The sequence below is a fragment of the Electrona antarctica genome, assembly GCF_951216825.1.
Source record: "Electrona antarctica genome assembly, chromosome: 15".
Classification (NCBI taxonomy): domain Eukaryota; kingdom Metazoa; phylum Chordata; class Actinopteri; order Myctophiformes; family Myctophidae; genus Electrona; species Electrona antarctica.
In genome coordinates, this window is record NC_136796.1 from 12,242,148 (window position 1) to 12,314,236 (window position 72,089).

General features: G+C 43.2%; 2 protein-coding genes across 2 annotated transcripts; both read right to left on the reverse strand.

The window, feature by feature from the left end:
* Nucleotides 1–4,077: 4,077 nt before the first annotated feature.
* Nucleotides 4,078–7,212, reverse strand: edn1 (endothelin 1). The gene is made up of 5 exons (XM_079522506.1): nt 6,844–7,212; nt 6,393–6,546; nt 6,113–6,259; nt 5,679–5,777; nt 4,078–5,060 (listed from the first exon to the last, which is right to left on the reverse strand). The coding sequence occupies exons 1-5, from the start codon at nt 6,902–6,904 to the stop codon at nt 4,922–4,924; spliced, it is 600 nt and encodes a 199-aa protein (XP_079378632.1). The 5' UTR covers nt 6,905–7,212; the 3' UTR covers nt 4,078–4,921.
* A 3,256-nt stretch (nt 7,213–10,468) lies between these two features.
* hivep1 (HIVEP zinc finger 1) lies at nt 10,469–59,215 on the reverse strand. Its single transcript, XM_079522495.1, has 9 exons — nt 58,927–59,215; nt 56,073–56,222; nt 24,729–24,782; nt 15,915–21,715; nt 15,654–15,784; nt 15,323–15,498; nt 14,414–14,515; nt 13,158–13,690; nt 10,469–12,348 (listed from the first exon to the last, which is right to left on the reverse strand). Exons 2-9 carry the CDS (start codon nt 56,110–56,112, stop codon nt 11,065–11,067), a joined length of 8,121 nt encoding a protein of 2,706 aa, XP_079378621.1. The 5' UTR covers nt 56,113–56,222; nt 58,927–59,215; the 3' UTR covers nt 10,469–11,064.
* Nucleotides 59,216–72,089: the final 12,874 nt, after the last annotated feature.

The following is a 72,089-nucleotide window of genomic DNA, read 5'->3' on the forward strand; positions in this document are numbered from 1 at the left end:
TGTGGAATTCTCCGGGTGCAACACTAAAACAAACATGTTCCTTTCGTTGCAGAATTGATGGATGCTTTGAGATGTCAGATGTACACTGTATATATAGCCTAGTTTTTTATCGTCTGCATGAATTCATGATGTGACTGAATGGGTATCAACATGCTTTAGTCCATTACAAGACCCAGAGTTTATAATTCCATACATTCTGAACATTCCCTTACCTTTAGGTGTGCACATGAACATGTGGATGCCAAGATCTGTTCTTAGATATGAAGCTCTAGTAACATTTAGTGAAATTTTGAAAGCACATATGAGCTCAGCTATACTGTAGTGACAGAACTTAAACTGAAAACTCAGGTTGTGTCACTCACAGTCACACACTCACATTTACGTCACCCATCATATCAGAATGTGTTGGGGATTCTCTCCCACAATGCATGGTATGTGTTCTTGAACTCAGACGACTGAAGGCAGTAAGAGTGGTAAGGTGGGGTGGTGCTTAGAATGGGATTACAGGCAGACAGAGTGCTGAAAGACACCTGCACAGATTCCCATAATCAACTCTTGTGGAAGTGTGTCATCGCATTGGCCCAGGTGTGAGGACAAAATGACAAAATTCACATATAAAAGTTATCATTCTAACTTTCTGTTTGCCTAAAATAACAGATTTTCAGCAAGCAGCTCAACTTAGACACAGGTCTCTCCTTGTCCGTATAGCTTCTGCTTACCTGTCCAGCCTAGTCCTTGGGGTGAGTCAGCCTACTGAGGTAGGCTACAGTAATTAATCCACTCTAAGCCACAGCAGGGTTTCGTGAGATGTGTTGGCACCGCTGGGGCTGTTCGCTGAAAAACAGGGCGTGTGGAGGTATCGCAGGGCGTCGGTCAAACGTCAGAGGTTTAGTCCTGTACACCCCTCCCTGACTTTTCATGCACAGAGTTCCATTGTTTGGCTCCTGGGCCCGAGAATTCCTGTCGAGTTGAAGAGATTCCTCGCACTGTAATGGGCTATTATGTTAGTACTGGACCTATTCAATAGACTAATGACTTACGCCAAACGCAATGTCTCTGGGGAGTCCCGTGCATAGAGCTGCATAGCTCAGGGGGTGAGTGCCATTGTGCTCGGGCCCCGGGCCTGTCCACATGTCGTTAACCTCTTCAGGGGCCAGATACTGTACAGTGTACTGTACATGGAGAATCCTGCTTCAGGTGATTTGATTTGATTTATTTGATAAATTCATGATACACTTCACCAAGGTGCGGATAACACAGTAAAATTATCCGGATAGTGCAAAAAGTCAGACAACTTCATTCCATTGCGGTCCCAAAATAAGTAATTGCAGCATAGGTACAACATCTAACTGATAACACATGGGTTATTCTATTTATAGCTAAATAAAGAACACTGTAGTAATAACATTCAACAACAAGACGGTCATAAAAACCAATGTACAAGAGATAAATAAATAGAACATTAGAATTAAAAACACCCAATACCAGCTATAGGTCCAGTGCAGACCAACCAGGGGCCCTTGGCTCTATTCTAATTTACCAATTCTTCAACAGATTTTTAAAACTATTCAAATACTGTTCTTTCAGAAAGATGCTTCTGAAAGATTGTGCTCATGATCATGCATCCATATTCGTAGATTACGTGTGTCACCCAGGGCATTGAATGATTTAGAAGACAATTGTAATTTTGCTAAGATGTGTAATATGTAACTTTGTTTCTTTTTGTTTGATATTGTCAGAATATTTTCTCATGTACTGTAAAAACCACAGAGAACAATACTTCTGAAATAAGTGATTGATGGTAGCCAGAAAATATTTTAAAAAATGTATCATCTGTTCCAGCATCCACATATCACTTTCCCCATCACTGATTATATTACAATTTGTGGACGGAAATCTTGATCATATCAAACTTAATTTCTTGTCGACTTCATAACATTTTCCTCTGCCGTCCCAGGAGAATGATGGAGGTATCATCAGATCTCTCTCAGTCAACAGAAGGAACATGCCTATCATGGTAGTTCAGTGGTGGCAGTAATGGCCAGATTAATACACAACTGGCTAGAGCAAATAAAGATTGCCCAGGCAGAATCATCTAATTTCCAGGCAAGGGAATACCATGCACTTGACTTTGCATGCATACAGTTTAAATCCTGCTTACCACCTTTGTTCTATGTGATCCCATGCAATCCATCACAGCTTTCCAGTTTCTCTCAGCTGCCTGCTGAAGCAGACATATCATAGGGTAATCTTAAAAAAACAATAGATCTGTGATTACAGCACTATTGTTATTGGACTTGTACTTAGGAGAGCATGGGAGTATGTCGATATGTAAGCCAGGGGCATGTGTTTTGCTGTGTGATTTGTTTGCTAAATGGGCTGGTTAGATCATTTGCATCATTTGGTTGTTCTGTTGCCAGTTCAAGCAGGTTTTTGATGACTGACATGGATGTGATATGAAAGCTTGAGCTGAGAGTAAGTTCATTTTTACAACTTGCATCGTATGCAAAACTGAGATTTATATGTGGCAAATCTGCAGGTCATAATCCCTGCTTTGCAAAAGATGCAAAAATTGCCTGGTGTTAAAAATGCAGCTCGGGAAGTGTCCTCTTTGAAGTTAGGCCTATAATAACTGCATAGGTAAAGCCCCCAGCCACTCCTCTCCCACTCTCCAGAATGTTATAAAACTGTTTTTTTAAAGAAGAAATGCCATGACTCATCTTCATCACCATCCTCTCATCCTCTACTTTCCATGGTAAGCTCAGCCTGATAATCATTCAGGACTACATAATGTTGTTTAACTTTAAATTACATTTTAATGTCTCGTATAAATATAACTTTTAATCCTCTCCCACCTTTCCAAACTCAAGTCTGTCAAACTGTCATTTCTAGGAAGGGTTCATGAAGTAAAAGAGAGCAGGGAGGATGAAGCCTTATTTATGCCGGATTTATACGTAGGTGTGGTCTGGTGTCGTGCACCCAAAATTGCCGATCTACAAGCTTAGACTGCGTGCAACAAAGTGTATCAAGCCCTTTATAGTGTACTTCATCGCATGACCACCTTCCTGCGACAGTATAGGGTGCAGTATACTTAACAGCTTGGTGAAATGGAAGCTGTAACAGAGCATATTATATGTAGAGGTGGCTGTGGTGCATTGTGGAAGACAAAAACCCAAACCCCTTCCAAGGCAAGGCTTGGTAAAGGATGATGATTAAGGGACACCAGCTGCAAATAATAGCCTTTATCTTTTGATGACCTTCAGAGTGGAGGGAGGCAGGTTTCTAAAGGCCAGAAACGGCCAGTTAAAAAGAGGGGCCTCAGAGTGGCTATGCCTTCACTGGAGCTGGCTGGCGCTGAAATATTTGTCACCAAGTCATTTCAGCAGAAAGTGATGTTGCGGATTGGAAGGGACAGACTGGCACTTTGACAGTTTTGCTTGTCATTACAATTAAGGCCTTTCATTGTAAAATAAGAATAATATCTTGGTTGATGCTTTGAAATATGGAAGTGTAAACACCTATACTGAAGCAAACATAATCATTCAACCCCACTATTTTCGCTTGTTGAAGAAAATGCAGTGTTTACATTTTGGTTTGGCACAAGGATGAAAGACAGCTAGGTTAGTGTTTTCTATTGCACTTAGATTGGCTTCAGCATAAACCCTTTCTGGTCTGCACAACTCTCACTGATCTCGCGCTTTCTCTCTCAACACTGAACTTAAAATACTTTATTTATGGGTATGATTAATGACCCCCATTATTCACAGCTGTAAACGAATGTGTTCACAGTGGCAATGAAGGTTTGTGCTTTTTCAAAGTTTCTTTATTTCTATAATCCAAGACAGTGAACTCTCACTTAATCCTGATTTACTTAGTTGTGTGCAGGTGTGTTTGAGTTTGTAGATTGGCTTTCTTTTGGGTGTGTGACAGTCATGCTTTACTGTCCTTTGATGTGAGATGTCTCTATTCGGCTAATGGTCTATTAAGCGGATGGTCTGTAAGAATCAATGAGGGTGTTAAATGATTTAAATAAGTAAGTCACTATTTATTTTTGCAAAATGTGGCCAGAATTTGGCAATGTGTTGACACAACATTTCATAGAAATGACAAAGCATGAACAAAACATGATATGATAGACCAATATGACCAATGTGTAACATGAATAAATAAAGTAGAAGGTAAATACAATTTACATTAAATATTTAGTGAAACATTAATTTACAATTCAACATGTAGAGAAAACTCCCAAGAACCATTACATAGTCGCAAAAAACGGACTAAACATGGAATGGTCTGCTACATTAATGTACAGTTGTACACTGTACTGTACTGTACTGTACTGTACTGTACTGTACTGTACTGTACTGTACTGTACTGTACTGTACTGTACTGTGAACAGTGTGCCACAAGGCACATGATCATTATGCTTGGATAGGCTTTAAGGTTTTTGAATCCAACTGCATATTGGACAAAAACTGAACTTTGAAATTGGAATCACAACTAATACTGGGATTATTATTTTCAGCAAAGCAATGCCATTGGTTGTGAAGTCCCATTGGTGGTCTTTTGAACAATATCAGAGTGATAGACTAGACACATGATCATGTCTCCTATCCTGAGATGATCACTGAAGATCCATTTTAGTCCACAAGGGTCAATTCCTCTCTATTAAAGTCACTTGAACTCCCAGTATTGGGTCTGACTTTCTCCCCTCATATTTCCAACGGAGAGCACCCAAGTCCGGTCGGTGGCAGATGGACTTTTTCCACTGTCGCAGAGCCCGCTTGCCGGCCTTGCGTGCAACATCGGATGCCTTTCTGAGGGACCACTGTACACAGAACGTGGCTCAGTAATGGCAGATGTACGGAGAGGAGGTTCCTCTCTATCTGGCAAGGTGTGCAGATTCTCAGTCTTATTTTCCTTAGGAGGCTGTGCTTTCTCCCTCCCAGGCTCTCGCCCTGTGGTGCTGCCTCACCCTCCACTTCTCCAGCAGCAGGCGAGTCTTCAAAGCAGTCCTGAGTGCTACAGCTGACGTTGCTCTCTTATCACTGCCGTTCACCCTGTAGACAATCGAGGAAAGGAGAGACAATCAGCATTCTCAAACTCAAACCACTGATCGGCCCTGAAAGCTAAGCTGGGTGGACCTGCTGTCAGTCATTTTCGACAGAACCCAAGGTATGCTAGGTATCAGGTCCAGTACAGTTTTAACCTGATACACACAGCAATGTGAAGTTTCCATTTATTAATGTGTCAGAAAGAGCAGACACTTGGCGCCGTAAGCTGGTAGTGGGTTTCATATAAGTCATGATGATACATGACAGCAGTTGTGCCAGTGTAGGGCTCAACTACCCCACATCAATTTGACACTTTTGTGAGGGGAAGTGATACAATTTACTTCTGGGAAATTCCATAAAATCCCAGCAATTTACCGTGTCTCAGAATTATTATTTTCTTTTTCTCATGATGATTTAGAATTCTTTGCTTGAGGGATGTAATTCCTAAAAAGTCTTAGCCCTAAGACACATCAACTAGCCTATAAGTGACATCGTGCAGGCTCATTATGCACACATAATGATGCCTCTAAAGACCTGTGCCTTGAAGTTATAATTATCGTGTACATTTATTTTCCAAATACACTTGTGGTATTTGCCACCATCACTGTGAGCGGTTTGTCTTACCTTTTAATCCTGCTCGTTTTGCCTGCCAGCGTGTGTTTGCACTGCAACTTGCCATCGCCCTCGGCTGAGAGGATCACCTTGTCTGTCGACATATTATACCTGTGCACAAGACATAGAGTAATATTATTGGAATGGTGTACATTTTCAATTAATTACCCCATGTTTTCAAAATATTTGGGTGGTTTAAAAATATTTAGGAGATAAGGTTACAAAACTAGTTTCAACATGTCTTATAAATAGATAAAAGAGAGCATGGAAAGATGGATTGGATTATTGGGCAGCTACATGATCAGGTATACAGACTGAACGCAACAACATTGCTTTGCAATGGCTCGAACAGTCTTATGAATTGTTTAGACAAGTTGGAACTACGATAAAAGTGCGATATGTTATTACATAATAAGCAGCGCAAGCTGTAGTGCTGTAGCCTGTACCTGAGGCGGTTTTCCATCTGACAGAAGTTTGCACACGCATTGTCATTTTCTCGGACGCACTTGCAGCGCGGGTCCTTCTTGGTGACCTCGGTCCTGACAGCGCGCCTCTTCCTAGGAGCGCTACCCAGACCGTAGGAGACGATGCGTCTGTGGTGCGTGGGAGAAAAAAAGAAGAAGAAGGGGAAGAAAAGCCAAATTAGAATCAATTTGAGTCGAAATTGTGAACAACGTAGAGCCATTATAAGTTGTAGAAGAACTATCTTTATTGTTATTCACTCACTCTGGCGTGTTGACCCATATGATATCCAGGTGACAGAAGTAGACACACTCCTTGTCAAGGAACGTGGCGCAAGAGCATCGTTTGGTCCTCGCGTGGTGCACCGGAGTGACCGTAGAGGAGGCAGTGGGCGTCTCACCGGCAGGAGCTGATAGGGCTGCGATTAAAAAAATAAATTTAGTATTTACAAATGTAGTAGGCCTGCAAATTAAAAACGACTATAATTCGCCATTGCTAAAATATTTTGATATAGTTGGATATTTAGCCTAAATTAGTATAAATAGACGTTACATGCAGGGTAAGAAATGTTGTGTTAGTGTATGTTGTAGTTGTAGGCTAATTAGTCTTAATATAATGTGTCGTGTATTAATCTATTTCGTAGAGACAGTGTGTCGAATAGCCTACTTTAATTAAAGTTTTGTTTTTTTGTTTTTTAAAATATATTAGAACTTACCTGTGTGCAAAATCCCAGAGTACATCACTGACAACATGGGAAATAAAATGCGTAAATCCATTTTCCCTTTAAATCAGTAGCTCCTACAAACAAATTATTGATGCAAGAAAATGAATAATCCGTGTTGTTTCAAAAGTTCTAAAAACCCAGCAAAAATCGTGCATGCCTCTGACTGGAGCGTTCTTTAAGATATAGCCAAACTAGCGCAAAGACATCACCACCAGCTCAAATGTCTTTCTGACACTGTGCGGCCCCCACATGTGCAACCCATGACTTTATACAAGTGCTTTACCACGTCCCCTCCTCCTCTCCAGTCGCGTGTATAAAGTTCTGGCCTTTGGCTTATTCGCAGACAATGCTGTTTGTTAATAGTCACCGATAAGCAACGTGCAAGCCAAGATAAGAACTTTGAAATTCCTTGGTTCCGAGTGAGGGATGGGGCAGACGCGGTGTGGCTGTGACTGTGCCAAGTTCTTATTGGACTCCCCCAGGCGAGCAATTGCAGCATTCATACAGCAGATGGCAGGCAAGTAACAACTATCCCAAGCAGTTTCATAATAATAAGGGATCCTTGCAGGATTTGCATTTGAAAAGGAAACTAACCTAAATATCGAAGAATTACAATGAGGCTGCGGGGGGCGTCGTTGGCCATGTTGATTAACTTAATTTTCTCTTTTAAGGTAATTACCAGATATATTTCCATTTAAGCATTGGGCTATATGTCAGTTGGATTGCATCAAATTAAGAAATTAGTAGTCTACACTCCATATGGTCTGCATCAAGTGCACTACTAGACCCCTGAATTAGGAAATCCAGACTGCAGTAGATTTAATGTGATCATTTAATGTGATGGTTTAAAAAAATAATCTGTCTATTAGGCTACACCCAACATTATAGCAATTTAGCAAGTAGGCATACAATAGGCTACTATACAAACGGCACCATGACAGTATAATCATATTTGTGCCTGGTACCTTTGTTGCTTCAGTAATACATTTCACTGGCAACAGATAATTAAGGAGTATTTGAGTAATTATGTAACTCATACATCATGTTCAATTATCAAATTACTGGCTACACAAGTCATTCTCAGCAAAATACTTTCCCAAAAGCGCTTTATCTTTTAACAACAGTTTTTGTAACACCATGGAAGGTGTATGTATTCAAGAGACGCTGTGCTGTAGGTAATGGTGGAAAGTGTGTGTGTGTGTGTGTGTGTGTGTGTGTGTGTGTGTGTGTGTGTGTGTGTGTGTGTGTGTGTGACTGTGCGACTGTGTGTGGAATAATCTAGTGTTGGAAGGTGGTTTTAGGGGGAAGTACATTTTATCTAGTACTCTAGGCTACTCTAGTACAATTTACAATTTCGAGGTACTTTTACTTTACTTGAGAATTGCCATTTTTGATGAAGCTACTTCTACTCATATTCCACTATACACTTCAGAGACAAATGTACTTTATACTCCACTACAATGATTTGACAGCTTTAGATACTAGTTACTTTTCAGATTTTGATTATTATTACAAAACATATATTAACCACTTAAGCCCTATTTTATATTTTGGTCATTGGAAAATAATCAATAAGCTGAACTCATACAGTATAATGTGTAAACCTGTAGATTAGCTATATTTATGGAAATCTTTGACATAATCTATAAGTAGGCTATACTGTACCATTACTACTTCAAGATTATTTATACATGGGGGTATTGCTGCTTTGTAAAAAAATCGGAGTACTTTTTCCACCACTACACTGTGTGTGTGTGTGTGTGTGTGTGTGTGTGTGGACTGTGTGCGCACGTGTGCATGCATGTATAAAGTGGAAAAATCTTAGGTAAAGCATCCTGATATCGTTCTGTGGTCCCTAATCAGAGGCTGGTGTTAAGAGTTTCCACTGGACAGGCAGGGGAACACACTGTGCTCAAGGCAGCATAAGAGAATATATCTGGTCTCTCTCTCTCTTTTCTCTGTGCGGGAAAGCAACAAGCTACAGATTTCAGCCATTTCCTCTTCACAAAATAGTAGATATGGTTTGTGTCATGATTTGGCTCTTTGTGTAAAGCTTTGGAAGCTTTTGGGAATTCTGGGCCCAATGACAACATACATACTGCAAGAAATAACAAATAGCATGGCATGCAATAATTAGACTATTTATTAGACTATAGGAATATGTTATGCTTACACATTTTACATTGATGCAGATGCTGTTTGGTGGGTTATTTACTTTACCAAAAATGACTGCTTTTCCACATTGCCTGCAGGGCTTTGACCTTCTGCAGTAACAGGCAGTGACCTCTAGATGCCTCTGTTGGCTCACCATAGCACCTCGCAGGGTTTCAGCACCAAGGAGTGATAGACAAGAGTTCAGACACTTCTGCGCTGCTGTGCCCCAAGAGAGATATGAGGAGTTATCCACTAAAGTGGTGTAATGAGGAGGTTTTCATTTTAGTGCTCTTGGATGAAAGCCACCGCTGGTTCCCTCATTGAGTGGTGTGGTAAGTTTTCTTCACAGAAGCTGGTTGTGTTCCCGCACTCACGCAGCTTCAATGTTCAATCCCTTATTAAATGAAGCCCTTTGTTTCCTAAATTAAAATCAGAATGAGGTTCCATCCCTCATTGAGAAACCGCTAACATTCGGCCCTGTCACTCAAATGAATGTTCGGTTCAGTCATTGAGGCAGTGATAGGACAAAGTCCTTGGAGAACTCCTCATAGTGACTCTTCTGTTTAATATGGCATAACAATAATATTTAATACTGGCATCACTTTATAGGGTGCCTTTATTTATTTCCTTTAAGTCTAATTGTTTTGCCTTCAAGGTGTATATGATATACAGTCAGAAATACAAATGTGTACCTGGGAATGGAATTGGGATGACACTTGTAATAGGCCTACATCCAGAGAATATGGCTGGAACTTGGGGAAACAAATACATCATGATATTATGCATTATAAGAATTCTTCTGACTATATTTGGTTACATTTTTAACACCAGGAATTTGCCGTTGTTAGCGGGCCAGTGGTTTCTGGCTGGTGTACTAGCGCAATTACTGGTAATTGAGTCAATCATAGAGACAGCCATTTAGTGAAATAGTTCAGGACGGGGTCCATCCCACAGCTGAAATTCCATTCAGTTTCACTGTTTCTTTAACAAAAAGCTACATTTTGGGCTTGGCATTATGTCAGAGAAGGATATAATAGGTCCAGATTCTACAGGGCCACAGACTCCAAGCAAGTAATCTACTGTATACTTTAAATGTATGGCTTGTGGCATTGTAGCAATGTGTGGAATAGACAAGAAACAGTGCTTGTTAAATATATTTTGAAATGTAAGAAAAATATCAGGCCATTCTCAAGTTCAACAGCTGACCACCATATTACAAAATGCTAATTTCCCAAGGACACAGCAAAGTGAACCAGTTTTACTTGATTGTCTTAATGCTACTCTATGCAATTACAGTATTTAGTAACTTTAATTTGTCTCTGCATCTATTATCAATTATTTACGATTGTCTTGTTACCTGAATAAAAATACATAAACTATGCCAATACTTGGCATAATTGGATGCCAAATTCAAATCCAGTTTGAATGTGTGTAGTGTTTGAAATTAAAAGACAGACTCTGCTTGAATGTTTGTAAACAAAGATTTACTGATACAGTTCATAATATTGATACCGCAATGTAAAGCTACCATATTGCACATACCTATGGACTTATGAATCATAATGGGCACTAGATGGAATATAATAAATAGGTGAACACAACATCTGTACACAGAAACATTGCCCCAAGATCCATAGAAATGTACATTTACCAGTACAACATTAATCTTTCAATATATTTACGACAAATTTTGCAAAATAAAACTGATATCCGTTTTCCCTGCTCCTACTTCCATCTTTTGAACACAAATAACTACTGAATTCATAAGGAATTATGTACAAGGTTCCTAAACAAGAAACTCCAAAAAGGCACAAGTGTCTATACAACATGTACAAAAAAAAGAAATTGTCTCGAGCTGACGTGAAAGTAAAAATAAAACGATTGGTCATCATAATAAACACAGTCATTATATGATTGCACATACAATATGAATGTCAGATTCTGTGCTTTGAAAGGCGATTTGCAAAGAGACAAACCCCCGAAGAAGTGTTTTTCAGTCTTACAAAGTGACAAGCATTACAAAAAGAGAACAAAGAAGAGCTTTCCAATTGGGGCTTTTCATGTAGCGATGACAAGTCTGTCTTCATCATCGCTGGATGCCTCATTGTCATCGTCAGTAACCTGTTGCCTGGAGAGCACTGGTGGCCTTGGAGGGGCATGGTCATTGGCCCTTGGAGGGGCATGGTCATTGGCCCTTGGAGGGGCATGGTCATTGGCGCCCCTGGCTAGTAACTGCTTGTCTGCTCCACTGTAGGAAGCTGGTGTTGGATGCTGTGGTGTTTTACCCCTTGCCTCCTTCTCCACTGTCTGTGGTAGCCGAGTACGACTTCCTATGCTGTGCCTAGCGCCCGCTGATGTCACTTCTGAAGTGGTGCTGACTGTTGGAGGGGTTGGTGTCGAGTTGGATGAGTCTCTCCTTGAAGGTCCCGGCTCAGTTCGCACCAACTGGGCCATCGGAGCTGCTGGGGCTTCTGGACTACCCTGCCTTTCCGAGGGCGCAGGGAGAGGACTGATGGAAGGAATGAGAGCAGGCAAGGCGATGTTGACGAACTGCAGACCAGGGATATGTGTTTGGGTATGTGAATATGTGACGGTACTGCTCTGGGAAGTAGGGCTTGCAGCCAGGACTTGCAGGCCCAATGTGGCATTGAGGGTGAGCCCCTGCGGGGGCAGCAGCTGTGCAGAGGCCAGGCCTGTGTTGGTCAGCCCCATAAGGTTGAGTGTTTCCAGACCCATTGGCTGTAGAGTCTGAGCCTGCAGACCAGTGACCTGTCCTAGAGGAAAGCAGGGCACAATGCTGCTGATGGGTTCCTGGACCACCAGGGGCTGGGTGCGGGAGCTCTCATGCTGGGGTAAAGTGTTTGGAGCTGGCAGTGGACTAGTGTTCCTGTGGATGACACTAACTGCAGGGATAGTGAGCTGCACAGGGCCCGCCTGTAAGGGCACAAAGGTGGAGTAAGCTGCCAGACCAGCAGGCACGAGCTGGATCCCTCCTATTGGGACCATACTGTATGGGGAGCGAGCAGGCTGCTGGGAGTGCAGGGGCAGGTGGCTGAACAGGTGGGTCTGGACCCCTCGTGCAGGTGTGTGGATTGGGCCCTGGGAGTGCAGGGGCAGGTGGCTGAACAGGTGGGTCTGGACCCCTCGTGCAGGTGCGTGGATTGGGCTCTGGGAGTGCAGGGGCAAGTGGCTGAACAGGTGGGTCTGGACCCCTCGTGCAAGTGCGTGGATTGGGCCCTGGGCAGGAAAGTGCATGGCACCTTGAGGGGCATAGGAAGAGGTCTGAGTGCTGCGATCTACTGGGAAGCCAGACTCACTCGTTGGCACGGCATGGGATCCATCCTGCAATAGAAGTTAAATAATAAACATTAACTCAAAGTGAAATGACATGGGAACCTCAAACCCGTCAAAACCAACCTGCGCACCATGGGTGCCACCGAGTGCCACCGAGTGGCGCGCTACGAGCTTGTAGGTCTGCTATTTTTTTTTAAATCGTAAAAATGCGGCACAAATCTTTGAATATATATTCTTTCAGAGCGAACGTTTATTTTATTTCGACGTCAGGCCTAAATGGGTTAAGAGAGGACATAAGACTTTCCTTTTTAACAAAGCGTTTTGATAGCATGCCATTTTGTTTTAAATTGTGTTCCCTTTTCTTAGATGGTTTTAATGGTGTAATGCTTCTTATGTTTTTATTTTTATTCTTTTGCATTTGCTCACTGTAGCACTTTGAGATTCAAACGAATGTAAAGTGCGTTATAAATAAAATCCATTATTATTATTATGGGAACACTTTAGAAATTCAATGCTATGAGAATCAAGTTTTTAAATTGAAAAATGGCCTGTCTATTTTTGAGTGGTGCAAACCACTCCAATAACCAGCTTTGTCTGTATGTACCTGTGTACCTGTACGTGGCCCCACGTACATGTGAGCATGGTTGCTATGGTTAGTGTGTGACGTCACTGCACCACTCAGTTCACACAGGTGTGATTTTTTTCACCTTTGCAGAACAATTAACAGAGCTGTGCAGAAGTGTGTTGCATGCATGACTCAAGGCAAGGGGTATGGACAGGAGAGGAAATGAAGACACTACTAGGAGGAAACAGGGAGGGGCAAAGAGAGAGAGATAGTGGGAATGCATGGGTCTCACCTGGCCGAGCTTGTAGCCCTTGCCCGGTGCTGGGGGACTAGGGGGCAAGTCAAAATCAGGGTAGTCGATAGACATCTGCCTGCATGGTGATACAGGACTCATCATGTGCACTGACTCTGTGTCTGATGCGAAGGGATCCGAGTTCGGGGGAAGGGGTGGGGGGTTGTAGGGGAGGAGGCCAGGACTGGAACTGGACACTAAGGTAGGCATCTCCTTGCTCATGGACACGGGGCTCATCATTGGGACAGACTCTGTGTCCGAAGTGTGGGAGTCAAAATTCCGAGGCTGGGACACCGGGAGGGGAGCTGAGCTGATGGACATCTGGGCTAGCAGGGCACTAGGGGGTACCTCGGCCTGGTGGTACGGGAAGTGCAGGGGGCTTGCTGACACAGAGGGATTAGTGGACAGGCCCGACTCTGCCTGACTGTCTTCCTCCTCCTCCTCGTTGTCATCATTGTCCTCGTCATCGGCGCCCTCTGAGTCCTCGCCATCAGAATCAGGACGGTCAGTGCTGCCCACCTGACTGCGGTCTCCTGCAGTAGAAAGAAGGAATGCTGTCTCAGTATATTCCAGAAAGAACACTAGTCATCCGAGCTAATGCATTTCAGATAAGCTAATAGGCAGTGTTTTTAAACCACTTTCTCATTCATTAAATTCACCACTGAAGAATTACCAGCGCCACAGCGGTGGTGTTTCACACCCTAGACCAGTATAAAGTCCCTAAGCTTCATCACAGGCAAGAGAGAGAAAAACAAACATGCTTTTAGAGAGTTGGACTACAGAACGCTTTCAGGCAGCTTCGCTCTCTCTCTCTCACTCTCTTTTTTTCTTCTAAAATTAGACGCAGCAATTTCCTCTCTAAATGCTGTGCATGCCGCCCACATGCGCTCAGAGTTAACAGGGGAAGAAGATGCATTTAGAATTTGTAATTAGACTGTGGCACTGCTATTGATCCGCACAGCTACAGAGCACAGGCAGGGACAATCAGCATCATACATTAGCACATGCCATTAGGGGAACTATTTAAAGAAGGGCTTTCCTGTTGCTCGATTCCATTGGGTAATGGTGCGAACAAAAAATGTTTGCAGTTTGATTTGATAACATTCTGAACAAAACAAATAAGCAATATTCTACTGGTAATTTTACTTTGAATCAACAGAAAATAATGTAGAGTATAAAATGTGTATGGCTTTGCAACACACAATGGCCCCTGTGTATTTCCCAGCAGTTCATAGCCGAACAGGGAAACACTGTACCTGAGTCCTCGGTGTCGTGATCGTCTAGGAGACCCTCGGGAATGCCCATCTCCATGCATTTCTTACTGTGCGCCTTGGACTTCATGTGTTTGGTCAGATTCCCTGCAACCAGAGAGATAAGATGTTTCAGGGTGGGTGGAGGTTGAACAAAAACCTGGTGGGAGTTTACATAAAAGAACTCTGCTTTCGGATAGGATGCATGTAACAGGTGACTAACGGAAGACATTTTTAAAAGCATGTGGGTTGTTCTGACACTGCAGTGGCGCGTGGGTAGGTTAGTTTGAGAACGAATGGTGAATCATCCTCTCTCAGTACTAGAAGCTATAAAAAATGCCTGGTTATTATCACGATTTATATAATTTCAATGAACATGGCCATTCTAATCACGCATAATTACAGTATTTTTACACAGTTGTATTCTAGAGTGGAAAACACATTATTGAAACCATTAGTAGAAAAAAGGGCATACATTTCTATTCACAAGCAGCTCTAGTTAATGTTCAAATGCATTTTAAATGGCACAATTTTCAGATGCCTGAAGAAGGTCTTTGACCGAAACGTTGCCTAAATGTGCAGATGGTGTGCCGGTCTTTGTGCACTTTTTTCTGAATAAATGGCATAATTTAAAACCTTTACATAGAAGTGCAGTATGACCTGACGAAGATGTAATTGACACATCGAAACGTTGTCGCTTTTTACCTGCACCCTGTTACAAATAAAATAAGGGCCTAAATCGTCTGAGCTGCTCCAGTGCCTTCTTGTTCGCATACTTCTGCAGTATTGTTTGTTAGACATTTTTACTCTTTACCAAGGGTGCAAAATACATGGATTGGACACCCATTTATGAAAGTAATAAAATGTATTACTATTCAAGACAAGTCCAACAAATAAGCAGATCCGCACTCTAACCTTTAGTCTTGAAGGAAAAGTTGCAGTGGGTGCAGTGATATGGCCGGACATCAGAGTGAGTACGGATGTGTTTGCGTAGCATGCTTGGTTTCTTGCAGCGAATCCCACACTCTTCACAGATGTATTTACCACGGCCACGGCCACGCACATACACATATTCCTCGTTGGATTTGTATCTGTGGCGTTGATGACAGAACCATTAGTGTTAAATAAAATGTGCTCAACCATCCCCACCATAAACATAACTTTGCATTTCAAATAAAATACACAACTTGACAACTGTGTTGTTGGTATGTGAGTAATTATGTAATTATAAGACTTGTATTCATACCCTCCATCAAATATTTTGACACGTCTTGGTTCTGTTTTGGATAGATCCTTGTCTGACTCACTGCTGGGCTGTGTCTCGGGCTGGCCTTTGATTTTGCTTTCAGCTGTTGCAGACTTTTGTGTTATTAGCACCTGGCAATGCAAAGAAAATAAATGTATTATAATTACATCACATAAGCAGATTGTTATCATAACATCAGTGTTTTGGACTGAACTATATGCATTCTGTTATCACAGCGTATGAATTAGAATTTGTTCTTACCCTCGGCATGATATCTTTCAGCTTGCCGGAGTAAGACAGGATGTCAGATTTTCCACTCGTTTTTATTGCCGAGGTGTAGAGTATTTTCTTGGAACTCTGCTTGGAGTCAAAGAGAGACATGACCACTTTGGTGGGCAGTCCGAGGAAATTTGGGTTATTGGGGCTGACTGGCCAGGTGGCGTATGCTGAGATCTTTAGGTCTATCTGAGGAACGTGGAGAGGCCTCCTCTTCATCAAGAAACACCACGTGAAGGTGGTTGCGGTCTTAAGACTTGGGAAAGACAAGCGGTGGCTGTCTCTCGTGTTGACGACAGACACAGATGAGGTTAGTTTAATCTGACTACCCTGGAAACTGGAGGGCCTTATGGGAGACTTGGCTGAAGACCACTTGTGTTCCTCAGTCTTGTCATGGGGCTTCAGGTTGAACTTGTTACTAGATGGAATGGAGGCACTCTGACTACCTGGACTGGTGTTCGACACAGAGCCCGTCTCCTGAGGAATTGCAGTTGAATGTTCTTTATCCAACCCAGTGCTGTCAGGTGACATGGGTTTGCATTCATCAGTAGCCTCTGAGTCCTTCTCCCCATCTCGTTTATCCTGAGGCAATGGCGGGGCCTCGGTTTCAATGGGGCTGTCTGCGGGTTCAGTGGTGCAAACTTGCCTGACAAGTGTAAATTTTCGTTGTCGAGTCACGTCTGCCATCTTGGAGTTCAGATAGTTCACTGACCGGCCATCAGTGAGACAGGCTATTCCATGTTCATCCTTAGCCCGCTTCTGGTGTTTTTCCATATATATGTCCAAGCTATTAGCAGGCGACAGCATTCGTTTGCTGGAGGCAGTTGGCTCCTGCTGTGGGCATAAGGTTACCGATGCCAGTTTCTGTGTGCAATGTAAAGACCCAAGAGAGGGAATTCTTTCCCCACTATGGTTCTGAGTACTGACAATATGAGTTGGAAGTCTATCCTTATTTACATTTGGTGCAATTTGTATATCACTATCTACACTGTGAATGGGTGAGAGGCTATTTTTAATGGACACAGGATGGATAAGATGAGTCATCTTCTCATGGGTTATCAAAATCTGGGGCAGTGGAGCAATGCTTGGTTGGTTCTGATTTAAGGTATCCCTTTGTTGTCCTACAGGTTGTGTCTTAATGTCGGCTTCCTGATGACTGTGTTGAGCAATGTAGACTTTGTGGATCACGTCTGAAGGCTTTGACACACTCACAATCTGATTGGCAATAGGTATTGTTAAAATTGGCAAGGTTATCTGAGATCCCTGTGTGCTAGAGAAAGAAAATGTTTGGCCAGGTCCCAGATCAGGATACTGGAGTTGGTATTTGGGCACAAAACATTTCTTTTCATCAGAGTCAGATAATTTATTTGGGGCATTTTCTCGACTGGCAGAGATCTGACCCAGAGGTTGCTGTAACATTTGGCTTGTTTGAACCCTTGATGTTTGATGCCAAGGGTGTGGAAGGCCATGGACTTGAGCGTGCAGCATTGGGTTACCCAAATTAATGCTTTGAACCATTCGCTCATTCTTCTGCAAGGGTGTTTCTCCAGAATATAAGACAAAGGGTTGAATGGGTGGCTTGTTGGCAATATGAATCTGTTGGGGTCTATGGTGAGAGATAGGGCTTACATTTGTGATGGTGAGTTTCTCCAGTGGTATGATATTTTTTCGAACATTTTGATGACTTTCTGGACCTAATTTTAAAGACATCTGACAAACTAATGGCCCCCGACGCCTTTCAATGAGTGGCACCTGGGTTACTTGAGGGATCTGTGCAATTCTAGGCTGTCCTACAGGGGACAAGGGTCTGCTGGGTGATACATGGCTACAGTCAAATGATTTGCTACGGTAGTCAGATGAAATCTCCACAGAGGGCTGAGTGCAGCTTATCTGTTCAGAGGCAGCCCGCCTCATCATCCCTGGTACCCCAAGTGTGTTGAAGGCTGTTGGTATCCCTTGAGGCTCTGTGCTTTTGGTGACAGAATCCCCCCTAGAGGGACTCTCTGATCTGGATGGCTCATCTCTGTCAAAAGAGGCTGAAACACTGGAGCACCGAGAGAGGCTACTGTCCCTGCTGAGGCTTCGAGAGAGGCTGGACTCTAAACTAGATTCACCAGAGGAGTAGTCCATTTGAGCGAGACGAATTCTCTTCTTTTTCGGAGGAAGTTTCTCCGCTGGCAGCTTGGACAAGCTCTCGCTCCTCTGAGGCCAGCTGAATGAATCTGTGGGTTTATCTACTACCTCAGTACTCTGTACCTCATGTTCTCTGTCAGGCTCCTCTGTGACCAGAATTTCAGGGACCTGAATGTTGTTCTGGCGGACCAGTCGTGACTGGTGGACTGGGGTAGAGGTCTCACTCGCCGATGCTTCCACAGCAGCAACACAATGTTGCATACCTTGTTTTCCATAGTCAGCACCCTTGGGTATAGACATCTGTTCATGGTAACTCTCAATTGAAATATTTGCTGTAGTCTCTGCTTTGATCTTGCCCTGGACATCCTTCTCCATGCTATCGACAGGAGAAGCCCTGTCAAAAGATTCTGCTGTCTCAAAAGAATTGGGTCTGCTGAGAGTCTCAAAAGAATTGGGTCTGCTGAGAGAGTTGGTGTGTCTAATGACCGATGTACCACTGCCTTGCCTCTGCAGTTCCCCTCTCTCCTTAGTAGAAGTACTGATCTGGGCCTCTCGTATTGGCGACAGTCTGGACTCTGATGTATCTGTACCTCTTGCTACAAGCTGGATCTGAGGTAGATGCGTTGGACTGTTCTTCGGCTGGATGTCCAGCACCACCGCCATAGCTGCTGGAAGCTGATATGAATCCAAGCTGACGGAGCATGGGGGAATGACGTCAGTGGGAGATTGGTCTTCATCATCTCCAACGCTCTTCATTTTCCTTCTCTTTCGAATTGATTGAATTGAATTCTGTTGATCCATTATCCCCGAGATGCCTGTTGATCGTAGGAGTATGGGATGCTGTGTGCTAACCTGGAAAACATCATGCTCGGTCTCCTTAACAGCTACTGGCTTGTTTTTTGGACCATGAAGCTCGGAGCAATAGAATTTCTTGTGATTTTCAAAATTCTCTAGCTTTCTGTACCGGTTTCGACAAGTCTCACACTCATACATTGTGCCTTTATTCTGCTGCAATTTCCTGTTTCTGTCCTGGCTGTGCTCAAAAGATCTGCTTCTTTGCATCATCTCTGTGGAAATACTAGGACCAAGACAGCCTTCATCCATGGAGCGGACAGTGTGGAGTCCATGCCCCTCATTCGTGGAAAAATCCTCTACTGCTGCTTGCCTCACCAAAGTACGAGAATGTATAGCTGGATTTGGGGTAGATGGGGCTGATGAAAAGACATCGTCATTCAAAGAACCGATTTTATCATCAAATGATTGACAGATTCGCAAAGGGTGAGGTTGAGGGGCAACGTTTATATGAAGAGCAGAGTGTCCTGGTGTTGTAGGCATTGAGTTACTCCTTGTTATTGGCAAACAATCCATAGGTGGATATTGAGGAGGTACAGAGAGTAGAAATACTGGCTTTGATTTATCCGTGGGGGTGAATGGCGACTTGGGTATGTCTGAGCTTGAACTTGACCTTCTTCCCATCATAGGTTTGAGGTCAAACTGAAAAGAGTCTTTAAATATGTACGATTTAGGAGAGTCTATGCTACCTCGCCTTGAAAGAGATGTCCGTCTTGGTTTGACACTATCTAGCTGCTTGTTGTCAACTACTGCCTCATTGTCAGATATCAACTTTGAAATCCTTTCCTCCAGGGAGAGTGCTTTTGTTTCCAGTGGGGGGCGCATTTGCCCTAGTGTGGCTCTTGGTTTTTCCTCTGCTGCTACATACATTACTGTTGCAACCACAGGGGGGAGATTGGTCTTGGAAACGTCCATGTCCATTGGGGGGGTTAGCTTTACAAATGGACTTGGGGGGCTCATGGCCTGATCAGCGCTTTCAGAGCGTGAGAAGTAGCCAGAGTCTGTGCTTCCTAAACTGCGGGGACTAAGCAGGCACTTGGCCTGCTGCTGTTGAGAAAAGTCTGTTGCTTGTTGTCGCTGAAGTTGAGCATGTCCACTTAAGAGTGGAGACCTGCAATGTTGGTCCTCATCCTCACTTACAATGTCCAGAGAGGGATTGGAACAGTCCACCTCTTTCAAGGATGAGAGTACGGTGATGCTGGATCTCAGATGGGCAGACTGGAACTCTCTGCGCTGCACAGCAGCTTGCTCCGGTGCAGCATCAGTGACTCTCGGGCTATCAGCTCTCAGAGGGGATACATTCACTGGATAAACAACGACTTTTGGAAGTGCAGCTGTCACTTTGGGCTCATAACCCCTCTGACTGGAGGCCAGTTTGACTGACTCTAAGACAGATGCTGAGTCGGCTTCGCCGTGGCTTGCTTGTGTTGTGCCTACACTTTGCAAACTACTCTCTGAAAAAGCTGTGTTACTGCTGTGTGAGGAGTCATGGTCCACATCTGCAGTGCTGCTTTCTCCATCACTGTCCCCACTCTCCTCTACATCTGATTGTGTTCCAAGGGCTTTATCAGATTCTTGGGAGAGTGAGCCTCCTCCAGATTCAGAACGTGCAACAAGGCCAAGTTTTATAGCATGAGCGTGAGATTTCTTATGCTTGTACAAGTTGCTCTTGGTCTTGAATGAGAAGCCACATGTAACACATGGGTAGGGTCTCTCTCCTGTGTGAGACCGTATGTGCTTGAGCAGCACACTGGGTTTTGCACATGCTCGATTGCAGTATTCACAAACATATTTCCCCTGCTTCTTCGGCTTCTGATCCTTAGCTGTCTGCTCAGGACTAAAATTCATAACAGAGGCCATCTGAACTTGGTTGCAGCCAGGTGTGACAGGGATTTGGATGGTACTGGGGACACTGGCTGAGAGGGACTGGCACGTATGAACCACAGGTGGCTGACTTTGAGGCAAGGCATTGGAGCATGAGGGAACAGGAGTTATGGTGGCTGGTCCAGTGCTAAAGCTCACACGTAAACCAGGTTTTTCTTGATTGGCAGCAACGGGTATGAAATGTTGTGCAGCATGAGAAGTAGCTGGGGTAGACATCTGTAAATGACCCTGTAGTGGTGCTGCTATGCCAATAAAGTTCCCTTGTTTGTCTACATAGTAAGTCTGCATATGGGGTGGTTGACCTTGGAGACCAAAACTTAATGATGACATTGGCTTTATTTCACCACTAGATTGGGCAGTGAGTGCTGGGGTAGGCCTTCCAATGGAAACTTGGAAGGAGTTTTTCCTTTCAGCCAACGTGCTGAAGTCTGGCTCCATGGCTTTTAGTAGGACCTCGAGGGGTGCAGTCGTGTGGTAAGAATCCCCTTCAAAACGGCCGCCACAGCTCTTACTATCCTTGGGCTGAGACACTGCAACTGCAGGTGCAGAGGACTCTTTTCCACTGCTGGGTTCAAGAGACTGTGGCTTTGAAGAGGAAGCTTCCCCCTGCTTCAGCTCTTCGTGGTCAGTGGAGGATGTTCCTTCCTCAGGGGATGCTGCAACTGGCTGGGCATATTCAGGATTTGTGCTTCCACTGGGGGACCCAGTGGGGTTGTGAGTGGGGCTGTTGGGATAGGAGGAGCTGGAAGGTTCAGTTTGGTCGGATGGTGCTCTGTGTCTGTGGAGAGTCGTTGTCTTGGACTGCAGGGGTTTCTTCACTGGAGATTTGGGAATTTTCTTGAGCTGATTCTCCCCTACAACCTTTTTCCTCTTCAGGCCTTTTATGTCTGCATTTCTGACACTGGCCTCGGGTATCCCTGTGGACATAAAGGCATAAGCATGAATTCATAGGCTGTTGCCGTGTCTGATTAAGTGTCACAGTTTATTAAATACCCACACACACACACACGCGCGCACACGCACACACACACCAAATGCTGGATATAGCAGGGGCTAGTGCCCCTCAAAAAAAAGAAGAAAGTACATGTTGTTGGCATAGTGAGCGAAATATCAGTCCATTCTGTATAATTTCTTTGTGTGCATAAATTATCTATATTCATTGAATATTATCTATATTCCTACAACCTGATCCACTGAAATCACAAATTAGGCTTGCTAGTTATATTTTTGTATTTGTCTGATTCAGCACCAATATTTTATATAGGCCTTTTGGTACAATTAGAATGTGTGCATTGTTCTGTTCAAATGATTGACTCTAAAATATCTTCATTTGCATGCCAAATGACTTTCGATGATGACTTGTGCTACGAGTATTTCTCACTTTTCTCGATTTGTGGTAGATAAATAGAATTGTTATATTATGATACATGTACAGTAACAATTCAATAAATAAACTATTGAAAATACATATTGAGTGACATGTTATACACACACACACACACACACACACACACACACACACACACACACACACACACACACACACACACACACACACACACACACACACACACACACACACTATACTTTATACAATGTGTCTAATTCAAACTAAAATAGTACCACCTGAAGTTGATAGCACAAGCAATCATCTACAGTAGCCCAAGGCTTTGACTGTGAGTCGTCATGCTGTCACCACAGCAATCCAACAATAAAGCTCCACTGTTGTTGAACAGGCGCACCCAAAACAGGGTGGCCCATATTTTTCTTTTTTCATATTGGCCATACAATGGCCGTTTTCAGAATGTGGTTTAAAGAACTAGTTGCATAAGTTTACCATTGCCCTGTCACAGTTTCCTGGCTTTTGTACAGTAGGTATTTCCCAAGAAGATGAGGTCAGGATTCCTTCTGGTTTCTGGCATAATTAGACTAAGACTTAGGAACGCCTAGTCTTTACATAAGTTGGGCTAATCCATTCTCCACACAAACATGCAGCCAAAGAGCTTTTAAAATAGCCTGCAACCAACATAACATGTTCTGCAGACAAACCATGATAGTCCCGAATTAAGCCAAATCATACAGCACAAAAAGATGCCTTTAGACAGAAGAAAAACATAAATCACTTACATGGATGGAAACTAGCCATTTTTAATTGAATAAAGATCCATCCAAACATTTTCATGTTTTCAATTATATATAGCACCATGTTGTGCATGTGGTGATTCGTTTTGATTATTTTATTAAAATATATATTATTTTCTATAATCGATTACATTTATTAGTTGTTGCTTGCACACCTAGCCTGAACATATAATGTTGAAGGGTTTCACCTTTGATCTTGTAGAGCCTGGATTTTGTAGGAACAGATCACAACATGGTGGTCGAATCTATTGTATGTACACACAGGGTGTTGTTGGAATGAACTGTTTTAAAAAGTGGCTTGTCACAGGGATTACCCTTTGACTGTCGGTTAGTGACATCTTCACTAACAGCAGTATTTTGAGAAAGGGATTTAGATATTCCCGTCAGGTTTTAATCCTTGCCGTTTAACATATCCACACCCAGCCTCAAAAGGGTGACTCAGTGCAAGCTTGCACATCCTGCAAAGAAGCTTGGTGTATTTTCAAACAATAAAGTTCTTCTAAGGACAACCTACGTTTAACAGTTTAATTGTACTGTAGTTACTAAAATTTCTCAAGAACACAGACAACTTAAACAGGTTAGCAGAAAACTACGGTAACTTGGCTTGACACAGAGTTAACCTTATTGTAACAGATATTCTATTTTAATTTAGTTACATCGCAAAAGCCAAATTGCAATTGTAAGAACAATGGTTTCAAAATAATGTATACATTAAAAATGTAAATGTTTGTTATGCAAAAACTGATGGATGGCTGTCTTAAGACATCTCTAGACAGAATTAACCCTAAACACTTAACCCATTCTGGGCGGGAACCCCTTTTGGTGTTAGCATTATGTTATGCTTTAGCTATTGAAAAATAGCAGATCTACAAGCTCGTAGAGTGGCGCGCTACGAGCTTGTAATTTCGAGGTCAGGCCAAAATGGGTTAAAAGGAGAGATTTTTGAGTCCGACGCCAGTCCCGATTTTGGAGAGTTGGTTAGACGGTTAGCTCACTGATAAGTTGATGATAACTGATGTTTTGACGGAGCTTGTAGGTCTGCTATTTTTGAAAAATCGAAGAACGACTGACATAGAAACATAGCTTTTTCAGAAAACTGTCAGGATGTAGAAGACATTTTTAGAATCTGATCTCAGGTCAAAATGGGTTAAATACCGGTATGTACTATCTAGTCATGCATTTCTACTTTTCATTTCAAGATGTGTCACAAGATAGAACATGTATTAATTGGGTAATCACAAATACAAACCAAATACGAAATTGTTTTGGATCATTACCGATCTAAAATCTAAATGCAGGAACCAAATAAAAACTATTATTTCTTAAATAGATCCACAAATAGATCCAATACAGATGTGCTAAGGACTATGTTGAAACAGGAAGCACTGCTGCAGAGTATTAGGTTTGTGCAGTGGCATCTGCTTCAGTACTACTCATAGCCTAGTAACAAAACAAGACTAGTAAACTCTTTGCTATAGAAACTCTTACTTGAAAATACTGAGTGTATAGGGCGAAATAAAAACATATAAAATACCTTAAAAAAGGAAAAAAAAAACACTAGATAAATATACAATATATAAATATACACATACTATTGGACTACTAACACAAAACAAGCTTATTTTTGTCTGAATGCTGAATGCTGTATGATTAACGCAAAAAGTCAAATTTTACTTTTCAAAATAAGACATCTCCCATAAAGAACACAATCGCACAGAAAGTGAAAGCATTCCCATTTCCTCTTTTGAAAATCTTGCTCATTTTGATCTTTATCAGAAGGCATCTTACCTTTCTGTGTGCCTATGGGATCTTTGAGTTCTTTCTGTGCCTCCTCGATTTTATCTGCAACACAGGGAGAGATAGCATTTTGAGCACAGTGAGCACAGCAGATGTGAAGAGATGGACGCCCCGTATCGAAGGCAGTGAGCACAGAATGTAACTAATGATACTGGTGGATGCTTCCCACACTGTTGCAGGCAGCAGGATGAAGGTTTGTCTAATGAAAAACAGACGTTCTTCCATGGCAAAGGGAGTACACCGGAGCATTATGGAAACTACCATAATTATGAACAGGGCACTTCTCAGTGCATCCGCAAGCATGCACACACAAACACGCAGTCTTGCAAGCACGCAGTGACATGTGTGCGCACGGACAAACATGCTTATAGCTTGAGTATGGATGGTAATAAATACACAGGTCACTCGGTAAACAAGTCAATACAGTGTTCGCCTTATTACTAAGCTGGCTCAGTGCTCACCCACAGATCGATTTACATATTGAAATGCTGCTTGCAACCCTTGGGAGAGATCAGTTCAGTCCATTCAAGCCTTTTAATACAGCACAACGTAGAATCTAGCAGGTGAGGAACCTGTTTCATTACGTGCCATATGGATATGTGGGAGGCTGGCAGTGTGCTGCTGTAATCAATTTTAATTATATAAGCAGGCATAATGTGGCCCGCATGAGGTATATGACGTGCATCGGATAAGAGAGAGGAGATCGGGAGAGGGGCGAGTAAATGGCTCCGTTTTGCAGCGCTCCTGCAGAGCGGCTGGCCGTGGGAGGAGGCAAGAGGGCGCACGCATCGGGCCTTGTGCTTGTTTAGATGCACACATCTGCACAGTGCACACAGGTAAATACAAACAAATGCACGTGTACATACTACACGTTAACACACCAGTGCATCAACACACACATGCACATCAAACTCAAGCAAACATGCCGGTAACGGTGTTGCTTGCCATTTATGGTGAGAAACACCATTGCATGTTGAAGTATGAATTTGGCTTTAACAAAGATACTGTACGTTACAGTGCTGTACTTTGTTTCCGTCTCCTCTGCCCATGGAAACAAAACAAAACAAAACCCATTTCTGTGCCCTACACATATAACAGCAACAAAAACGGAGCCTCAAGGACCTGTGGTAACAATTTTGTCCTAGATTGCACAAATGCAAATTGAGGGTGAAAGAGGATGTTCTTCTGTGGTTTCCAAATGGCAGCTTGCTGCCGGGAATAGGCCACTCCAGAGAGGATGGATGGGGGGGGGGGGGGGTGGGGGACCCAAGCAGGCCATGGATGGGGTCAGTGGATTATGTCATCCAGAGTGTGTGTTACTATAGTCACACCCTGCTCCATCTCTCTCACTATCGAGAGGCACACGCCACAGATTACATAACGCGTCCCCACCCCTGCGCTGCTGTGGAGAAAAACAAAGGCGCCCTCCCTGCAGAAACACAGCGACCAAGACAAACGAGGGGGAGTGGGCAAAGTCTGTGTGTATGTGAAAGAGAGAGAGAGGAGATAGACGCAGAGAGAAGTGATACACAGAACTGAGAGAGAGACATCTCTCTGTATGTCATTTGACAGCGTGTTATGCTGTGCTCGTGTCGTATGTTTGCATATAAATGACCATATGAACTGAACTCACCCTCCGACAGAGGAATGGTGCAGGCTGTGTTTTCCTGGCAAAGATATTGGCTTGGTATGAGGCCAAAAAGAAAGTATCAGTAACCTTGAGTGTATCTGAGCATATTCCAGTGGCCTGCACCGTGCATACCCCCCACCTCCTCAAATGCTCAGCCGCCATATACCTCTACTACTCGGCTTCTTCCTCATGTTAAGTATACACACTAGATTATGTTATTGCAGCCCAATTGGAGATAATAAATGCTTTTTCAGTGGTTAGGAGCTCTGGGGGATTGGTTTTCACTTGTGTATGCTTTATTGTTTACACACGTCTGTGCATATGTCTTGTATTAGAGACCACACTGGCATGCACTGGAAAGTGATTACTACCCAACAAAAATCTTATTAGTGGCTATGTATGGTGGGAGAGCACTGTGTAAGCTATACATCAGGTTTCGCCCATTACATAATAAACCACAAATGGGACCTCTTCGTGCTGAAAGACAACCATTAAAGTCAGCACCACTATGCTCACATATTGAATGTACAGCCAGCTCTGAGCCAACAAGGAACAGCGGAAACCAACAGACCCAAAAGGACATGAAAGGCACATGATGCAAAAGTTAATATTATTATTATTGTTATTGTTTTTAATAAGGCGAGGCAGGCCCTCTCTCTGCTCTTTTACCGTGGTCAAATCTGAAAGCGTTCCATCAGAATGGTGGAGTTAGGAAGACAGCAGGGAATGATTACAGGGTTTGTTCATATTTCCCTCATTACGGCCGGAGGGGTTGCTGCTGTTATTACTGTACAACGGTTATGAAAGGATTCTGGCCAGCGTTTATAGAAGAAGGTCTTTTATGATGTGCCGTCTGAGGTGGTCAGGGTGACAGCTACATATTTCACCGCAGGCACAGAGACATTTATAACGCAAGCTTGAATGCATGTAATTGTCCTGTACCCAGGGGAAACAATAAAGGGAATGTAAATAAATGTTGTGTGCGGCAGTGCGGCCTGTGATGAAAACCAGAGTTCAGTTAGGAATATACTCAGTGACCATGGAATGCAATAGCAAAGAGAGAAAACACAGTTGGAGAGCAATGAACTCATGAAGCTTTGCTTAAACATTTGCCAACAACTTGACTTCTCACAATTGCGGTCTGAAACTAAATAAAGAAAACTTTCATTTCGCACAAGCGCTCAAATAATTTGGGGAACTCTATACACATCAAACAAGTGTGTTGAAATGTTTTAAATGGCGCTAATACCAATTCAATCTAGTAAATGGCTCAATGATTACCAGGCTCTTTCAAACCCCATTCCAAACCCCTTTAAGAACTCACGATTGCAACGTTTTCCTAAATAATTAATGCATCACACACTGTCAATCCATATACCCAACTATTAGAGAGAAGAATAATTCAAGATAAAACTTACTACACCGTCAGTATGCTTCTACAGATTGCAAGAAAAATGCATCTGCTTCTAATTACACCATTACAAGCAAACGTAGGATAAACAGCAGACCCGGTACACGAGAACAATGCGGCTAATCATAAATGAGCACTTAATTCTTGATGCCACACGTGTGAGCCGAGTATTGCCGTTGACAGCCAGATGTTGTTGTGGTAATGGTGCAGCAGGGCTAGCTAGGCTGCCCCGTTATGTACCAAGAGTGAGGAGACAGGGCAGAAAGATCAGCCGCAGATCTGATTGATTGTGCAGAATCCTTCACCTCCTTTTCTTAACCAACATCCTACACCCCCAGCCTCTCTGCTCTCTCATAAGATCACCCCCTGATCTTGCCTCATCTGCACACAGTCACTGCTGCTGTTAGGAATCAGTGCACATGGAGGGGATGCTGAGCAGCCAGAGAGAAACGGAGCGCAGTGAAAGGCGAACGAACCAGCAGGCTGCATCAGGGTGGAGCACTCATGTCATCTTTGATCAATGCAACGTGATACCTGAGAATAAGCGGGGGCATGGCAGTGGGAGGAGTTGGAGTGGGCGGGGTGCATGGCAATTAGGCAGGGATCCATGGGCTGTCAGTCTCCTTGGTGGCGCTACCATGACAACCGGGAATCTTTCAAGTGCCCTCCTGCAGACTCTACCCACACCCCTCTCTCTCTGTCTCCCTCTCATTACTTGTCCCCAAAGGGACATAGCGATGTCATCCCAGAATGATCAATCAGCTACTGTAGGGGTGACTCAGAAGGTGGGGGACGCCATTTAAAAATACTTTACGCAATAATCTTCAAGGACAAGCAAGCACCGACACCCTCTAGAAAATGGGCCTAATCTAAGCCAATTTCCTTCACAAAACCAGGACCCTGCTTGCGTTATGAAGAACAATATTACATTAGAGACTAGACTGTCACATAAACCCATATAGAACTGGGGCACATCTGCATGGTACAGACTTCTTCCTGGGCAAGGCATTAACCTCTGCCCTGCCTACTGCTTGACTCTGTCAGCCGACCACAAGGCTCTAAGCACCCATCCACCCACACTGCCAGCCTGTAACACACAGGCTTTGCTCAACAGCCTGCCCTGCTGTGCCTCGCCATGCCAAATGGCACACATTGACAGTATAATGGTAGCTTTTTATGGCAGAGCACATAGCCCATATGCATGGTGTGCATGTGTTTCAGAAAACTTGGATGGCGGTTGCTGTTTGTCAGGCTAACACGAGGGGAGTGTCAGTGTTTAGCGTTGAGGGTTCTAGTTGTTTTGGTAAAACATAATCTGTGAGTTTATGGTGCAACGACACAACGACACAACATGGCACTGATAACAAGCTAGGACAATGGCAATTAAGTAATATTACACAAGAGGGTGTGCTATACCGTGATTATTGGCACGACAGCGTTGCTGCAGGAATGAGGCTTTAGCAGAGTTCCGTAAGCATCGCTGAAGTGCCAATAATCTACGTAAAGCACACCCTCAAGTGTAATATTGCTATTATACAACAGTTACCCTTAAAAAAAATATATGAATGACTCATAGTCAGAACTGCCAGGTGCAGCAAGCTCTCTGATCTATAATCAGTCTGTGTGCCGCAGCCGATGCAGCTCATGGCTCATGTTGCGCCGTTCATCTGCAACGTTCAGAGTATGGGTTTTATGCCGTTCAGACTATGGGTTTTAGAGGAAGCCAAGAGGGAGACAAACATGAAAAAGTGTCCACTACGGTCGCTACTAGAGGTACTAGCAAATGTAGTCCAGGCGCTTTTCAAGCACCTGGCAAAACACATGTCAACTCAATTTCATTGTAACTAAGATATTCAATAGAAAATCAAAAATGTTCTTATGCCAGATTTAGCCATATAATGGACCATGAACCGTGGACAGATGTGTGTCTTGAGTATCTCCGTCAATCCAAGCACTGTACTAATCATGTGTCAATAAAACTCCTTCACGACTCCTTCACGCCATGTTTAACGTACCCGCATATTGCGTTATCATAATAAAGAGGTACAGTCAGGCAGCGGTGAAAGGTTCAGTTGTTTGCTTGATAGTGTTAAACAAGCCTTTACAGGCAATATGAAAAATCAGAGGAGCGGTTAGGTTCTGCTGTCTGTCTGAATAGCAGCATTTTGATGTCTTACGACGGAGGGAGGGGTGATGTGCCAGTATGGTGATGGCTGCACTAGTAGAAGTGCATACTGTACACAGACTGCTGAGAGAATAGGAGAGAAGAGTCAGTCCCCCCCCTTCCTTGTCATAGTGCGGGCGGTAGATATAGATTATGTAACCTGAATACCTCATACCTCCACCAGTCCTGCTGAACACAGCTGCCTGCCCCCCCACACGCATTTATGGAACACAGTTCTTATATATTTCCCTATGGGAATTTCAATAACAAAAATACTTCCGTGACCGGGAGTGACGTCAGTACTCAATGGGGCATAGCATTTTGTGGTTCCACTCAAATTCACTCCATTAATTTTATCCCATAGAGATTTCCAAAAATATTTATATGGATTATTTTAAGCCTAGATTCAAGCCATCCAGGCTCCTGGTGAATCATGACCATAAAACATTTGATTCTGTGAAGAAAATAATAATAATAAAATACCCTTTGTTTTGAGGTTTTCAATTATAAATCTTTTCACATACTATCCCAGTTTTTTTTATACTTCTATTATGAACTAGCCACTTCAATGTTTTCCACCAGAAGAGTGCCTTAGTTTCTTTTTCCTTAGTTGTAAGGATGTTGAGGGTCCATTTGGTTTTATTTTACACTCTCAAAGTTAAAGATCTATAAGGGTCCATTTGGTTACCAACTCCCCATCATTTAGCTGGGGACCAACTGGAACCCCCTCAAGGACCACTGGTGGTCCCCAGACCAGTGGTTGAAAACCACTGCTCTAAACAATTAAAATCTAGGTGCACCCACTGCACCGCACACGTCTGATGACTCGCTGGAAGTCTGCTGATCTGATCTGCCTCCCTTTCCTGTGGTCCAGTCAATGAAACATGCTGTAGCGTTTATTTTAGTTTTTGCAACTCTCAGCAGCTGATGTGTGCAATAATTGTCTATATGGGCAACAGCCTAAACTGTTTATGTTAATGGAAACGCCCTTGTAAAAAAACCCAGGAAACAGGCACCGGTATTTCAACCCGGGTCTCCTGGCCCAAAGCGGTCCATGCCAAGGGGGGATATTAGGCTTCTAGGCTGCGCACGCACACGCACACGCACACGCACACGCACACACACACAGAGAAGGTAGAGGAAATGAAGTGTCCTGACTGTCCTCTTCCTCCCCTGTCCCGGCCGGGCTATAGATGGCCAGAGTATTCCATGGAAAGCGGAGGAGGAATCCCCTGTTCTGCCACAGATTGAATGTCCCATTACCCCACAGTCCATCATCATTACCCTGCTTAGAGAGAGCCAGTGCAAAGTGACTTTCCTCCCTCTCTCTTACCACAAATTACACATTAACGAGGCTGGGCAATGGAGTGGCTTGATCCTTGCCGAATAGACACTGAGAGATGGAGATAAGAGCGAAAGACGGAGAGATACATTGATACATATTACATACTAGCGAGAGTGAGACAGTGAGAGAGCAAGAGAGAGAGAGAGAGCAGAGTCTGACAGAAGTCAGACATTAGCATGCAGGAACAGGTGTGGTCCCAAAATTCTCAGCACAGCATAAATAAAGCTCGGAATCTCATCCTTATTTCTTTATTAATGTATTTGCGTGGAGATCGGCTTCTGACTGCTAAGCATCCTGCCAGTTTAGGAGGCTAGTCTATGTTGGAAAGAGGGAGGAGAGGGAACAAGCATTCCGTAGACATGAGGCAAGTCTGGCCGTAACGCTCCGTTGGGAGAGACCGAGGGAGTGGGGTGTTTATGAGGGACATGAACTAGTACGGTGAATGGTAATGACACTGCTGTGTTGAAAGAATAATTTAAAATATATGGGGAAAAAACACATTAACTATTGCCTCAGGCAGGCAATGATTAAGTATTATGGCAAGGATACAGATTCTGGACCACTACTTTTACATTCAAGTCACTCACTCACTGTTGTGGAGGTTAGAGAAAGGAGGATATAGCTGTTACAGTGGTTTGGTGTTATATCTGTATAGTGCGGCTGCCCCCACACAAAACTGTAGGTTTTGTAGGCAGCCCAAACTGATTGTTTGGGCTGCGTGGGCACCCGTGTGAAACATTTATATAACGAGAAATCCAATGGGCGTGTGTGTGTTTCTATAGGGGAAGCAATAGTTGAGGAGGTGGTAAACATTAATTTAAGTGAAGCCATTTTCAGCTCTCATCCAGGCAACATTTTCTTCAAAATGTGGCCTGCACCAACAACATGACACATTGCCAAGTTGATGCTTACACCAATTTATGGTAAATCATGGAAGGAGTGATTATGCGGTCTGGAAACCACTACTCAAAAATAAAGCAAGGCTTTACAGTAAACAAACACCCTCTCTTTTCTCATATACTGTATGTCAAGCGTCACCCGATCAACATCTCAAGTTCCTCCTTGGGGGCATCAAGGCTGTGACACAAAACTAACAACAAGCCAGTGGTTCCACTGATGTGAACCCCGCGAGTGACGGCCAGCATGTGTTGTCAAACCACGGGCAGGAAGCACATTTAATTAATTTCAGTATGAAAACACGCTTCATGTGTGCACACGGATGCACACACAGCCAAGGAAGAGAAGGAGGAGCAGTGGGGGGGGGGGGTGGGGGTTGTGGGCTGCCACACAGCTCAGACTGAAATAAAAAAAGAGTCCTTATGGCACTGTATAATCATGTTAATTCATTCTAGATACTTTGCCTGAGGTTGCCTCGCCATTGCACACACAGGCTAAGCGCTTCATGGAAGCGGCCATTAGCCAAGGCAATTAGTATGAGGAAGTCTGCCACTTATGCCGATAGTCTCAGCGCAACCTTGTGCCGTTTCAGAGAGAACAGGGGATTCTGGTGTTTTGATTAACCACTTAAGTATATGGTTATATTTTATACTTAAAAGAAAATTGTGAAAAGCTTCTGTTTTTTTTTAGGGATGGAAATTATTGGCCAATACCGATGTTTAAATATCAATTCATCCGATAGCCGATATGTTTATTTTGTTTTTAGTTCTCCCTTTTGTGCCAGGGAAACAAATACATCTCAATACAAGGAATAAATGTTCAGAATCTACAGCTTGGTAGGCTGCAGATAACCAACCAACACACCAACATAGCCAATGCAAAATGTATTCTTATCAACAACAACTAAATATCGGCTACTGCCATCGGTTAATGTCAGTTTTATTTGCCGATATTGACCAATAACAGCAAAATCGCACATCGGTGCATCACTGTTTTTTTTGGCTATAATGACACCCCCAAAATATGGACACAAATTCAGCGCAGGAGGAATAATATACTTCAATATCAACTTAAATGTTTGATCCCCAGGACTTGTCAAATTCAAACAGCAGGTCCCATACGAGTGTGAAAACTTAAAGAACTACTGTATACTCACAGTGACAAGGAGAATCACATTAAGAACATATGCTGGCGCACTCTGCCCATTTGCTGATTGGTTACCGTGGCCACAGCTGATTGACAGCAGGGTGACAGCTGTCACTTCAGCTTTAGTCAAAGTCATTCCTTTGGACGGCGACACTAGGAAATGCGCAAATCAGCATAGCCCAGCCCCTCCTCAAGTCATCTAGGAACAGTCCACCTTCACCCTCACCCAGGCCCTGGGCAGGGGAAGCCCTTGACAGCAGGGACGGCTGCAAATTGACCTGTGACGTGCTACTGTTATGTCAAAGACAGGGCCTCACAACAGGCATGTCACATGGTACATTGCGTGTGTGTGCGTGTGTGTGTGTGTGTGTGTGTGTGTGTGTGTTTACGCGTCCGTATATTAGACCATAGAATCTGCAGAACAGAATGTTCGCTTCTTACCCCGGACCATCCTGATATTTCAGAGCACAAAGACTCAGCAAGTCCCTTTGTTTTCGGGAACAAAAAGGCAGAAAAAACAACTATATGGCCGCATGTCAACACAAGCAGTCACAAGTCCCCATTTCCGCCCAATCAGCTGTGGCTCTGCAGTGTTTGGGGCGTCGCCGGCGGTTTCCTCTGAACAACGTGACGAGGAGGGGAATTCCTGTAAAGGCCCAGGAAGAGGGGGGAAGGGGGGTAGAGGACGAAGGGGAAGGGAGGGCCTGCCCAAACAGAGCAAAGGGGCGTGACGTCAGTAAAACAGGCTCGGGCACCCTCCAGGGGTTCCTGCTCTCTCTGTCTGTTTCTCTCTCTCGCTCTCTCTCTCTCTCTCTCTCTCGCTCTCTCTCTCTCTCTCTCTCCCTGATGAGCCAGAGGGTGGGGGGTGTCGACTACTGAGCTCTGCCAACTGGTGTTTGCCCAACAGCTCACTCATCAGGAGAGGTGGAGCTTGAGCTGTTTACTGGAACATGTCTAGTATTTTTTTATTTATTTTTTTGGCGTCTAAAGCAATAGCAAAAAAACAAAATGTTTGCCTATCTCTCAGCCTTGATTTAGCTGCTCGCCTAAATGTTTTTTTTTGTCGAGTTGGAAGCAGGTCTCTGGACTGCATTACTTTGTGTAATGAAATGTAAACTGAAAATGAATGATATTTGACTAGGACCTGATCATCCTTAATTGTTGTTTCTAGTAATAGAAACATTCTTTTGAAATTTAGATTATCAGTGTAAAAAATAAAATCTTATAATATTTAACAATAAGTTCAATACGTCATTCTGCAATTAAGATTTCCTAAGAATCGTGCCTTTATCAATGTGGGTTAGTTCTCTATCCCAGACAGTTACAGATTATTGCGAGATAGAGTCAAGGTTGTTGAATACAAAGTCTGGAAAGTGTGAAACTGAAACTGGCAAACTGCAGGATGTTTGTGTATCTTGTTTGCCTTTCATTTGTCTGCGATAACAGGGTGATGTAATTCTGACTGAACATAGGAAAAACTCAGTTGTGAATAGGTAGCAGGGTAATGATCTGCCTGTTAAACAGAGAGACAGCTGTGACACAAAACCACAGGGCCTCAGTCCTATAGAAGCTGTGGTCTTTGTGGTATTGTGGACTGTTACCATTTAAAAAAAGGGAGTGGAGTTGATATTTAAAGTAGGGGTTTCAGTCTTGTAGGCCCTACAAGACTGAAACCCCTACTTTAGATCGTTATGTTGTCACCCTGTGTGCCCTACAATGTAGGGCACACAGGGTGACAACATAACGCCACTGCCAAGATCAACACAAGGACCATCAGCCAAGCCGTGAGCCAGAAGCTCAAAATGGCGCAAATGTCTCCTTGGATGACACCGTCCGACACGTTTAGCCTCGCTGACTCGAGCCAGGCCACTTCAGAAAGGGAACTTCCTCCAGCATTATGTTTAGATTTAGTCATTATAGGGGAATTCTGAGGGCTGCACAAGGCTGCACAGTTTAGCCACAAAATGAGCTCAGCCAATCGCAAACATTTACCAAGGCCAGGGACAACAAACACTGTGACCAAGCTCTTTCTGCAATGTCACAATCTGGTGACATTGGTAAGCTACCTTAGAGGTAATATACTCCATGGTCAACATCATGACCTGTGATAAAGCTTAAAACACTTTTCACTTCAGATTTATTTGAAACCCAGTAACGGTCTCTTCTGCTCTGAAAGAATATGCTTTACAGTAATCAGAGGGAAGACCCCATTATATAAACAATGTGTTCCATGTGGTGGTGTGAATCTATTTTTGAACATGGGCGGCGTGCGCGTGTGTGTGTATACATAATGTATTAACACAGAGTGGCGAGCACGGCGCTGGATGCGAACTCATCCCTGTGGGAACATCTCTGTTAATGACAGCTGAGCTGGCGATAATACAGCAGCGAGAATTAACTAATCCAGCTAGTAACCTCTAATGCCCTGCCCTCTGCGTGGCCCATTAGGTTAATAACACCTACAAATACCAGGGAAATGCGCACGTACTGTATGCACACACACACACACACACACACACACACACACACACACACACACACACACACACACACACACACACACACACACACACACACACACACACACACACACACACACACACACACACACACACACACACACACACACACACACACACACACACACACACACACACACACACACACTCCAGTGGTTGTATATCAGACTGAAACCAGTCCGTATTATTTAAGGGAGGACAAATGAATACCAAAGGTCATGTGGGGAGTTTTAGACGGTCTTTTATTTCCGTGTGTATTCAGAGAGGTCCCATCCAAACCCCTCTTTTCTCGCTGACCGCGTCTCTGCCTGTGGTTGCGTATGGCTGTTCTCCGAACTATATTCAGCGAGGACACAAAGGCTACATTCAGATCTTCCTTTTATGAATCTGAAATGAGCTGCTCTTCTGCTCTCCTCTCGGCAACACGCCTTCTGCTTGTGTCAGCTCAGCGACGGCTTAGAAAGGAGGGCTTTCAATGACGGTGACCACTTTGGTAAAGTGCTCTGAAATGTGTTAACGTTGATTAACCCACCAAGGTTGCACAATGCATTTCAGTTTATCCCCATAAAATGTACTGTATGCTGTATACACAAAAGCAGTGACACAACCACATGTCTAGTCTGTATAATCTTTACACTTTTCTATTTAAATAATTATGGCCCGGTTGATAGAAATCTCATGACAGTGGCACAGTGCCACTGTGCCATCCTCATTAGTGAAGGAGAGAGAAACCATTACAATTGCGACACACATTCTAGGAAAGAGACAACTAATTAGATCTGGGGCTTAGGAGACATGGTTACAGTTAATAGGCAGGGTTGGGAGCCTATACAGTATAGTGTGTATGGATCTGAAAGGTACATGGATAGGCTGATCATTTTACAAAATGCATTACAAATCCCATCCCATCTCAAAAAATCCCATCCACCTCTCCTTCCAGTCAGCGATCTTTTTTGTTTGTTTGTTTAATGACATTTAGGGGGATACACAGGTTCACACATCATCTATTGGTTCAACATGTTAGCACTGTCCATGTATAGGTACCTGAAAGAGGTGCTACTGGAGAGGGTTAGACCTCCACTGGTAATAAACTGATGTATGTGGAGTCATGACATTTTAAGCTGCTTTGAATCAGAGCACACCCACTGAATGCCAACATTCTATAGTGAGAGAAATGGCAGGATGTAAATGTACAGAGGTTTGTCACCTCATCATGAGACCGAGATGCAGGAGTGGATCGTTCCCGCACTCTCATGATGTTGGTCATCCTGTATATCAGGATATCGTGGACCAAATGTGTAAAATAGAATTGCACGTTTTCTAATAATGTAAATCTACAAAGTAACATTTTCAAATAATTGAAGTGGAGTAATAAAGTACATTTGGAGTAGAAATAAAAAGTATTTAGAAATTGACACACTCAATGTAAAAGTGAGTAATGGACTCGACTGTGAAGCCCTTTGGATAAAAGGCGCTATAGAAAGACAGCATTTCTCAGCTGAATGACTCTCCATTCCATTTTCTTCGTTCACCCTACTCTCCCAATCATCCTCACCTCCTCATCACTCTCTTCCTCAGCCTCTCCTCCACCTCAAACCTCCCGTTTCTCTCATTTATTTTTTGCCTTCTGCCTTCTACCTGCTGCTGCTGCCCACTCATCTGTCCTCTTGTGTCCATCACGATGCAGTGCACGTCTCACCGAAGGGCCGAGCTATTCCACAGCCTACGAGCAGTCGAGCACCCATGGCAAAATCCCGAGTTTTGAGTTACTCTGAAAGTGTAAAAATGTACTCTTACGAGTCCATTTCGCATAGTGCACTCAGCTTCTTTCCTGAGTTCCGTGCATGCAGGCGATATTGAGAACACCCTCGTCTCGGCCACCGCGGGACTGGCGTCCCTTATGTGGGTGTGTCTGCAATATTAAGCTGACAATGTGCAAGTTCGACAGATGACAGCCAATCGGCCATATCTATTTTTGTGTGTTCCGTTTGTAACTGTCATATTAATTATGCTGCTGCCTGTCATGGTCAGGTCTTCCTCCAAAAAAAGAATTGTGATCTCAACAGTGACGACTATGCTGTGGTGGGCTGTCCCTTTTCATTAGGTCCAACTTTTAAGTCCGTTAGCGCCGGTACTGCTGAATCCACTGTTGTCTGTCAAATGACCAAACCTATAAATAGTATTGCAGACATCGACGTTACCTAGTACCTCAAATTAGAGGCCAGAGAGGGTAAAATGGACCGAGTGTCCACTCCCCGCACAAGCACTGACATTTCCACTGTTGAGCTAAATTACGTTTGGACTTGGATGCAATTCCTCTTGCAATACCTCTTGTCAACCAGGATCTCTGTCGGTTCTCTGGTCTATATGTAAAGTGCCTTGAGACAACTTGTTGTGATTTGACACTAATAAAATGTATTTGAATTGAAGTAGTGGTCCTACCCAACCACACGGTCTACATTTCTCAATAGAAGAGCAGGGAGACCAACTATAGCCACTGCAGTTGTGTGACTTATTGTATTAACACATTACTGGGCAGCCATCCAGGCCAGAGGGTGGTGCCAGTGCCACAAAATCCGCGAAATAAGTGTAGAAAACGTGTCACTTCCGCCCGCGCCTAGGGAACGGACGGACCATCATCCCCATAGCAGCTATGTTGATCAGCGTGGCTTGGATTAACAATTAATACGCTATAAACATGGCATGTTGTGCAATTCTGAGCATAAATAAGACTAATAACCCTGTGCGTGTGCACGTGTACCGCGGATTATCATGTACGCTGTTTCTACAATGAGAGGCCGTGGAAGCTAACCGAGGTTTAAAAAATCACACCCGTGTGAACTGAGTGGTGTAAGGTCTTATATAGACTGATCAGCTGTGGTCTGACGTAATGTCTGACGTAATGAAATCACACCCGTGTGAACTGGGTGACCATAGCAACCATGCTCATTTTCTTTGGTATGGACAGACACGTAAACGGACAGACACGTAAACTAACAAAGCCAGTTGTAGGAGTGGTTTACACCACTCAACTAACAAAGCCAGTTGTAGGAGTGGTTTACACCACTCAAAAAAAGAAGTAAATAAATATTTTTTTATAATTTTTAATCAAATCTCGTGTTTCTCATGGATGGCCCAGGTGACCTTAATACCTTTCCACGAGAGATCTCGAGGAAAGCACGGATTGGGTTAACATACTCTACTACTATTATAGATTGCTAAACATAACGCTTTTATTCACAAACAAAAGTTATGGATTGCAGCTTTAAACACACATTTAGGATTTCACTGTGTGTGGTCATCACCATTATCATCATTCCACATTGTTTTGTCCATCTAGACACGTATTATGAAATACCGAAGAGGTTGCGGTAAACACTTCTGTGTCATTCTGGACAGCAAGCACAGCAATGGGTTAATCAAAACTGGCACTGATGTTCCTACCACGTATTAATGACATCATTATACAACTTAAAGGTCCATAATGAAATTAAAGAAGAAAGACAAAGGGTGCCAGGAAAATCCTCAGTGTTCATTTATCCAGACCATAACTCTGAGTGTGTCTAAATGTAACCAAATGGACCCTCATGGGTCCATACAGCGTATGGCAAGTGAAAAGTGACAGCATAGACTAAGACTAAGAGCATGCATGAGCATTCATAACAGAGTCCACCATCATACTGAACTTCCGACATCCTAGAGGTGCCTATTAGAGCACCTTGTCTGTCTGTCTGTCTGTCTTATTATCTGTCTGGCCGATTTATCTGCACATTATTAAACTTTTTTGTCAACATCCGTATCGGCAATTATGCAGCCGTGTGTTATGTGTGACGATTTTTAACCACTTTCAACTTGGTGTCCCTATTTTGTGCATGTCATTATTGCCAACATTTTTCAAAAATATCTATATCTCACAAGTAGTTTTTGGCATTTTTGTAAAAGAAACAACTTCAAAACACATTTTTCTTTTCAGACTGATTTGAAAATATCCGTCAAAACATCAGTTATCAACTTATCAGTGAGCTAACTCTCCAAAATCGGGACTGGCGTCGGACTCAAAAATCTCTCCTTTTAATAGTGTTGCGTATATTTACTTATTTGGAGCCATAAGGACCCAATGAGGAAGTTGTGAGCTGAAGGAAAGCTTAAGTGAGCTTGATGATCTCATGGCGGGTGGAAGGAGTCAGGAGCACCTCCGCTCCGCTCCGCTCCTCTCCGCTGAGCTCTGCGCTATCTCTGGACTTGGCTATTGCATAACCCCTCCAGCTCATCTCAGCTACGGTACATAGGCTTATCTTGTCCTCTTTGTCACACAAATGCGTCAGCGCCTTAGCCATGCATGATGAACACATGCCGCGGGTATGCGTTCCGTCTGAGCCAGGGTAAGGAGTCACTGAGCTGGGTCTGAACTAAGGGGGTTAGCCCCTTGACCGACGTTGTCATTACTTTCACACCAGCTGGGGCGAATGCATAACACAATACACACTGATGAACGGGTGGGCTATAATGGCGTATGACAATCTTTAGACATGGGAAACTATAGTTATACTCATCTTAAATAAATGTATCCTTCTGTTGAATTGTTAAAACGCTATTTTAGAAATCGATTAAAACAACTTAAAATGTAGGGGGGTATGCCCATATGGACCAGAGTATGACCTCATGAGGTCATATATGGGGAGGGTTAAGGCAAAAAAGATGAGATACAGAAAGAAAGGCAGATAGGAAGAGGTAAGAAAGGAAAAGTAGGGACACAAAAGGAAACTATACAACCCTCGCTAGAAAAACAAAAACAAAGAAACAAGCTTAAACCAAAGGGTAGAGCGAAACGGTAAAAAAACACAGATCAAGCAACCACACAAAGACGAGCTCTATTAGCTCTGCACAATAACTGTTACCTGTCTGGAGGAGGTGAACTATACCGCAAAGCTCCGAAGGCGCGTTCGAAAGTCAACACTTTTTCGGAGTGGCTGCTTTTTCCTCTCTGGAGTCAGGCACGCTTATGCGGGGGAACACCTGACATTCCGGACTCACACACACACACACACACACACACACACACACACACACACAGAACCAACCAATAACTTGCTGACATTCCTGACCCCCCCAAACTCTGAAATGCCACAGCAGAGCAGAACACGGAGCGCCTGGCCGCCGTCTGTCTGAGAGCTCACTCTTGCGCCTAATACAGTCCTAGACACACTACACACACACACACATACACGTATACACACACACACAGCTGTGTCCTTATACGCGGCACAGAGAGCCAAGCTTTCACTTCCCACTCCTGCCTCGCTCCTTCTCTCGGTGTAGCAACCACGCTTCCCTGCCTGCCTTAGTTTTCTTTCTTTCCCCTCCTTTCCTTCGCGTCCTCCTCCTTTTTTTTTTTTATAAGCCCTACTCTAAATCAGGGAAAGCCCTGCCTGCCAGTGTGTCGACTTCCCCTAGCTGAGCAACATCTTTCTCTCTCTCTCTCTCTCTCTCAAACCAAAACAAAGCAGAACTGTTGCTCTAAAATAAACCATGGTCCCTAATTTCCTTATTTCTGTACATGCACAAGGAACGCCCCCACCACAAACACACACAATCAACTGCATGTCAACATCAGATTAACTGCTAACCCACTTGTGGTGTTACAACCTCCCACACCCCCACAGTGGATATAAATACCCTTTCATCCATTCTGTGCATTGATCCTATCTGTGCAGGGGGAGCTCAGTAGCGCCGGGGACAGCCATAACATACAAGAAGAGGACTAATGAACATGCTAATGGGCACAGTCACAGTAACACACATTAGCTACAGAGTCTGAGATAAAGAGAGCATGTGACACATGGCATTAAGACTATACAGTTCTGCCCACACGCACAAAAACACACACACACACACACACACACACACACACACACACTATGATTTTACAGATGCACTTTCCAGCACGCATTCACACACGCACACGTGTCCAATCAGGAATGGGAGTCTGAAGATATGGACATTGTGTGAACATTGTGTACGTACTCTCTCTCTCTCTCTCATTATGGCCTGGTTTCCCTCTACCTGCAGGGTACTAATGTATTCCTCTGGTGAATACACTGTCATGTACATGGTGACTGACGATATAATACCTGCACGAACGTGCGGAAAATGCCCACACTCCTGAGACTCAGCATTAGTCATATGGTTTCATGGGGGGAAAAAATATCCTACATTACCTGTCAAGGTGCACACAATGCCCACACTTTATAATTTTACAAGGCACATTCTGAGCAAGCGTTGAGTCACACACACCAGCCTCAGCGGTTCCCACATGCAATCTTAATCTTATCTTCTCTCCCTCTATTCTCTTTCACACACACTAAATTCCCACTTCAATTATTGTCTTATTTACTGCATGATCACATTGATGCGGCAAACCCGTACTCACTGGTATTTGTGGGTTAACCAACAACAGCCATGGCACTTTGACTGAAACCAAACCGGCTTGTGAGAGGGGGTTTGAAAATGAAAGCCACAGAGCTTGAATCCAGCTGTTTTCTCTGGCCATTCTTTGGTGTGCGTTGTGCTATTATTGGAAGAAGAAAGTCGGGGATAGTCGCAGCTTAAGAGTTCCCCAGAGAATTTCTCCCATGTGAGACAGTGGGCTCAGAAACCACCCCAACATCGTTCCCCATGGCAACAGCGCGAAGGGAGGAGACCGACTCGCATGTTGTGTTATGCAAGAGGATGAAGCTCTGCCAGCATGCAAGGCAGTTAGCCCCCCTCCCATTACACATGCCTGTTTTCAAAACCTCTGTATTAACCCTCTTTAAATTTCCATCCATTGCTCTCTTATTTCCCACTCATTCCCCTTGATTTTTTAGACTCTTGGTCCAGGCAGTTTACCAGGAGGACCCAATCAGGGAAACACAACTATGAAACACAAATCACAATCACTTGACTTAAAAAAAAATGTCACATATTATGTTCTCTTTGTTTGTCTAAATAAGGTGTAGTGGGCGGCAATATCCCAAAACAAAGTTGGGGCAGATAATGAAATTTGTCTTATATAACACAAACATATTTTATAGCATAGCCCCTTCCATTTTTTTTTCTTTCAAAATTTCACATTTCTTATTGAAATGAGGCTTCGGCTTCGAAGCAGTTGCCTTTGGCTTTGTGTGTACAGTAGAAACATCCTGTTATCCGGGGGTGACTGGCTGAGAAAAAAAAAAGAAAAGCTATTTCTGCAGTCACAACAGATGATGTGATGGCCTTGCTCGCTGAATGCAATCGTTTGACGTTGGCTCGACATGACCGCCTGACCCCGCGTTGATGGGGAGCGGAGCGTGAGCTTCCTGTCGTGAAACCACCACCACACCATGTATCATGTCCTCACACCTGACCAGCCTGTCACTACCAACTCCAATCCTACACTCAGGAGAGAACGATGATTCAAAGGCTGCGAAGCTGCTGACCCTGAAGTGTGTCTTGTGTGTACACTACAGTATGTGCTTGTTGTGTGGGCTTGCTCGTGTTTGCGTGTGTCTGTTATGTGCACGTTTAAAATATTGACCTGCCCGACCTCGCTGACCCCACTCGTCCGGGTAACTCACACGTCATCGTGTCAGGCCTTCAATCTTTCATCATCGATCCTTTGGAATCTGTCAGATCTGCGCAGTCAAGGACATCCCCCTGACACAAGCAGACACTTTGGGACAGGCATCCCCATTCATTTCCTCTCCCATTTCCTCCACTGCCTCACTCAGTCAATATCCGACGAGCACGTGCGCAGGGTTCGATTTGTAAAAGAAACATAAGTGGGGGAGGGGGGCGAGCATTTCCTTTGCAACTTAAGCACTATATACTGTACATCTTTGTACGATAAATAGCATGTTTTGTTTCGTTCTTTTTTTTACCAATTTAGGCACATTTTGTCAGACTAATAGTATCAAACACAAGTGGTCTACACATTTCCCGAAAGGAAATGCATGCATTTAATACAGTCTGGCCATAAGCATGGATAAAACATATCGCTATCGGTCATCCAGCAAATCGGACCCTGCACGCGTAGCACACACATACTGTACTGTACAGTACGACGCATCACCAACGAGGGAAAAAAGGTGGCTAACGTTGTACAGCGGCACACACAGAGAAAGGAGATCAAAACAAAGCATGATGTTTATGAATGAACAGGCTAGGCCTCATGTCAAGAGGCGGGGTGGCTCTCACATAAGGAGTCCACACAGAGGGGACTTGTTTTGCTGACCTGTGGAGTCCACTGTTTCCAGTAAAACGCCCACAGTCTACATGCTGGGTTTATTGCCGTTCAGTTCTTTATTCAGCGTTCGACTTTCCACTGCTAGCAGAGCTACCTGGACCCGCTCCAACGAGCATCCTCTATATGCATAGACATGCATGTATCCACATGAGCGCATGTGTGTATAGACGCGGTTATAGTCATGCTTCGCAGACAGCAGACTATGTGAAATGAATGCACATAACAATGTAACATAAGAAACGATTATTATTTAAAAAAAATGTGTAGTGAAAATAGCAGATACAACAGTCAACAGTACAACAGTAGCCTACAACAGTACAAGCTCACAACGTGTCGCAATGTGACATCGGTTATTTCCGCTATTTCTGCACGTATAACAAAAAAAGAAGTATAACAAAGTAATAAACACTTAAACAGGGTTTAAGTGGTTAGTCAGACTAGTCGGTTTAGTGGATTCATTGATATACAGTATGAGGAGACAGGAAAATCTTCTCGATTTGAGCAAGATTAAGTCGGTTATTGGTTCTAAATGTCGGTTTCGATACATTTTCGGTTTATTGCCCAGGCCTACTACAATCAACAATGAAAATTTTACGGTGAATAACGAATGAGTGCCTCAGAAGCGCCACTACCAACTGTTGTCTTAACAGCACAGGGCAGAAGTATCAACAGACACACTCACACTCTGCAGGATAATGTGCTTGCTGCAATTTCCTCCAATCACGTCAATCTGCTTGTTGAACTGATAATTACGGTGCCCTCATCACATCGGAGTTTAGAAAAACATTGTCCTCTGAGCAGCCTCCTTCTTGTCACATCACTATCACTAAAAGTGTTTAGCAGGCGAGAAAAAACTGTCAAAGATGGAGGGGACCAATGAGGCAAAGCAGAGGGATCTTGTTTTTCTTTTGGCATTTGACCCCTTTTTCGCTTTGATTGATTAATTGATTAATCACTGCTCACTTGCCAGTGATAAGCGCCCGCCGAGAGGACGTAGAGCCTTGGTCCTACTCCTCCCACCCACCGCTTCCCGTTGACAGGTGTCGCCCCAGCCTATAGGTGTACGTGGCGTGTATTGACAAATATTACCCCCGCCCACTTTCCTTCCACCGGCCAATTGTGTTCGTATAGACGAATCCGTCGCTCAGCAACCATAACTGCGGTGTCAATCAGCTCATAATGAGATCGACGACCCAGTTTACTGTATGATTGCGCCCACGGCAGCGCTCCGCAGATTTGTCTATAGACGCTCAATAAAGCCGGATGCACTGCGCTGGATTCAAACCCACAAATCCTGCGGTGGTGGGCAGCTACTTTACCATCATGTCTAATAGTGGAGAGAATTGTGAATAATTAAAACAAATATGTTATTATAATACTTTGTCATACTGTAGGTCAAAAAGCAAAGTCAAAATTAAAGATCTAAAAGCTCACAGGAGCTGGTAGATTTCTCAAAATCTTTGACAATTTCGCCAATGATGACATGTCCAAAACAAGGACGCCAGGTTTAAAGTGGGTAATGTGGCTTCAGTCAATTTCTAACGTGTAGCAGTGGTATATAGACTTGGGCTTCCGTTAATAATTAGCCCCTTCAAGCCTGATACATGTGATACTTCTGCAATCTGCATAGATGTGCATTGATACGCCAGGGTTTGGTGACAACGGCCGTAGTCATCATCCTACACACAGAACAAAGACATAGTGTTGATAAATACAGCCCACTGCGTGACCTTTATCCAACCACAGAGCAACCTCCACCTTAAAAGCCAATCTGTCTGCCCACCTGGTCCAGCCTGGAGATCAACATCTGGTGGGAAGATGCCACTTAATGATTCTCGGTCACACCAGCAATATCTGCTGCCTTGACTCAAGGACAGGGTTTCTTTGAAGGCCACACGTGTGTGTGTGTGTGTGTGTGTGTGTGTGTGTGTGTGTGTGTGTGTGTGTGTGTGTGTGTGTGTGTGTGTGTGTGTGTGTGTGTGTGTGTGTGCAGACACCTATGCAATCTCATTTTGTGGAGAATCGTGAAGAATTGTGCAGCACTAGTTGGCTGTCCAATTCATTTTAGTTACTATTGTGTTTTTGTTTGTTTATTCTTATAAATATTTTCATGGAAAAAATGAGAATCGTGTGAGAATTGTGATCACAATTCTTGTGGAGGAAAATCGAGATTCACATTTAAGCAAGAACCGTGCAGCACTAGCGCAGTCGCACGCACAAATCAATGTCGGACCACCAAGTTGAGTTTATGTAATGTATCAACCATGATCACATACACTCACATGAGCAACTGGTGTTGAAAAATGCCTGTGTGTTGCGGTCGATATTTGTAGCATGATGATGTATGCACGTCAACGTGGGGCTGAATGTGTGTACTGTGTCCAGAACAAAGACGACAACATTGAATTAATTACGTGCTGAGCTATTGGGTCACGACAAGTACAGAACACGCATCTGCTGCCATTATTATAGTAATGGCACTGGGTTCACAGTTTGTAATACAGAGAAAAACAGGATACATCAGGCAGGTGGTGAATGCTCAGAGAAATCCTATGAATCAATGCATGATCTGAGAGGTGCCATACAAACACTGAATGGAAAGAAGGACGAGGAGAGAGAGAGAGACAAAGATCCCAGCTGAGGGAAATCACAGACTCTAAGAGCGTATGTTATTGTGTCAGCCGGGAATGTTTGAATTCTCCTCCAGGCATGTCAGTCCCTCTCAGGCAGAGAGCGTCTGACGGAGGGGAACAGTGCCGTTTCTCTCCGGCCACTGGATCCAAGCCGACGTCCACATACCATACCATTGTTGTGGATCCGCCTGCTCCTTCAGCAGCAGAAACCCCTCTCTCTCTCCCTCTCTCTCTCTCTCTCTCGCTCTCACTCCCTTCCCTTCACCAAACCTCAGTTTGTTCTTTGCCAAATGCCAACCATTCTGGCTGAATTCGCAGCATTGTTGCTCCGACTCCTTCTACAGCTATTCCCTCTGTGTCTCACTCACCGTCTCCCTCTCTCTCAGCATGACTGTAACTTTGGTTACGATTCCCTACTGTGTGGCTGCTGAAGTCCTGGACTGTAGTCAAGGAATCCTTTGGTGTGAAATTACGCTCCCTAGTCCCTTCTATTATATTCTATTCATCTATGTCCTCCCCTATCGCCCCCCCCCCCCCCCCCCACCGACCCCTGCCTCGTGCTTCATTTTATTCGGCCTCCATTCCCTTGCCCTTCAGCCATTCAATAGTACTGCCATAATAAACTTTACATTTACTGTCATTGATTTATTTTTAATTCTCCTTTTTTTTTTTTTTTTACTTGAAACTGGGTTGTACTGTATGTCCACGCGGCTGCCTTCTCCTCCCGTCCTCCATCTTTGTAGGAGATTCCAGCAGTAGGACACAAGGAACAGCACCTGCAGACCACGACTCTTGCTGCTCTGTTTCCCTGGCAACCCCTACATTGAGCTTGTGCAAACCATTAAGCATTGCCAGCTCTGCACTCAAACAGCGCATGCACACGCACACGCGCACACGCACACGCACACACACACAATGTGCCCCCACGCAGCTATCCTTTTAAGGATTTCCGGATGGCACACGTCAGCTTTACTGCCTTTCTTTTAATTTGAGCAGTTTTTCCAACTGCTTTTTTTCTTCTTCGCTCTTTCGCTCCAGCGACTAGGCCCACGTCACATTTTCCCCCATCTTAAATGGAGCCCCCGGGAAAAAGCAGTTCCCTCTAACAGAGGCAGGTTTTGTTGAGGGGCATTTCTCTGACTATGACACATACTCCCATAAAGATACAGGACTCCGCCAAATCTTGCTGCGACAGGAGCGTGTCGTTACCACTTAAGCCCCATTTAAACATTTAAACCAACTTTTTGCATCTACAAGCTCACATATGAATTTGTAACGCATTGTATTGCATTGCTTGTATTTTCACTATATCATTTTTTTATGAATTTAAAGTGGTTAAAAGAACGTGACTTCCAGCCTAACCACTGGACCGTTTCATGACCACAGGATGTTGCTCCCACCGTTGTTCCCATGTTTTCCATGCCTCCCCCTCCCACGCACACACACACACACAGACGCACACACACACACACACACACACACCGCATGCCCCAGGCCCACAACCCCAGTCTGTCACCAATGCTCACCTTTCCAAAGTTGCCAATACCAATGACTAACCAAATTTCCAGGAAATTACCCTGGAAAGTGGAAACCCAGGCTGCAAAGCTCACCTGCAGTGGAAAACTGTGTGTGCGTGCGTGTGCATGTGTATGTGCGCTCATATGGAAAGACCTCTTCTGTTCCTTAGCTCCAATTTGACTTGGCATGCCAGAGCCCTTCAGTAACACTTTAGTTTGAAAAGTTTAAGCCAACTAATTTTACTGATTGGAAAGGAATCCTTGGTCCTGACCCAAACTAAACCATAGCAACAAGAAAACTGTGCAAATATAGCCCTGTAGTCAGGTGTTGTCACCAGGCATTTGTGTGTATAATGGCATAGCAGCTGGGTAACTTGAGGTGAGACATCTTCCTCATATCATGCATTTTGAGCCTTGACAGGTAAATTGACTGTAAGAACAACAAAGGCAAACTATGAACTATTCAGACGCACATGCAAATATATCATCACAAGTACGCGCGCACACACACACACACTCACACTCACACTCACACTCACACTCACACTCACACACACACACACACACACACACACTCACACTCACACTCACACTCACACTCACACTCACACTCACACTCTCTCTCTCTCTCTGCACAAACAGGTGGGTGGTGTTAGTGCTGGTATTAGTCAGAATCGTCTGATAAACCGTCACTGTTTGACAGACAGTCAGACTGAGTCTGTATAAAGTTTAAGAAAACAGTTGGACGTAGAAAATACAAAAGTACCATTAGGCCCCCAACAGTGAGAGATGAGAGAAAGAAAGAGAAATTACAACAAATCCAATCCCACACCCTCAAAAAATGTAAAAGCATAAAAACTGAACTAATGAGCAATGAGTTCAAATCCAACTCCCAACTACCAAGAGAAAACACTCTGACATCAGAGACAAAGGCTGTCCAAATACCCAAAAACGAACTGCCAATTGAAATTGAGCCAGCTGACAAATTGGTTTCCTCAAAACCAGATGTTCCCAGGTGTTTGGGAGGTTGTCCTCTTTGCCACCATAGTGGAGCTTTGATTAAAAACACTGCCATTTGTGAGATACAGCCAATAATTACAGTTCTGAAAGTGGAAAAATGGCACAAGACAATCTAAAATTGTTATGAGCTCAAACTGGTTCCTAGTGATATTCATATTTTCCATCATCAAGAATCATTTTGCAGCTTCTGAACTACAGACCTGTCTGCCAGCCGTAAAAAGCCAGAGCACAGTGAGCAAGGATCAAAATATACTTGATTGTTTTCCTACATTAGAAAGAAGGAATAGACATTAACCCACATTCAAGAATGGCAAATAAAAGTGAGCAACGCACATTTCTTTTTTTCCACTATATTAAATTTCATTCATACAAAATATGGCCATAAAAATTCCAACCCTGCCCCTTCCCCCCTCCCTGTCCTCATTCTCTCCCTTCCTCTCTCTCAAAGTGAAAGCTTCTCTGAGGTTACCACCAAGTTAAACAGACATCCCTGAGCTGGTTTCAGCCTGTCTGTTGTAGTTACTGTTGCTAAAACCCCAGGTTATTCCTGCCTCTGGGAGAGAAGTTCCCTTTGTGCGAGTCGCAATGCTTTCACACACACACACTGTAATTTGAAGGTACAGTACGGAAATACTGGTTTGGCTGCATAAGCATGACACAACATGTAAAAATCTATTCACTTGGGCCAGGGTATTAACTCCTTCTTTCCATTTGCTCTAAAGATTGAACACACAATTAATTAATACATTTTTTGACAGTGGTAGGCAAATTAAATAAAGGCTTTTTCATGTTTGTAATTTGGGAGATTGCTTTCTTACAAGGATAGAAATCACACATCTTAATGAGCATTTTTAAGCCAACAGTATTCTTCTCTCAACTACAGTTGTACACAATTATTTATGTAACTCAGAGTAAAACTCATCAAAACATTATAATTTACATTATATACGAATGTAAAGTCTCAAGTTATTAAAATTCAAATTTTAAATAATTGCCTGCAAATTGTCATTTAAATGTCCACCAATTATATAGAACTTGCTTAGGCAGTGTTGTGGTCAACCCCATTGTGGCAGGGTAGGGTTTTCGGAGACCCTGACTGTGGCCTGACACTGGGCTGGACTGATTGGAGGATCGAGGTTGAGGTCAGGGCAGGTCAGGTCAAAGCAGAGGGGGCATTCTTAAGTCTCCCTATATCTCTGACTTCGGTGATAAGACAGAAGAACTGCAGAAATAATGTGACCTTTTCTATGCATTTATACTGATGGCAGCAACTGTACTGTGTCTTTAAACCATGAACAAATTACGGTAGGTCCTGTATCAGGCCATCTCTAGGTTGCCCTGCAACTTTGATCGTAGGAGTAGAGGAGTGGTTTTCTCTGACCCCTGAATACTTAACCACAGTCAGTGATGAAGTCAGAGGTATGGTTGATCATTAACAGGAGACTGTTGTTGCTTTGTCAGAAATTACTGAGGTGGTAAAACACTCGATGGGCTGCTAAGCGTTGCGAGAGAACTCGATGAAGCCTGGGGGTGAATGTTGTTCAGCCAAATCAGAATATGAAACAGTTGCATTGCATATTCTTACTGTGACCATTATCAATTTAGGAAGGAATTGTATCTTGAGGATTTGGAGCACCAGCCACGTAGTAGGCCTAAATATTGTACTGCCAATGCTATGACATACTCCATTATGTTTCAATTTATAAAGACAACTGAATTTCCAGTTACCAGATGAGAACAAATCAAACACTAGTAGGACTAGGAAAGTCATTTCAAACCTCATAAATTACTGAACATTATCACAAATCAATCAAATGTAACAAATCAACCAAATGTACACAACACTCAGTGTTGTGTACAGAAGGTTCTGCTCCAACGTGTGTTGGGTGCAATAAATGGTACAGGACTACGTTATGGGGAACCCCATCCTTTTTTCCCTCCCTCGCTGCACTCGCTTTACGGGGGTAAACATTTTCCACTGTGTTAAATGCACCCCGTTTTTACTGCAGTTGTTCCCCATTTATCACACAGCACGTTCTCTGCATAAAGCAGGTGTCCAGGCACACTGGGCTTCGGTGTGAGAACCTTTTTATAAGACAAAAAGGAATGTAGAGTTGGCTCTATAAACGCTGTGGTTGCTAACAAGTCTGGACATTTTCAGGGGCACTTTTTGGAATGCACTTCCATGGTTAGAGCCATAGACAGGAGACTAGTGATACAAAGACCAAACACCACGGATGATGTTGTGCAGCGAAAATAGCCGATCTACAAGCTCACAGAGCTTCGCTTCAAGACACGTTGTGAGAGTGTGAGTTTATAGATAATAATTTCGTATTAAGTCAGTCTTTAATCCAATAATTAATTTAAGAGCATGGGAAGAAAGGAAATAATTTTAGTACAGTAAAAAAAAAAAAAAATACAAATATCATGGTCTGGGCCGGCTTAGCAGTCCTGGTAATCCAGCATGACAGTGTGTCACGGGTTCGAGTCCCGATCCCGACGAACTTTACGGTGTCTCTTCCTCCATCTCTCAAAACGCCCAAAACATATCTTAAAATACAAATATCATAATAAATTATGTTGTAGGCGGCAGGCCTATATATAAATAGCTGTAGTGCTTCTTGTTTTTTTAGACAGATCTCAAAACTCTTCACAAATAACAACTATAGTAAACAAAAATGTTAAAAAATTATATAAATATGAATAATAATAATAATAATGTAATAATAACAATGGGTTTCTTCTATAGTGCCTCACCAAGGTGGTGAGGTACTATAGAAGTTTAAAAGAAGGTTTGCCAGTCAAAAGTAAGAGTTTTGAGATGAAAATGAGGTATGTACGATAGATTGTACATTAACTTGGCTATACGTCATAGTGTACTACATAGTGTACCGTCATCAAATACTACATCAGTAAACCCTTTCAAACTTTGCCTTCCAGCTAAGTACTGTGTACATCAACTCTCAGTCTACAGTACTGTGTTTATGATGCCCACAGAGTGTGAATCTGTCTCTGTGAAGGGATATGAGGGGCAAGGGAAACCACTGCAGTGCATGTCCCGCCAAAGCTGCTTAGAGACCAGCTGTTTGAGAAAATTAAACAAAGGACATGAAGGAGGAGGCATGAGTTCCAAACTTCCTGCCTTATTACCCACAAACTGCGTCATAGGATCATTCCTAATGCTGTGCGTGCGTGCGTGCGTGCGTGCGTGCGTGCGTGCGTGCGTGCGTGCGTGCGTGCGTGCGTGCAGCTACAGACCATTCATTGGAATGCCACCCTGGCTCACCTGCATAAGCATCATCAACGATCTGGGACTGGGATGTTATCAATAGAACAATATAGTATTTTTGGCTGTATTTCAACAATGGCACGCAAATGTCTCTGACTGACCTAAACTCACGTCAATCACCAGGCTTTCCGTGGTACCTGTGGAAAGCCTGCTTCTTTTTGAATAATGGATGTCTTAGAGAGAACATACCTAGCAGGTCTTTTCTTGACCTGCTAGGTTGGCCTAACAAACTAACTTGACTAACACAGAGTAATCGTCCTTCCAGGCTATGGGATGTAAATTAATCTATCCTAATACAGTCCTGAAATCTGATGTTGAAACAACATCCCAAGGTCATAAAGACAAAATTGAAGGCTTTTTATAATGACTTAAACTATGTGTGTGTGTGTGTGTGTGTGTGTGTGTGTGTGTGTGTGTGTGTGTGTGTGTTATACTTTTACAGTATATTAACACACTTATTTCAGGTGAAAGAAGTTCACCATTCATAATGGTGGATATAGGTCCTGTAGAAAGTAGTGTGGCCATATGAAGTTACATTATTGAAGTTACATGAACATACTTTGGTATGCATTTTATTAAATTAAAAGCCCTCTAGCGTTTCTTACACAGTCCAGCAATATCTTTGTATCGTTGACAAGGCAAAGACTGATAAGTCTTGACATGACTGTTGGTTAGCATCAGCAATCAGAACTGTGCCAGTGCGCTCCAAGGCATTGTGGACATAGGTCTTCTCAGCTAACCAAACGTAATCTACTGCAACCAAACTCAAGATGAAGCTACTGTAACTAAACTCAAGCAACTGAGCTAAACTGATTTTGACGTTTATGTATGTACAAAGAGAAGTCCAGCGCACTTCAGCCAGTTGAAGGTAGAAAGGCTCGTCGGTGCTCAACAGGTCAGCTTGAATCAGAGAGAATAATACCAGGGCACTTTAGGAGAGACTACCCAAATAAAATACTGGTCTGGAGCACTCGACTGGTCTGCACGTGTTTATTATTTTACAGGGGTGACTCAGTCCCCCCTGTAAAATAATAAATACGTGCAGACCAGTATATTATTTGGGTAGTCACTCCTGAAGAAGTTCCCAGGTATCTCTGGTCCATTTATGTATGTTGTTGTTTTTGTTGTTTTGTTCAAAAGTATTTGTAATGTAATAAAAAGGTGACATTGACAGTTAAAATATGTTAGACGGTTAAAGGCTTGTCTATTATTAAGTAAATGTCTTACTCTTAATTGTTAGTCTTGACTCTTGACTATAGTCTTTCTTCAGCACCAGGCATCGTCATGTGATGGCTCAGATGGGGGGGGTTTACTGAGTTCGGAAGAAAGAAATTCACTGGAGCAGAATCTAAGCATGTGATAGCATGCCATGCAATGAGCATTTCCTGTCTGATGAAGGGAACGCCTTCAGTGCAGGGCAGGCCTGGAAGAGGGTTGTTGAACTAGGTCATAAGGCAAATCAAAGAAGCCAGAGCATGGTCTCATCAAGCTGGTTTGATAGTAAGGATTGTTTGTGTGCAACATAAGTGGACAGTACTGAGAAAGGTCAAATACATTAGGTTCATGTATAGTGCAAGTGGTGAGAATAGTCAAGAGCAAACTTTAACTGCTTTCATATTCAGTATCCATCAGTATTTTCTAACCTTGCAAAGAATCAATCAAAATCTCAAAAATAACACCAACTAAGAACAGCTGTGGCACTGTAGTCTGCTCTCTGCTGGGTACAAAATAAGTTTAAGACCCTCCATCAAACATAGCATCCAGAGCAATTTGGCTGGCGTTTGTATGGACCTCTGTTGGGTAATGTGCTGCAATAAAACTTAATTATTCATATTATTTGGCCAAGTAAGCTCAATGCAGTACGCACAGGGGAGGTGTTTATAACACAAATAACTATGAAAATCTGGGTCACTGCTCACAGACAAAAGCCAAAGCATTTTATTCAATGCATAGACTTCATATACAACCACCACATTCATAATATACACATCACACCTGCAGTTTCAATGAGTCCACCATATTTTGTTATGTCCTGTGGGCTAATCACACAAGTACTGTAGACCTACAACCGACAGGTCACACTGATACTAGCACCTTTGTGCAATAATTAGCATGTGACAACTGCTGAAATAATGCATGTGTGGAGACATAATAAATAATAATAATAATTAATAATAATAAATAATAATAAACCAAAATAGTCTATTGAGGTAGGTGAACAAGGGGATTTTTTCATGCAGAACCCACTATGGTGAAATGAAGCCACTTGCCGTGTACAGTACCTAGAAGTACAGTAGCTATACGGTACAAGTGTATAAGACAGTGCAGCATATTCAGACATAGCAGGTGGTGATACAGTACTGTAGGAGCCAAAACTGACCTAAAGCACATTCTGAGTGATTTACAATATTATTGCTTTTTTGTTTATTGTTATTGTGTTTTAACAAGGTGATATAGCATTATTATTATTATCAGTATTTGCGTATTGTTTGTGGTTGTTTACTAATATCAGGTATTGTTTATTGCAATGTTTTGATACATTTCTAAGTATACTGTATTATATTGAGCGAACAGCTACTGCGCATGTGAAATTGGCCAGTGACGTCAAAGAAAAGCGAAAGTGAGTTCAGAGTTGAGCTGATGCAACAGTGGAACGACACAAGTTTTTGACCGTAAACTTTGTAAACTTTGTAACCGTTAACTAGGAAAGGAATCGTGTTTTTATTATGTTTCTTTGATGTTGTCAAGCCAGCTAATTATTTTCAAGTGGATCCTTTTTGAGAGAAGCTCAGGAGGAATTCTGTGTGTGGATGGAAATAATAAGGGATTGGACTTTTCAATAAATTCCCATAAAGTACACGAGGACGATCTCCGCCATTCCTTGGATGTTGTGAGTTGTATAACAAATAAGAAGTGGAGAATTATTCAATGATACGAGTCAATACTAAAAGTTCCGCTTGGATATTACTGTGACTAGTGAAATCGCCATTATAAGTACCTTAGTGTCATCACTAGCCTCCTACAGTACCTCATCCCCACATTAATCCGCTTGATTTCTAATACACTAGTTATTTTTGGCCCTGTGTAATGAAGTAATTACACTGTATTTCAAGAAATTGCACATATAAGGCCTACATTATTTAGTGTCCTACTTGGTGGTCAGGAGCAAGTTCAGTAACTCATGTTATACTCATGTGCAATGTTACAAATTCTGCAACCAAATAGATGACATTATGAAGATTTTCACTCAAATAGCAACATTTTGAAAGAATGCTACCTGATATTCTTGAAATAATATTTCTAATACATTGTTGACTGTATACACAAAGACAAAAAAAAGCAACAGAATTACTATAACTTGCACCTTTAAAAACAAAAGATCATTTTGATCATCATTCTTCCCCCAAAAATCATGGATATCTTACTTTGGAATGATATCGTATTGATTTGAAAAAGTAATGTTTAAAAATGTATTAAATGTATAGAATTGCAACTTACCTTTTAAATTTCTTGGGTTGTTCTGCTTGGTGCGTGGCATGTTTACTTTCGCTCACGGGTACATCTTGAGTAAAGTAGGTTCTAAAGTCCTTGGATCTTGAGAGGAACTGACGTCCGCTCCACACAGTTAGGGCCACACTGTGGGTGCATCTATAGAACAAACACACACAGAGACATTCAGCATAAAACCACAGAGATCAATGAACACTAAGTGGGCCTTGCAGATTTCCCGCTTGAGCTTAATTTATGCTTCATCGTAGGACAGTGTCACTCGTAACATAACTTGTTTTCAAGCTAACAATGCAACACCCACCACCCCTCTCTCACACACACAGGTGGAGACAGAGACAAGTAGATCATATTCGTATCAATATAAGCTGTGTTGCAGCAGTTATCTCACATGCTGATCTCTGCAAAAAACAAGAAGCGAGAGGACTGTTGTTTTTGGTCAACGTCTGATTGACAAGTCAGTGTCTGATATGGGTCGCCTGCCCTTCTCTTTGACGAACAACGGCAGCTCGGATGACGAAAGGCGCAAACAATAATGTTCTGTTTGCGCTGGGGTATTGAATGCTCCAGGCTACTTGGGAAGCCAGCAGATAGGTTGCTATCAGGCTAATCTAATTGTATAAGTTAACTCTCACAGGCCGCTGCATAAGGGCTATGCAAACATCAAAAGGGCAGATTGAACTCATTCTGACAGGGGAACTGTTTTTACTCTCTGTATCGTTTCTGATGCCCTTTTTACACTGGAATGATCAGGGGTTTAAATACAGACTTCATGCAAATTCTGGCTTGGTTAAAGAAACACTGGGTAAAAGGGGACTGTTCAAGTTAAATGTTACCAAAACCTCAACCTTTCAAATCCGCTGCACTGCACATGCTTCTGTGGGCTCCCTGATATACATATAATATTAATAATCTCACCTATACAGAATGAGCTCACCTCCCTTTGAATGGACAGGCACGGCATGAGCAGCAACAAGCATCATCTACACGCATAAACACACCTGTACTGTAGATTCTACAGTAACTCATATTTTAATGCAATCTCTGTTTCCACACATCTAAGCTATATTCTTTCGTAGAGAGTTTATAGGACCGTGACCCATTGTCGTGCACATGCAATGAGCAGCATTGGTCTTTGTTTGTCTCACCAGTAGTATTACATAACAGTTACTACAACCGGATGGTGTTTTTTCACCATGCATTGGTACATGTGGCACTACAGCAATGACATCATCTCCCCGTGCATCTCAATTCAGCAGAATGAACATAGCACATGCACCACATACGAGCCTAGCTAGAATAAGAAACAAAAAGTCACACAGATGGCAAAACACATGCAAAGATGGAAATTTTAACTAGGTCTGACAGCAATGATGAATGGAAAAAACGAACATTCACATTTTTTGTCTGGAGTTGTGTGTGTGTGTGTGTGTGTGTGTGTGTGTGTGTGTGTGTGTGTGTGTGTGTGTGTGTGTGTGTGTGTGTGTGTGTGTGTGTGTGTGTGTGTGTGTGTGTGTGTGTGTGTGTGTGTGTAAGTGTAAGAGCACCTAAAACTGAGAAAACACCCTGATGCTGGTCGATACAAATACAAGGAAGAAGGATGTACTACAATGAATGAATTGAACGCATAAACACTTGACTGCACTGAAACGCCATGTCCTAAACCTGTTAGAATGGAATGCATGCATTTGCAGGTGAGGTGACTGAGTCATTCATTCACACATGAGAATTCCAGACCTCACCTCTCTCTCTCTCTCTCTCTCCCTTTCCACCTTCACCGGAATCAAAGCCTTATATAAAACCAAGACATAGCGCGCACTCTATGCGCGCACTGCGTTAAGAAAGCTGTCAGCGGCACAATCACGTGTGTTTGTGTTATGATAATTACACGCCCATCACAATGTAGCCTATTGACGAAAATGTACCAATATTATATACTCGTATAATGGTGATTATCTCCATGTTTGGGTGCGAGTGGGAATGGACTCTGCATGCATATACAAAAAATAGATATAGTATACACATCAAAATGCACAGACTTGATTTGAGTCCTGTTGGTCATTCATTGGATGGAAAATACAGTCAGCAAAAACAATGCGTGGGAATAGCATACGCTATGCCTGTTGCAACACATGAACGCCCTGCAACTGAGGGAGGAGTCAGGGAAAACCCCTCGCCGTCTCTGCAACAGCGCTCTTATGGGGACGCTGCTTCCCCTATCCATTACAAAACCTGCAGTGTTATCTCTGCCTTCATCTGTTACATATGCATAGCTTCCATTAAAATGAGGGATGGCATTGAACAACACGAACGGGCAATGGTTTACCTATACGGTACAAACAGAGAGAGAGAGAGAGAGAGCGGACAGCCTGAGCGAGTTACACGTTGCGTAGTGAGCAGTTAAGTTGCCAGTTGTCTCTCTCTCTCTCTCTCTCTCACACACACACACACACACACACACACACACACACACACACACAGTGACACACACACACACACACACAATGCTGCACAAGTCTCCACCAAAACAGCGATGCTATATGCTGGCACTTGAGAGACCAGCTCTGTATAACAGCGAGCTTATCTGCATTTTATATACGACTGTCTGAAAGTGAAACATGCTGCCACTGCCACAATGCGCAGATCACCAAAACAACCCATTCCACGGAAAACAGTGAGGACATTGATAAGGACCAACCAACCCGACATCAGCAGCCCAGCCAAACACGAGCGCCCTGTACGTGAATGCACTGACGGACTGAACGGTACCAATGCAGCTCCGAAAGTATATACGCCTCGCGCGTTCACTTAGAAATGTTCTAAAACTGAATTGATTCATACTCACATTAAGTGCAGTCTTAAGTTACTGCCGGGGGTTTCTGGTATAACGCACCATAACGATAAATAACGGGGAGGAGGGGGGCAAAGAAGGTCTGTAATTCTCTCTCTCTTCACCTTCTCGCTCACTTTCTATTGCAGGAAACAGACAGGCCCACTGACGTCAACGGGGGTCCCGTCCCCGCCTCCCCAACCACAGGATGTCAACTCTGGGAGGGAGGTGCTCGACTTGCGCATACGCTGCTGCCAAAATGACGGTGTAATTAGACGATCGCAGCCATACATTTATCTCCGTGGTGATTTCTGTGCGTTGAGAGACTTGAGAAGTTGAGACCCATCTCGCCGCGTGGCTCAAGGTTCATTCCGAGTCGCGTTCGTCCGAGAGCGAGTGCCTTTTCTTGGTGTCGTCCGTCGCGAACCCCCTTGGCGACGTCCCCATTTGCTACATAGTTTAGCACTGACGGTTTTCCCCAGCGCCGGTGGTTCCTTGTTGTCAGGGTCACGTTGTTGAGCCCCTCCAGTCCTCCGCCACTACGGCCGGGCTTTCCCTTTCCCATGTATACATACTGGCCATAAGGATACACAACAATTAAGGTCAATTTAACCGAGAGTGGGTTCCATTTGGTAGGCTGCACTCTTGAATGTAAAATTACACTACTAGGGATTTTAACAGTGTGATCTGTCAGTGTGTAATTGAAGAAGTACACTTGTCTACTCTAGTTTAATCCTTCCCGACCTTCACAAATCACAATGAGTTTAGCTAGTTAGTTTCTGAACCATGATCGTTTTCATCTTATTGTTAAATAACTCAAATAGGACGTATTACGACTAGCCTAGAGATCGAACGAAACAAGCTAAGAAACATTGTTACTGGCCCACTGTATATTATTTTTGAGTGGTGCTAGCCACTCCTATGCGGAGCTATGTGTGTATTGATTGATTGAAATATTTATTAACAGTTTGCAGAATTACAGTACATTTCAAGCACAAACTCAATACAAAGACTGTTAACTGTGAGTGGACGACCTAATTAAGCATTACACTTGTTTACAAGAGGGTCCACCATGTTCAATTCATCAAAACATTTAGAGACGTACAAATAGACACTTCTATAGTCAAAGAACAGAACAGGAATTCATCATAGAGGTAAAAAGGGAAAAGAGACATATACAGTATATACGTGTATGCATGTGTGTATGGGTAACAGGTACGGTCGCCCCTTTTCCATCTCGCCCCACTACATACCTAGCTGTAAATAACAAACATAATTCATGTTGGTGATTATATAAAAGGTATTATCATATTAATTTATCATTGTTAAGTTCACTCTGTATATCCATGGGCATAATAGCATGATGATGCCATTACAAAACATGGGCTACATGAAAGAATTGTGTTTAATAAAAAATAAATTAACTAGAAGGTCCTAAATTAACTTAATTAAGCAGTCACCGTCTCTGTGTCATGTTATTCTTTCTTAATTTTAGAGATCGACTACTATACAATCAAATAAATCTGTATACAAGATAATTTCAGATTTCAGAGGGAAATACTAAATTAACTGTTAACTACATTAAAAAAAATTGCGGGGGCGAGTTGGTAAAGGGGCGAGTCGTTTGGTATTCTGTGTATGTATGTGTACGTAGCTGCAACACCTAAAGTGGCCAGTAGAACACGCACGCACGCACACACACACACACACACACACACACACACACACACTCTGGGGGTTATGGTGAAGACAAAGCACCTATTAGGCAAGCCATGAGTGGTATTATTATGAAGGCCTATCTGTCGCCAACCATTCTTCGAATTATGACCACGCTCAGGGAGTGAATATAGCTATGACGCATGGCATCATCACCTAAAAAAGGAGCATACTATTTCTTTCTACATAGCCTATCTAACTATAAATGCACCAAGTCTCTGTGTGCGTGTGTACGTCTGAAATACACGTAACTCGAGAACCGTCCGCCCCACCGACTTCAAATTCGACACACGCGTTCCACACCCCCACAGGGAGGGCAGTGCCCGGTGTTGAGTCGGTTGGACCCACGGTTGTCCAGAACCACCACAAAAGGCCTCTGCCCAGGCTCTGGACAGGGCCCCTGCCCAGGCTCCATACATGTTCTGACATCTGCATAGACTCAATATTTGGGCATGCCTGACAAAGAACTCCAGATATGGGCATAAAAGGGACACATAATAACTGGGTGGGGCATTAATTTCCAACTTGCATCGTTTCAAGTAGGCCAGTGCCCAACGGGCACCGCTCTAGTACTGTAAATAGAATAGCTCCTGGATAGATAACGAATAGCTCCTGGATAGATGGCAAATAAATGGCACTTTTCCTAGTAGAAATGAATACACTGCAATATAAGGACAAAGTCTCAGTCTCTATGTGAGCAGCCTGAGCAGGTGACATGCTGAGATGATCAGATAAAAACAATAGCATCAATTTGCTACCCTCCTGGCAGATTGTATTAAACGGAAAAGCTGTCAGCCAGAAACTGAATACGGGGTGAAAATGTACAGATATCTCCAAACTGAAAAATTCCACCTAATTTACAGACTATCTTAGGCATGAATACTGAACTGAAGACTGAACTTTTTTTTAATAAATGTTCACATTACATTAATGACTGCTTTTGCCACAACGAAAGAAGAAAAAAGCGCACTGACATCCAGAGAAAAGTTTGCTGCAGTGAGGCAGATCTATATATTAATAAGTGATTCTGTGACAGCCACCCACCTTCATGTCACAGGCTTCCTGCAGACTGCAGAGTGGGACTTTATGACTCACCTGTTTCAACTGCAACAACTTTAAAATGGCACAATTGAATAATAGGAAAATAATGTTTTCCATAGAATGGGAAATAAATTGGTTTTGTTATGCTTACTTTAGAATATGTCGTATGACAAAGTATAAATCAGGCTTAAGTCATAATTTTGGAGATGACGCAAAGCTCATGACTATTCATTTTAGGGATTAATTTCCCCCCATAGGCATAGTGACATTGGGCTTGTAAAAAATAAATGACATAATCAGGAAATCATCTGACTATCTAATACAATAAGAAGTCTATTAGCATTAAAATAAAAGTAAAAATGTCCATAAATGTGTATTCAGTATTCACCGCTGTCTACACTCACATAGAGAGGCAGATGTTCCAGCAGGAGCAGATGTTGGTTCTTAATCACACAATAAAAGAGGGGGAATGTGTGGTGGGAACATTTATTTTATGCTAAAATTAGTTAAATATATAATGTCTGAGAAGAAAGATAATATACAGTAAGCAGTAAAATCGCAGAGCGTTAATTTCACTCTGACAGTGTAAAAGTAAAGTTAAATTGACACTCAAGATTTTACTGTGTAAAACATCATCTCAGGGAAAGGCAGTTTAAATTAAGTGTTTATGTGGACTGAAGCTTCTCATGGGTCTAGATTTGAGACACAGTCTCTGAAGGCTGTGGACGGATTCTCCTGACCACAGGATGGGTTCTCCTGACCACAGCACAGTTCTGTTCAGAGTTCCATTTCATTCCTGAATGCTAGCCATGCCAGTTAAACTTTTGTCTAGTGCAGCGATATAATCTTGATTTGGTCAGAATGATGAAGGGGACTTCCTCTGCTGCCTCCACAGCAATGGCAGTGAATGGCAGCGGCTATTAATATCCTGGAGTGGTTTCAGAAAATAATCACAGCTGCCCTCCAGAGCTGTCCTGCTGAACAATAGCCTCTTATGTGACTTTGTCGACTGGAAGGCACTTCTGGTTGTCTGCTTGCTGTGGCCTATGTTCATGGGGCTCTCATGTTTTGCTTTCTTTGTTTTCCCTGGTATCAAAAATAGATATTCAGTGAACACAAACTTCCGAAGAAAGACAGCATTCACAAGGGGAATGTCTCCATGTCCTATTTCTCTTGGCTCATAGTCGAGCACTTGGTTAAGGATTAATGTTATTGAAGTATTTATAGGTTAATGTCCTTTCATCCCTTTTCCCCACATACGTTTCCGATTGCTAGATGTGAAAGGAACTGGTCTTAAACATGCCATATAAATCCAGTGGGTTTGGCACCACTGGCTGTCTGTGGAGATAAGGACTACCACATATCACAGTAAACGGTGTTCTATTTAAATGCCATTATAGAACACAGAACCAAAGAACAAATAGACATTAGTCTTCCTAACCGACTATATTGTCAATCAGCGTTGACACACGTGGCTGTTAAAATGTTCTTGTTATTGTAAATTACACAGCTATAATGTCCACTGCACTACAGTCTTTGTATTATTCTTTTTTTAATCAGACAATGCATAATCAATGCAACAAGGGGTTGCATTGATTTGCATTGCTTTTTAAAATGTAAATTCCTGCCATGTATGGATTTTAGCTACATGTTTGAGCTGTCTATTGCCATACATTCTCTATAGCACTTAAAGGAGAAGGGGGATGAGGGGGTGGTGTACTGTACACATTATGATATTATGATGTTACATAACTGAGGCTGTTGCCCCAGCAACGCTCCAAGTCCTTCGCTACCCTCCACCCCCATTCCTTACTTGTTACAGCTATAACCTAATTGGAGAGGGTTGGGGCCTAGGGACATCGAAAATCGGACATGAGGCACTAGAATTATGGACAGCGAGGCAGCAGATTTCACAAAATGTTATTTTCACATGAACGTCCCATTTAGTTTCATCAAGTGGTGGGTTTTTATAAGAATAAGGGGACACAGGCCTGGTTGGTGGCAGAGCAAACAGAGTAATGGTTTTTACTCCATGTTATAGGAGCACTGATCAAGGTCAGATTGAGTTCACCTGTTTCTGCAGGCAACACAGGTGTGCCCATTGCTACTTCCAGAGCTCAACCAAGGACTGTCTAAAGAGGACGAGACGCGAAGACCGTACGGGCGACGCCATGTTGCTCCATGGTGCTCCATGGAAGGAAAGAAACATGCGCAGTTGAGACCAAGGAAGCTGAACGCGGAAGTGACGCGGAGACATTGCTTCCTCCCCTTTTGAACAACAGTACATTCATATCCTTTATACTGTACATCTCTAGGTCGTCCTCAGACGAGCCCTCCATCGTCGCCTCCAGTCATCCCGGTTCTCCATACATCCGGCCAGCTCGTTGGTGCTTTGCACTCCTGCACTACATTGTACTAGCATTGCTGCTGCACCCAATCTTGCCCCCCACACGTCTCATTGTCAATGGCAAATATTTAGACGTGTGAGGACAAAAGCTGTATATGCCCCTCAAAAAATGGGAGGGGCCTAAACGATGATGATAATGACCTTGCACCAATTCAGGTATACAGTACCCAGCGGAGGTATTGTGTAATAAGGCAGTGTTATGCTTACTGTACATGGTAGAAGTACAGTAAGGATGCAGAAAGTGGCTATTATAATAACAGAATACTGAGGAAGATTTGTGGAAAATGTGGAATTATTTGGAGCATGCGTGTGTGAGGAGACCCTGGCATAACGATCCTCCGGACTCCATATAGCGAGCTGTTGTCTATTTTAGTAGCAGGATATACTGTACCTTTACAGACAGTACAGGGTTTCTGAGTACAGGCTTCAGGAGCATGTGTTTTGCAGCATTTCCAGCATCGCTTGTTCTCAATTATCCATTGGCTTTTCTGGATGGTTGATAGTTTGCTGAACTGGGCAGCAGTGGAGTAAATGTTTTGATATTGCAAAAGGGAATGAAAAGAATGTGTGTATCTTGGTTGGCAGGGCGTGGTGGCTGTGTTATAGGGGAAACGTTTTTCTGCTCAATTGTGAAATGCATACAGTAGTCACCTCTTTTGCATCAACCCTGCAACTGCCTGTTTTGTGATGCACCTGGCATGGGCTTTAAACTGCAGTAAGCCAATCAGAGCACTGATAGACAGTGAGAATTCCTCAAAAGCTTCAACACCCTCAGCCTTAAAGGGACACTGCAACTAGATCTTATTTGAATGATGTTTGGGAGACAATAAACACTTTCCTGGGGGTTTTTATGTGGGTATGTGTTTTTAGACATTTTATTATTTCAAAGTGTCCATGATGTCATGGACACAACTTAGATCATTTAACATGTCACATATGTCATTAATGTACATTATGAATAATTTGGGCCCAAGTACAGAGCCCTGTGGGACCCCATACGTGATGTTTTGTTTGTCAGAATCAGCACTGTTCACATGTACATATTGTTGTCTGTTACCAAGATAGCTCCTTAACCATGCGTTTGCCGTTCCTCTAATACCATACCTTTCCATTGTTTTAAAGAGTTGACCATGATTTATGGTGTCAAATGCCTTGCTCAAGTCAATAAAGACCCTGACAGTATATTCATTGTTATCTTGTTATCATTGTTATATTGACATCATGGACGCGTGATTATGAATCCCACCAACGTTCTAGGGTAGACCCGCCTCACCATGTGTCTGATTGGCTCCCGGGAAGGCATAGTTTTACTGAGGTTAGGCCGTTCGGGTTAGGTTTAGGGGGGTGCATACTTAGTTTAGACTAGTCATTGGTTAGACATGGGTTAATATTAGGTTTAGGTGTGCTGCCCCGTGGGAGGTTAGGTTTAGGGTGAGGGTTTGAGATAGATTGTAGTTGTAGGACTAATGACTCGTCGCAAAAACGAGAACTGTCAATCACAATGACTACTGGCCAATACACTGACACCACGCTAGACAGGAACGCCCAAAAACGTCACATCTTGTTTTAGCCTGGGGTAAGAATTTTCTATGGCTGCCAATGCAACTTGGTCCAATCCTTAATCACATACGGACAAACATCTATGCCGATGCTATCTAACTTGCGGAGGTAGCGTGCCTTGTCCACGGGCAACAGATCTTTCAACGTATGGCATTGCAAATACGTTTGATAATCGCTACTCTGCTCAATATTGTTTTGAAAATGCCGCAAATTGCATTGCAGTGAACGAGCGCAAATCACAACTTCCCCCGGGGGTGGGCGGAGTCACAGTTTGAGGCGCTGATTACGCGCCGTGGTGTCAGTGTATCACAGCGGGGCTTTCCTAGAACTGCGGTGGGATCCATAATAACGCATCATGGACACTTTGAAATACTAAAATATCTCAAAACCCAGGAAAGTGTTTCTTGTCTCCCAAACATCATTAAAATAAGATCTGATTGCAAAAGGGGTGAAGGGTCCGTTTAACTGCAGGGGCATCGTGAATGCTGCGTATCTCATTTTGTATCAACTGACGTGGCAGTCCATACATACTTAGCCTCCAGGGCTCTCATAGCTATTCTTTATGTAAGTTTATGCACTTGGGTGTTTGAGGTGGTCCAGAAACAGCTGATATTTGTGTTGCCCAGATGCGTCTTGTTTACCAAGTAAATTATTGAAAGCCATATCTTCAATAAGAGGAACTGACATGCCCAAACAAGATTTGGGCATGCCATTAAGCTCTGTTAATGTAGCATCAGTTGTTTAAAACGTGTATATTGCTGGTATGGTGATGGTGTCTGAGAGGCTTGTGCCACAGTTAGGGAAGAGGTGAGGCTGCTTTCTGGCTGGGTGAATGATGGACCATCCATGGTCCATCATTGAGCGATCCTATTGCACTGCAGAATAAGGTGCCTATAGCCTAATGAACCGCCTGTACTAAAGTGGAAACTTGGAGCTGAGGTTGCATGGTTACAGACTCATGTCTTTTCCCTCTGCAGATCTGGATGAATTTCACCTGCAGGCTGTCCTTGTGATGGGAGAAGCTGTCTGACCAGCATTTAGGTACCTCCTTCAGCACCATGTATGGAGGATGAAGAGGAGAGGGGTGTGGTCAGACGCTTGGTCCATTGTGCTCTGCTCAACATCGGGTTTCTCTTCCCGCAGCAAAGAAGGTATGAGTTTTGTTCATATTTCCTTTCCATCTTCCTATAAGCTTCCTAGCTTGTGAAGTTGTGACGGACAAGCCTGGTCATCCAAAGTTCTGGAATAGCTTTCTGCCTGTTCTTCTTCCTCGTGATGCTGTTTAAAGAGTTCACACAGTTCCATACCTTTAACCACAAACCGTATAAAGATAAAATCCAAAATTATTTCCAAATCCTACTATAAATGCACCACGTCTCTGTGTGTCTGCGACTCTGCGTGCGTGTGTGTATGGTTGTAATGCACGTAACTTGAGAACCGCTCGCCCCACCGACTTCACATTCGACACACACGTTCCACACCCCCACGGGGAGTGCAGTGCCCGGTATCGAGTCGGTCGGACCCACGGTTCTCCAGAACCACCACAAAAGGCTCTGCTCAGGCTCTGCCAGTGGGCCTAATCAGCCCAAGTCCCCTCACCTGTGCAATTCCCAGCCTCTGCCTCAGCCAATAAGCCTATCTCACAGAATTTCCCCGCCCCCTTAATACGCCCCCTTTCGGGGTTAGTGGTGATAGCGTGACGTCACTCCATAGACGCTACATGTTAACAGAGGTAATTTAAGAAGTCTACAACTTTTGTTTTCTCAAGGTAAGGTTTGTTCTATCTGTTCGAGCTGATTTACCATCTTGTTTGCTTCATAATAATATTGGTCTGTCACATTTTTACATTAGAAAATGTACTTAGATTCTCCAGAGAAAAAAACGTGTAAATGCTAATGTTAAATGAGACCACTATTTACCGGAAGTGGGCGTGGAAAGCGGGCTGTGAGATAGGCCTATTGATTGCCATGGCAACCCCACACCTGCAAATTGATTACTTAACCACTACACTTTTCACAGTCGGTTTGCACTCTTCGGGCACAGGCAGACAGAGGACAGACAGATACAGAGATCTCCATATACAGTGTGGGCACAAAAGGGACACAGACAGATAGTTAAAACGGGTGCTATGACAAGTTGACAATGGGTATTATTAGGTTCCCAAGTTGCATCGTTCTCAATCTGTTAATGTCACAGCCTCTAAATTTGGACGGATATGGCTGTCAGGGGTTCCAACTTCCACAGTTCCTCAAATCACTCTGAAAGGGATTCCAGTGATATTATTCGCCAATGTCAGTGTTATAGTTGTGGTGTGCCTTGGAGTTGGAACAAAAGTTTAAATTTCAAATCATATAGGCCTAGTTTAGCCATGAGCACAGTAGTGCAAAGCCCTATTGAAATCACAATGATTATTATTAGGGTCCGAGCACTGCACAGTAGAGTGAAGCCCTATTGAAATCGCAATGATTATTATTATTAGGGCATGAGCAGAGCACTGAACAGTAGTGCGAAGACCTATTGAAATTGCATTATTATTTTATCCGAAATGAATCGTGTTTTTGAGGCTCCAAACATACTTGAAAAGTTGCAGAATTTTGCACACAAATCCAAATTGGCTAAAAATTATGTATTTTAATCGTCTCAAAAAGGGCCGTGGCCTAATGGCTCAGTAGCGCGCCCTACAAAAGTTTGCGCTTGAAGCCCCACTATACGGTTTCACCTACATGTATGCAAATTGGTACACACAAAAAAGTGTCTTGGCGCCATGACCTAAACCAAACAGTAAATCAGCCATGTTGAATTTATTGTGCCGTTTTGGCCCAATTTATGCCATTTCCATGGGTCACACTTTAACGAACTCCTCCTAGCAGGATGGTGCGTTCCAAATAAAACTTGATCAACGTACACAAAAGACCTTAACGATGACAACAAAATTGTGAGTTTTCGTTAACTGGCGTGACTGTGGCGAAGCGTCAAACAGGAAGTGAAAATAGCAGATCTACAAGATCACGGTTTTTATGTAATTAAGTAACAGAACTAAACTGTCATACAGACTTATGGGGATGGTGTCATTGGACTTGGTTCAGAGAGCCATAGAGTAAGACAGAGTTACGACAACTCCGTTCACTTCATGGGGCCAGTCCAATGGCGGCTCTTTTACATGAACCGGAAGTTTATGGAATGCATTGGTGTCTATAGGCTTTACACTGACACGAGTTACATGAACCACGTGACCGGGCTGTTTTCTGCCACTTCACACGGGTGTGATTTTTCCTTTAACTTTTCAACGGTTTGTCATACAGACTTGTGGGTGGTGTCATTAGACTTGATTCAGAGTACTTGACATTCATTGGTGTACTGTAGCCTAAACCCACCGCTCTTCTGATTGGTCGATATGTCATAGTTTCCATTATTTGCCATAACCTTTGAACAGTTTGTCGTAGAGAGTCATGAGTTGCCTCACAGGACTGAAATCCTTGTCCTTCATTAGAGTTACTTAGCTCTGCTCCCAGTTCTGATCTGGTCGATATTTGCCCGTAATGTGCACTGACACGCAAGGGCCCAGCTTACAGCTTTAATTATCATTTCGTCATTTGTTATCGTTCTTGTTAACTTGTTAAGTCTATCTACAAGATTAACTGTTCAAACTGCATCCAAAACCTTTTTCTCTGCTCGATCTCTTCCTTATTGGGAGTGAAACCTTTGCTGTGCATTTTCAAGGAGGACATAACAAAATTTGTACTTGTATGTACCGACACACAAGATGTAACAGTAAAGAAACCTTGAACCATGATTATAAAAATGTGATGCACAGTAAAAATCCAAAATAATGTATCAATTTGTAACTCTGCGAGTGTACATACCAAATAGACCCTTACGGTCAGAATTAAATTAGCACTGAGGATTTGACTGTGTGAGGGTTGGCCAAGTCACACTGTGACTGTGGAGTGTGGACATTCTGTCAATAGCTGCATGGTAATAGTGTGAGTCAGTTTTCATTACTTTGTGTGAGTATAATCCCTCTCCACTAGTTGAATTCAAGGTCAGGGAGGCTCTCCTGACATCCTGAGCCATACAATAACAACACCAGGCATTCCCACAGAAGAGCTGTCTCTTTGTGTTCCAGGACACTGCAGCGAGTGCTCTCATAGCTCTCAGCGCTGTCTCAGAGCTCCACTTAGACACCATGTGACTGTCCATCGAACCATCTGTTTATCTAGGAATACTGTAAATAGAAGCTTCCTCCATTTCAATAATCAAACCTTGTTTGTCAATGGAATAATAAATTAAAAGCATATATTTTCATATGCAATATTTGCCTAAATCTTGGTTCAAAGAGAGCAATCGGCTATGCTTTCTGAGAAAATCAATATTGATGTCTGCACTAGTTTATTATACCCTTTATTAATATAGTCTGGCTGAGTGGCTGTATGTCATTGCAACATTTGGAAATTGTGTTTTTAATTGATTATTGGTTATGCGACCCAATCAATATGTCATGCAGTATGTGTTGTACATAGTAAAGGATATGAGTGCTGTGCCTGCGTGTACAGTATGTGTGGGGTATGTTTTGCATTGCAGAAAGAGTGGCATCTCACACACAGATAAATAACATTATAGATTCTCAAGGTCTTTGAAGAGCAGTCTGTCAGTCACACACAACATAATTCAAAATAACCGTCATAAAGCTTTCAGGCAAAACTCAGGGATTCTTTTTCTTCCTAATACAATTGTGTGTGTGCGTGCGTGCGTGCGTGCGTGCGTGCGTGCGTGCGTGCGTGCGTGCGTGCGTGCACGTTCGGTTTGATGGCTGGTCCATGATTAGATGGAACATTTGATGGCATCTTCATCTGCTCTATCATATTTTTTAAACAAAATAAATGGAAAGACATCGACCAGTCTATGATGTGAAACAAAAAGTATTTTGCCTCAATGCTAATCCCTAGTGAGAAAATCACTTCACTCAGAGACAGCTTTAAGCATAGCATTTCTCAGAACAGCATCACTGTGGTAAACCCTTATTTCTGTGCCCCGTTCGACCCCAATTGCTCAGTTCTACTCCCAGTGCTCCACCAAATTAGGCTTTAGGAAAAATAAATCCCCCTCTTTTCACTGTCCCTGTATGACCCATATATTCAGGGGAAATTAAGAGATGAAATGCTTTTTTTCACCCCTAAGTGGCTCTTTCAAGCATGGCCAGCATTTTTGGGAAGTGCTCTGCTTCTCTAGGGTTTGCCTCTCCTGTGTTAGCAACCATTGCCACCGATGTGATAACAGTCATGCTGCATTTCCATTCGGCAGCAGTCATCCTCCAACTGCAGCCCAGCAAGGCCAGGTTACTGTGACAACATTGCTGAGGAGGATGTGGGATGAGAGAGAGAACCTCACCCAGGGGAGGGAACGGAGACTGGATTCGTGAATGCTAAAGTTGTGCCTTTCGGGAGAAGACCAACATTGTGTCAGCGTTTCCAGTGACATAACGGGGAGGGAAAATGCTTGCTTCGGCTCTTGTGCAAGGCCCAGCCGTTCGACTAGGGTAGATGGTCAGAGGGAAAACTTAAATTCATTAGCATAGAACGCCTCTCCAGATACTGTAGATACGGTATGGAGATGTGTTTGTAAATAACGTTTAATGATCGTGAGCAGAGCCTGTACAACAATGCCAAAATCTGCACACTCCACTCTTCTGTGCTCTGATCAGCTTTTTCTATTGATTGATTAGTATTAGTATTTATTAACAGTTTGCAGAATTACAGTACATTTCAAGCACAACTCGATACAAAAACTGTCAACTGTGAGTGGACGACCAATAAAGCACTATGCTTGTTTACAAGAGGGTCCACCATGTTCAATTCATCATACCATTTAGAGACATACATAAACTTCTATATAGCCAAAAAACAGGAAATCATCATCATAAAGGAGGTAAAAAGGGAAAAGAAAACATATACAGTGAAGGGAAAAGGGGGTGGGTGGGGGAATCTGATTTTACGGGGGCCAGTTTCGAATTGCAACCATCCGTAGGTGCCCTTTGAGAGCGGTTTTGAAGGAGTCAAGGGATTCGTATTGTATCGTATCGTATCTATATGAGGGAGAATCACGGTAACATTTATAAATGCTTGAATGGGCATAGTCAAAATCATTGACAGCTGAACATGGCCCGAATGTCTGCATTGTGTTTTGTTGGAAATCATCTGGGGGTAAAACATAGGGAAAAAATCATGCCATCGAATGCTTCTTTTAGACCCATCTCTGGGGCAGGGAGGGGTTTGGACTGGGCAGGGGCTGGTCAGAGGACTTCTCTTCCCATCTTGACACCTCTCGTTGTTGGGAGAGGAAGTACTTGGCTTGCTTGGGGGGGCGGGGGGGGGGGGGGGGGGGGGGGGGACGGGACTGCATCCACAGGGAGGGTTGGTGCTGCCGGATGCGGTTTCCCTTGTGGATTATACATCAG

Excerpts from the sequence above, each read along its gene's own strand:
- edn1 (XM_079522506.1), bottom strand. The coding sequence starts at position 6,904 with ATGGATTTACGCATTTTATTTCCCATGTTGTCAGTGATGTACTCTGGG. Across the intron at positions 6,260-6,392 it reads ATATGGGTCAACACGCCAGA|ACGCATCGTCTCCTACGGTC; the intron begins GTGAGTGAATAA and ends CACGCACCACAG. Across the intron at positions 5,778-6,112 it reads CAGATGGAAAACCGCCTCAG|GTATAATATGTCGACAGACA; the intron begins GTACAGGCTACA and ends TCTTGTGCACAG.
- hivep1 (XM_079522495.1), bottom strand. The coding sequence starts at position 56,112 with ATGCCACGCACCAAGCAGAACAACCCAAGAAATTTAAAAG. Across the intron at positions 15,499-15,653 it reads GTCAAAATATTTGATGGAGG|ATACAAATCCAACGAGGAAT; the intron begins GTATGAATACAA and ends TCAACGCCACAG. Across the intron at positions 14,516-15,322 it reads CTTTTCCTTCAAGACTAAAG|GGAATCTGACCAAACACATG; the intron begins GTTAGAGTGCGG and ends CTCTGGTTGCAG.